The 54,786-nt window shown below is 39.7% G+C and overlaps 2 protein-coding genes and 1 pseudogene across 2 annotated transcripts; 2 read left to right on the forward strand and 1 right to left on the reverse strand.

The window, feature by feature from the left end:
- The first annotated feature begins 5,592 nt into the window (after positions 1–5,592).
- On the forward strand, positions 5,593–32,640 carry LOC139451714 (salivary peroxidase/catechol oxidase-like). Its single transcript, XM_071233032.1, has 15 exons — positions 5,593–5,688; positions 6,465–6,563; positions 18,049–18,232; positions 19,485–19,614; positions 20,170–20,369; positions 21,177–21,377; positions 21,850–21,928; positions 22,785–22,891; positions 24,808–24,909; positions 25,229–25,327; positions 26,487–26,647; positions 28,116–28,657; positions 29,948–30,117; positions 31,159–31,258; positions 32,457–32,640. Exons 1-15 carry the CDS (start codon positions 5,593–5,595, stop codon positions 32,638–32,640), a joined length of 2,454 nt encoding a protein of 817 aa, XP_071089133.1.
- A 903-nt stretch (positions 32,641–33,543) lies between these two features.
- On the forward strand, positions 33,544–34,212 carry LOC139451715 (cingulin-like protein 1). The gene has a single exon (XM_071233034.1). The coding sequence runs from the start codon at positions 33,544–33,546 to the stop codon at positions 34,210–34,212; it is 669 nt and encodes a 222-aa protein (XP_071089135.1).
- A 15,954-nt stretch (positions 34,213–50,166) lies between these two features.
- Positions 50,167–53,999, reverse strand: LOC139452704 (complement C1q-like protein 4; annotated as a pseudogene).
- Positions 54,000–54,786: the final 787 nt, after the last annotated feature.

Here is a 54,786-nt window from a genome sequence, read left to right on the forward strand (position 1 = left end):
TGAGTGGTAAATATTTGAAATTATTATGTTTGGTTCATCATGTTCATGTAGCTATTCTGCAAATATTTCTTCAGTTTGCTTGTTCTTTATCACCTGTTGGCATGGATGGCCTAATTATCAAAGGCACCACAACTTGCTGTGCATAGTTGCATCTCTTGGGCTTGACACAAACCGATGGTCGTGGGTTTGAATCGAGGGTAGCATCATACACTTGCTTGTGGGTTTCATCAAAGTGGTAAACATGTAAGACCTGCATCACTTCGGGCTTTCTTCCCACATCAAGCTTACATGCCGTGATATAACTGGAATACTGTTCAAAGAGGCGTTAAACCCAATTCACTCATTTAACACCACATCCAGCAATAGTTCAGCTAAATGACAAGGATTATAAATAATCAAATCTCAACTAGACCAACCAGTGATTAATGTTATGAGCTCGATCCAGACGCACCGATGATGACTGTTATGGACAACATCCCACGTTCTTGGGTACGATTACGAGCGATCAATGAGCCCACTTGCTACCTCATCTATTACTTTGGCTTCTGTGGCAGGCATAGGGCTATGAACATTTTTAGGAGATGTCAGTTAATGATTGTTTCAACTCATCAGCATGGAACAATATATATCTCAATTGTTTAGTATATAACAAAACTCAAAGATGATAAATTAAGTGAATTTGCTGCCTTTTATCTGTAAGTACATGTTGCAACAATTCTTTTCTATTGCTGCAATCTTTATACATAATTCTGCAGAAACTGAAGTCCAGCTTGAGATACCCGGATGACAGGTCGACAGTCTGGAAGGACCCTTCCAGATTTCCGAAGCGATTGGCAGACAGCGATGAGGAGAGTCCTGTTATTTCAATGGGGGCCTACCGAGAAGTTATATGCCAATTGACACTGGGACACACTCACAAAGGCTGGTCTGGCTAATGTGAGAAGACCAACCACTGCCAAGTCGGAGTGGGACCCTTCATGTGGTAATCACTTGAAAGGAATGATGTTTGCGACTACTTGTCTATAAATGTGGACCCAAACACCAAATATAATCTTCACAATTCTACAAACACAATGCAACAGGGACAGAGCCCATCTGGCCTCCCCTCATCCTGGTTCCTGTTTTTCCATGGCAATATAGAAGGAAAAGGATGTTTGAGGGCAAGTAACTCTGAACTGGTGAGCATGGTCTGCTGATGCTTTCAAGCGAACAGTTATCTTGCTCTGTTATGAGTATTGAAGAATAGGAGGAAATTGCATACTGCATCAGGAACCATCATTTGAACACTGTTCAATGTGTGATATAGGCATATAAATAAAAGAAATTGATAACTTGTTTGTTGTTTATGTTTCATTAGCCAGCTGTGTAAATGGGGATTTTCCAATATTTTGCCTTAGTTTGATAGCCACAGTTATTGTATGAAACCATGCATTGCTTGGACATCTTTGGAATAACACATTGATCTGCTATGTCAAAGGTCAATGTCATAGCCAAACAAAAAAAATGTTAATGGCCAAACTCTTCCTTAGGGCAGGGATAGAAGTTGGCAAAAGGTCATACACTTACTTTTTATCCCCCCGGCATATAATGCGGGGCGATATAGCGATCAGCCAGTCCGTCCGTCTGTCCGTCCGTAATCATTTCCTTTTCCGGGGCAGGACTCCCAATCGACTCCCTTGATCGAAACTTGGCAAAGCTATCAGGCACATACTGAAGTGGTGCCTATTGATATTTTTGGATTTTTCTAATTTTTATTTTTTTAAATTTTTATGGAATGAAGTTGGACATAGACTCAATTGGGGATGAGGTTCACTTTCGGGGCAGAATTCGAAAACCATTCAGTGTATTTGATCGAAACTTGGCAAATCTATCAGGCACATACTGAAGTGGTGCCATTTGATATTTTTGGATTTTTCTAATTTTTATGTTTTTAAATTTTTATGGAATGAAGTTGGACATAGACTCAATTGGGGATGAGGTTCGTTTTCGGGGCAGAATTCGAAAACCATTCAATGTATTTGATCGAAACTTGGCATTCATATGGATGCGACCATGGTGGATCTTTTGTGGGTAAACAATGTATGCTTCTTAAAGAACTTTAAACTGTTGACTCATTACATACAGAATTGCACATTTACTAGTGGTTACTTTACAGACAGCTGCCGGAGGGATATGTAATCTTTCTGATGACTCTTGTTCTCTAATGTGCCTTTTCCTGCAGAAATCTAAATAACTCTTATACATATAGTTGTATATCATTGTCATATGTTTGTCAATATTACTCTGAATGAAGCACTTTACAATTGTTTTTGAAATAGTCGCAACTGATATTGAAGGTCAAATTAGCTTTCAATGTCTTTCAGTATTAATGTTCACAGTAACTGAGGAACAGCTCTCTGTAGTGTGATGAAATCTGGTACATGTCACCCTCAGAGTGAGGCATATTGTGTTTCAAACTTAATTGAAGCTGGTATGCTCGTAACAAGTACTTGTACCTTTACAAATAATCATATTATCATCTCACTAGGACCAAAGGCCCAAGTGAGCACACAGTCGATGAGTTTATACTTTCACTCAGAACAATCTGGAAGTCTGAACATGAAATTTAAGGATATCATCATACATGTATTAGAACTTATGTTTGTTCATTAAACAGCTTAACATCTAATAAGAATTATAGATGAAATTGAAAAAAATGTCTTCTCCCGAACTACATGCCCATAGATCTCAACTTTAAGGGGATATTTACAACTAAAATGACACAGAATATTACTACAGCTATCTGATATGCCCAGGCTTACATTATTTACCAGAAATAAGGCATCTCGAAAAATTGCATCCGGATACCTGCCGGATACCTTCAGCAATGTTCAATTTTCATGGTTAGTTTCCAATATAAATTTAGGTGTTTCACACTTCATTGAACAAAATGCACCCCCCAAATTGTGACATGATTTTGGAAACTCAGAATGAGGTATCCGGTGCCGGATCCTTGGACAACCAGATTGAGGTATCCGGTGAGGTATCCGGTGCCGGATACCCGGATTCCAGGTGGCATACTTTCAGGTGAGGTGTCCATGCCGGATACCATGGATCTGGTATCCGGCAAGGTATCTGCCACCGGATACCTGGACGCGTTTTGGGTAAGTGTCCGGAGGTATCCGGCAGGTATCCGGATACCGGAAACTGCATTTTTTTTGCTGTGTAACTGTAAAACGTTGGTCGCCTCTTACGACAAGCATAGTCGCCTTTTACGGCAAGCATGGGTTCCTGAAGACCTGTTCTACCCCGGATCTTCACGGTCAAATATTGGTTTAGATTATGATATACAGCATAAAGAAGGGGTAGGCACTATGGTCGCTTTGTGTCATCAGAAAAATGATTAAATGTGAAATGGAAAATAACAGGGATTAAAGGCCGTAAATGTGTATGCTCAAAATCTAAAAATATGTAGCAAGAAAGTAACTCTGAAAAAAATAATTTACGGGGCTAATTTTCAAACTCCGTCTCGACAAGTATCTCAAGGAAAAGCATGCAAAGGTTCATTCATGTAACGACAGTAGTCCCCATTGATTGCAGACACTATGTACAAGTCGAAAAGCACGGAGCAAGTGCCATAACTCTGTAAAAAATCAATTTAAGACACCATTTTTTGGAACAAATGTAAGATCATGACCAGTAATATCAGTGTGTGTAAAGTTTCAATTCTCTGACCTAAATAGTTTTTGAGAAAATGTGTCCCCTTTGAGAAGCAGACGAGCTTGGTCCCTATATCCCACGCCAAACTTCGTGGCGGGGGATAACAAACACTACCTATAATTAAGTCCCCTTTCCAGCTAGCGGAACCTAAAATCACCTAGATAAGAGTAAGACAAATAGAATGTAACGGAGTTTTTATCCTTTGGAATCCTTGGGATTGAACATGTACTAGGTGAACAAGAAACATATTTCTTTTCTGTCCATTCATTTTCACAGAGCGACTTGTATTGAATACATATATTGCAATTTCAATATCTGCTCAACATGTAAGCACATTGACCAGGTATCGGATGTCAGGTGTATTGGGTATGGTTGCATATCATCGTATTCCAATTGCGTTGATCGATGGTCATGATGTCAATCCACTGATGTCCAGACTCGATTATTTATAGACCGCCGTCATATAGCTGGAATATTGCTGAGTGCGGCGTTAAACAACAAACCAACCAAACCAACTGTTCATTTGTTATCGGCAGAAGCCCATCACAGTGTTCCTCTTTGTTTCAAAGCCGAGACAACCTGATATGACGGATGTTATGTCTAAATGCAATGACGCGGGGCCGTACACCTGCCACACAGCGTGACAAAGAGATAACAGACAGACATGCAGACACACGCACAATACTGAAGGGGCGGATATTTATTTACATTCTGTCATCATGTTACAACACATCCTGCTAACCCGTGAAGATCCGGGGTAGAATAGGTCTTCAGCAACCCATTCTTGCCGTAAAAGGCGACTATGCTTGTCGTAAGAGGCGACTAACGGGATCGGGTGGTCAAACACGCTGACTTCGTTGATGCATGTCATCGATCCCAAATGCGTGGATCGATGCTCATGATGTCAATCACTGGATTGTGTGGTCCAGACTTTATTATTTACAGACAGCTGTCATATTATAGCTGGAATATTGCTGAGTGCGGCGTTAAACAACAATCAACCAACAAACCATCCTCTGGCATACATACATTCTTGTTGTCAACAAGATGCTACAAGTCCATGTTTTCTTGCCTTTTAGAAATGCACAGTGGCTCAACTTGAACCTACAATAGAAGCAACGACGTGTGGTGCGCGGATAACCATCAGATACACCAACGGAACACTCATTGAGACACAGTTTTTCACAAACAAGATACCTCTTTTATATTTGTTTTATACACCTTTCTGTTGCAGGCGAAAAACAAATGATTTAGATCCATTTACATGTAGGTTTTTGTACGTTAATATCTCAGTTTACTTCCCCAACAATTCTCAAAATTACATAACTCTTACATAAGTATTTATAAACGCTTCAATACTCATTTGTAACTCCTTTTGAATACATCACCAGACCCGGGAAGATTCCGGAGTAGAATAGGTCTTCAGCAACCTCATGCTTACCGTAAAAAGTGACTCTGCTTGTCGTAAGGCGTGACTAACGGGATCGGGTGGTCAGGCTCGCTGACTTGGTTGATGCATGTCATCCATCCCAATTGCGTGGATCGATGATCATGATATTATTCACTGTATTGTCTGGTCAAGACTCGTTTATTTACAGACTGCCGTCATATGCATGTAGCTGGAATATTGCTGAGTGCGGCTTTAAACAACAAACCAACAACAACCAATACATCACCTGTTTTCTATCCAATTTCATGTGACATTTGATACTCTCACGTCCTGCTACATACAACGCCTGACCCCGATGCCAGACGGGGTAAGTTATATGCTCAATGATATCTTGTTTCCAATTATATAACCAGTCATTTCATCGATCATTTAATAAGAAAGACATATATATTAAATTACATCAAATTATGAGACTACTTTGACTGAGGTTGCTGAGGAAGTTGATGCTGATGCAGCTGCCGCCATCCAAGCTCTTGTTCCTGAGTGCCAGGGTCGGACCATCTATGCCTTGGAGGCGGCAACTGAAGACCCCAGCACAGGTACGTGGATTACACACTTATACTTATACTTATGTATATCTCTATGGACATTTATGAATATACTGATTGTACCTGTGTAAATATGTATTGGAGGAAACTGAAACCTGATTTTTAACAATGATGAATCGTCGATTCTGCATTAATAATTTGCTTTAAACATCTAAACTGGTGAACGTTTTAAGTTAATAAAATATCATGTTTTAAGTTGATATTCTCATTTTTGATGAGCAAAACAGGAATTACAAATTGGTCCATAGTATATTGTTAAGTACTACGGTAAACTTTTTATCATCGCGTAAACAATATAAGATAGACCCATTTATGAATTACTGTTTTGATCATAAAATTAGGACCCGTGAAGATCCGGGTTAGAGTCAATTTTCAGCGGTCCAGGCTGGAGAGTCTGAACAGGCAACTGACGAGATCGTGTGATCAGGGTCGCTGACCTGGTTGATGCATGCCATCGCATCCCAAATGCATGGATCGATGCTCATGATATTAATCACTGGATTGTCTGGTCCAGACTCAATTATTTACAGACAGCCGTCATACAGCTGGAATAATGATGTGTGCGGCGTTAAACAACAAATCAAACTAAACCACGTCCTCATACATACATCGCCTGACCCCGATGCCAGACGGGGTAAGTTATATGCTCAATGATATCTTGTTTCCAATTATATAACTAGTCATTTCATCGATCATTTAATAAGAAAGACATATATATTAAATTACATCAAATTATGAGACTACTTTGACTGAGGTTGCTGATGAAGCTGATGCTGATGCAGCTGCCGCCATCCAAGCTCTTGTTCCTGAGTGCCAGGGTCGGACCATCTATGCCTTGGAGGCGGCAACTGAAGACCCCAGCACAGGTACGTGGATTACACACTTATACTTATACTTATGTATATCTCTATGGACATTAATGAATATACTGATTGTACCTGTGTAAATATGTATTGGAGAAAACTGAAACCTGATTTTTAACAATGATGAATCGTCGATTCTACATTAATAATTTTGCTTTAAACATCTAAACTGGCGATTTTATGAACGTTTTATAAAAAGTGTTACGTGTTCATGTTCTCCCAACTTCAAAATGCCTATAAAAGAATTTGCTCAAAAGAAGTTAAGCACTATCCGATGACACACGATGCCAGATTGACTATACCTATGATGTGAATGAGTCGGGTGTTCCTCAACTTCTTTTGAATTGTATATTTTCAATCGAATTCATCTGTTAACAGATGACAGTATATCTACGTACAGCTTCCTCAGCAGGGGTTTTAGTGATCAATGCCCATATGTCCAGAAACTAATCAATGATGTGCATCATCGGCACAAAAATTATATCCGTCAGAAACTTTTGAAAATCGTGGCGTTGAAAGGTTATAATTTACCACACGTGACAATTGCCACACAAGACAGCTGATCTGTGCCAGGGAAGACAGGTAAGATATATTTTTGATACTTTCACGTATATTGTGTCGTTCTAAATAACAACTTGATAAAAGTCATATATTGTGTCGCCTGAATCACTTTTTTTATTTCATTTGGATATGGCTCTTTTAACTGTCAAATATACTAGAATTATAACATCAGCGTTAATACCTATAACATCACGGAGTGATGTATCAACTCTTAGAATTCTACGTAATAGTTTAGGAGAGAACATCTGCTGTTGTGATGTGAATAATATATGAATCACGAACATATTTTTTCCGAGAGCAAAATAATCATTATATAAAATGACAATAATAACAGTAATAATATTACAATATTATTACCATGTACATTTGGGATATCATTGCCTTGCTCGGAACTTTATCAAATTAAAATTGTATGGAGACAATTGTTTTGTATGTCATCACATTTCTCCCACCTTCATTCATAGAGGAACACATACATGAAAAATCGCACGATATTAAATTTTCCTGACAGACTTGCCTAAAATGTTGCCTGATACTAGGGCCGTGTCGGGACAGCAGTTAATACTAAGATGGATTGCAGAATAATACAAAGAAACCTGCGTATCTGGCCAAATATATCCTAATATCTAAAAATGTATAGTCTTGCTCAAGGAATTGGGTTGTATGTATATTCAACAATATAATACTGCGATAAGTATGACTAAAATCCTCAAAGTATAGTAACAATCAACAAGGTCAATGCCGTACTAAATAACCCAGTGACGCGCGAAACAACGGCTTCAGTCTGTCTACTACAGTTAACATATCCCTGGCGTATGAAGGGCTTTTTCAAAATATAAATTGTAAGTTCGTTAACAGTCTAACGTATGTCGTATACAGTCCTCTTATTTGATAAAAAACAGTAAGTACGTCAACTTGAAAAGCAACTGGATGTTACATTCCTAATATCAGCTAATATTCTGATAATATGCACTAGACATAAGATTAAATGACAAATAAAATCAATTTTAAGATCGCTTATACCATAAAACCGAACATAATATGTCTTGGTATCATCCCAGGTGTATTAGATGATGGTAAAGACCAGAAATGGTATGACGTTAGATTATGAAGGAGACACATTAAAGTGTTTTATAATACTTCGGAACACGAGCAATAAGATGAAGAAACATAAACATGCATGAGTGGTATTGGGAAAATGGTGAAAACAAATTGAATTGGATTTTAATACAAAATTATTGAACATAGTGCTTGTTGTGAATTCCTCAAAGATTTGTGTGTTTGTTAGTTGTTTAACGGCACATTCAGCAATATTCAAGCTATATGACGGCGGTCTGTAAATAATCGAGTCTGGACCAGACAATCCAGTGATTGTCATCATGAGCAATACGGTGATTTGCATCAACCAAGTCAGCGAGCCTGACCACCCGATCCCGGTAGTCACCTCTTACGACTAGCATAGTCGCCTTTTACGGCAAGGATGGGTTGCTGAAGCCCTGTTCTACCACGGATCTTCACGGGTCCATTGACGCAGGGATTTGTGTAAAGTCATTCCGACAGCATACAATGCCAACTCAACAATGATAATCAATGTCTCCTCAAAGTAATATAGTACGGTACTTGCAGACATGTGAGATTATACACAGGTTATGGAGATGGAGATGTTTAATCTATACTCACAGGCAAAAGAAACGCAAGTCGAGTATGCAGTATACATGTTATTTTTTTGCAACAGTAAAGACATAAAACTACCAATAGGGCAAGATTGAGAAAAATTTGACTGAAGACAGTTTAATGGATTAAAGGCAGATGACATAATTGTTGTTTTTTCAAATGTTAAGGGCTTACACAGTTTCGGGTCAATACCCAAAATGTCAGTCAAAACCTTGTGTGACCACCATTAGCATTAATTACTGCAACACATCTCCTGTACATTGAGTGGATCAGACGATTTGTGAAGGCCCTAGAGATCCTCCTGCACACACCTAGAGCAGCTGTGTGTAGTTCATCGACAGTTGTAGGGACTGGGCGCACATTGTGCAGACGCCTTTGAATCTCATCCCACAAGTGTTCGATGAGGTTCAGATCAGGGCTGAGGGCTGGCCACGGTAGAACACGGATGTCGATTTGTTGCAGAAAGGCCATGGTATCTATGGCAACATTGGGACGAGCGATGTCCTGCTGGAAAATGTGTTGTTGATGTTGTGCAAAAAATGGAACAACATGGGGTCTGATCACTTGGTCGATATACCGCTGACCAGTGACGCCGTGTCCCCGACATTGACCAACATTCAGAAAGCACATGGGTCCAAGTCACGCATTAAGTCTAATCCCTGCCCATATCATGACGATAGGTCCACCCCATGGATCCCTTTCCACAACGTTTCTGTCAGCGAAACGATCACCTCGACGCCGCCAAATTCTGACTCTTCCGTCTGCATGGGAGACACAAAAGCGATGAAGATGACACGCCTCCACTCACGATGACGCCAATTGTGATGACCCTCTGCCCACTGAAGTCGTGCTTGTCGATGCCGTGGTTGGAGAACAGGACGACGTACTGGTCGGCGACATCTGAGGTTGTTGGAACGGAGACGTCGGATCACAGTGTCCCGGCTAATGTGTCGATGATGTCTTCCTATGGTCTGTCGAGCACTTTCACTTGCAGTTAGGAACGGATGTAGCTGGTGTTGACGGGTAATCTGCCGATCTTGTCGAGGTGTACATGTGGTGATCCTAGGACGACCGCTCCGAGGAAGGTCATCTGTAGTCTGTGTATCATTGTATCGATGCAGGAGACGGTAAATTGTGGTTATGTTAACGTTGGAATGACGGGCAACATCTTGGGCAGACTCCCCAGCTTCCAAACGTCCGATAGCCTGGTTTCTCTGAATTGGAGTTAGGCGTGGCATTGTTGACCAAGGAGTGCTTGGTCCAAGAATTGGCCACAGTTTTATACCCACTAAAGTTCGTGACAGTTCGTACATTTTCGATTTCGCGAGAAATCGAATGGGTGCATGATACCCGCATTTTCATTGAAATGGTGCGTTTTGGTGATTCGTTTTTTATGTTGCCTTTTTACTCGGGGCTTCCAAAATGCAACCAAAAATATTGATAACACCATCAGGCTTCACTACTTTCTAAAACTCGTATCAATTTATGGTTTCGTGTTTGTTACCTATTTGTTTAAAACCACTTGCGTTTCTTTTACGTGTGAGTATATATCAATCGCCATTAAACATGCTTATTGTCAAACCTTTATGTATTTGCCAAAGAAAAACATGAGTTTTGAGCAAAGGGAAATATTCTCGCCCATGGGCCACTCTTCGCGCATGGGCAGGCCCATGGGCCAATGCTCCTTCATATACATGGAAAGGACGCAGCGTGTCAAAACGCACCATTTTAAACTGTGATGCATGTTTGCATAAACATGTCATGGTGAAAGACCTGTTTGCAATATCCACGTGCTATTTTGGGGAACTGTGGGCAGTGATACCTCCTAATAAAATGCCTATTGCATTCAAACATTTATTAACCACTGTTAGTTCCGTGGATCACAAACGTCATGCAACAACTCAACGCCGTAAATAGAAACATTGGCATCGGACGCCCGGAGGATGCAGTCTCCAGTCCCACGTCTGTAGCAACCAGAACTTGGATAAACACCACAGAGCATTATATGTGTCGCATGCAACTATGTATATAATTGACAAACAGATAACAAGAACAAAATCACCCGCATTTCAAGTGCTTTTTTAGTTTTCACTCAGTCCCTAAACAAATGGGGGAATATTGCTATTGACACGTCATAGACTTGCATCACTTCGGGCTTTCCTCCCACATTATGCTGACACGCCGCGATATAACTGGAATACTGTTAAAAGCGGCGTTAAACTCAACCCACTCACTCACTCCGAAAGAATAAATTCCGAACAGTATAAGTCTATAAAGCGGTATTCATTTTGTACTATCTAAACGCTTTATCAAAATAAATATAAAGCACTTTCATCTAATGTAGTTTTCGTCTAAACCTGGTCGTGCGGGATACAATTAAACCATACACTACTAATACAGGTAGGAAGAGCATTTCGAAAAGCAGAAGCAAGTGATCATGAAATAAATGTTTTGAAAATTATTTGAATAATATTTATGACATCTACTCATGTGATGTATAATGTTTCGCTTCAGCATATTAATATTAAATAAATTAGTGTAGATAAACTGTTTTGCATTTCTAAATATACGGTGGGATTGGGGGAGACCGCACCTCACATTGGATCACGAACAGCAGAATACTGAGAATTATTTTCAGTTTCAAACAAAAACTAAATGGATTGCATATTCTGATCACATGAGCCTAGGTTCATTCATTCAACGGCCACAATCAGAAATATTTCAGAAACCTCTCAAATTAGTGTTTTTACTATAATTGTAATATAGACGATTCTATGATGCTATTGAGACCACAATGAGATGTAGAATCACATCCTTGATTTCAGATTTTCCCTTCACAAAGCATTGGATTACATTTCGTATATATCTAATATTAATAAAATTTATGAAAACAATATCTTACAGACACAGTGACATTTGCGCATGAATGTGAATTGCCGCACGCAAAGGCGTGTGGATATTTTACAAGTACAAAATGAATAACACATGGTCAAGATGCATACGTTTTCATTTTTTTCGGAATGGAACAGAGAAATATCTCAGAATGGTTGCCCCAAATAATATAAACTTAATCATATTCCGCATATACATCGCGAAGCGTTTTTGAGTTACATGTATATAATCGTAATACCATGGATCTATAATACTCAGTTACTCAATCTGTATTTAATATTGATTTTTCTACTTTGTGTAAAAACTGGCGATGTGGCGTTTTGCAACACGCGGGGCGTCTATGGGCTGTTGTCATGCTGGCAACTGGCAGGAGTCAGCTTGCAGTGGCCAGTACGTTTCATGTTTCACAGCGTGTGGCAAGCAGACCCTGGAACAAGTACAAAACAAACTCAAACTGTTGATTGATCCCGTTTAGGGCGTCCCACGTCAACGGCATCGAGCTCAAACAGAGAATTAAATGTCTGCACACATTCATGAGACCACAGGAGTACGATTTACGATTAGTCAAACGATTAGATATCGTCTACATTAAGCTCATCATGCTCGAAGGTCACGTGTGGCGTCGCTGCTTGTAGCAGTTCCAACAATGTCTGGAGACTACCGTGGAACCTGGTTCTTGTTGTCGAACCACTTCTGGTATTTAAAGTGTCCTCCTATATTCTAAACCCCGATTACAGCAACGCCGGATGGCAAGCCCTTTTCACATTTATTACAGAATTACAGATATCTTCAATTGTTTTAAAGATATCGGTATTTTATTCAAAGATATCAATAATGTTTTTAAGATATCAAAAAATGATTTAAGATATCTTAAATTCATTTCTGATAATCATTATACAATTACTCTTATCTTAAAATGTTACGGTGATATAAACAAATTAGTTTGTGATATCTCTAAATGTATTTAAGATATCATTAAACAATTACCATCCAACAGTACATAAATATAGTAGAATTCAATTCAAGATATCTTAAATTCAATTCAAGATATCTTGAAATAAGTTATACACATCCACAAATGCATTACAGATATCTTTAATTCAATTAGATATATCTTTAATTCAATTCAAGATATCATTAATTCTGACCGTTACTGATATCAAACATCCAATTAAAGATATCATTGATAATTTTGATGATATCTTTATATCAATTATAGATATCAGTTATCTAATTTAAGTAACATTATTAATGTGTGGCAACAATTGAAGATATCAATAATTACCCAGCAAACAATTCTACGTTGTGACAACGTTGTGACAACGTTGACTTTTCGTTGCTATAACGCTGTGATGTTACGTTGTCACAACGTAATTCTGTAGACTCCCAGAGTGGTTGCTACAACGTTGTGCGTAAACCAAAATACAACCAAATCAAGACGTTGTCACAACGTCCATTTTTTACGTTGCTATAACGTTTAACCAAAACGTCGCGACAACGTAGGTATCGCATACTGTTTACATATGGCGACACTACAGCCATTGCAGCACGTTGTTGCAATGTCCATGTAGATTAACGCCTGTTTTATTCCTCAATACCTCCCAGGCAGCCTGAAAAGTTTGTACCAATCTAGTTAAGACGTCAGGTACCAAGAAATACATTCTGCAAACTGAATTCACTTTAACCCTATCCATGAAACAGCAAGTCAATGAAATGCACCCTCTTTTGGCAGAGTTTGAAATACGGCCAAGATAAAAATCTAAATGTGTTAAATTACATGTACAATTTGGTTATATAATAATTATTTTTCCAAACAATTTTCAAAGCTATGTGCAAATTGTTCACAAATGTTTCAACACAATTAAAAGATATTTGATTTTCCCACGAATTTTCAAATTAAAAACCATCAAACAATAAGCCCTGCACAAATTGAATCATTTAAATTTTCTTGGCCTTACCTCATACATTCAGCATTGAGAGCAACACTGTGACAAACAGAATAGTCTATGCATCTGATGTCCTAAGATCCATTTCCCAGTAAACGAAATGACAATAGAATTCTGGTTGAGGTGACATTTATTTATTTGTTAAATGACAAGTCAGAACTTGGGCTGAGTGGCTGAGGAGCCTTTTCAGTCCTCAAATGAAAAGTCACAGGGATGATCTTCAACTGTATCCTCAGTCTCTCCTTGTGCCTTGGTAACTGAATAAAAAATGACACAAATGTTATAAAATGGCAAGGCAAGGGACATATTTCTGACATACCAAATAATGGTTGCATTCCCCAAAATAATGTTTTGATGTCTGATGTCAGTCTTTAAACTGTTAAAAACTGCTGAAAGTGCGAAGGCGTTGACAGTAATACCATGATGCACTTGGATCTGAATAGGCAGAAAAGCTTTTAGCACTGAATCATTGGTGTAAATTTATACCCCCGCCCTTTTAGGTTATTGGTATCATTAAATAAGAATCATCTAAATTTTAATTCTTGAAGATGTTTGTATATATTATTGCATCAGACATACCTTTCTGTCAGTGATGTACTTTAAACAAATATGCTCCCAAAATACTGTTTTCTCCACCTGATAGAAAAACAGAAACCATAAAGTATCACATTCTTAAATAAACCAGTACTGTATAGATTTACTTAGACTGATAGATTAGGTTGTAACTGGTGGTAATATCGGCAAATAGTTTTATCAGTCAACAGATCAACTGTAGTTGTTCAAAAGCAGTAACTTTACCTTTCTGCTGTACATCACAAACTAGTGATTCAAGTGAATATCATGGCCAAGTTTCTAAAACCTTATTTGAAAAATATGAAAAATATATATTGCCAAATAAAATAAATAGTTCCCATATTTGAAGCAAGAATGTTGAATATGAATTATGAATTGGCCCACCAATAAGTGATAGAAGTGTTAAAACTTTGGGGTATTTATCCTAATTAAAACTGTGATTATTTTTTTTAATACTTAGATCTACCTTAATATTTTCCATATTAATATGCCAGGATAGTTATATATGTTCTAACATTTACAAAGATTAGAAACATGGGTAAATTAACAAAATGCAATAGCTTATACAATACCAGACGAAGTTGAAACAGCTCTAAATATTTATTAAAATTTATTTGTCACTACGTTTATTAACATAGATCTAATACAGTTAAATATCGTTAAATATAATTCTGTAGTATGGTAGCCTACGTGGCAACATATGGAGATCGAAAACCGAACGAATATGGTTGCTATCAATTCCATTGTATTTTTCATTGGTGCACATTGGCTACACCCATCTCACCTTAATAATCAACAAACGATGACCAACTCACTGACAATATATGGTGATATTTAACTTTTGACTATCGACTAGCTTATCATCACCAGCGAGAACATTACCGCAAACACCCCGTTATAGCGCGCGACGAGAGACTCGTTTTACTTTTGCTCGTTTTCATTAGAAGGGAGTCGGACATAGATCTAATTATCGGAAAATGATGAATTGATTCTTTTTTGGAAATAATAAAAATACACATGATAAGCGCCTTGCTATTATAAACTTTATCCTGATGATCCACATTTTGGCCTTTTTCAGTCAGTGCTAATTAGGTCTTTTCGGAAACAACAAGTATGTTTCTGTCTCTTCCCGAAAATACAATTTTTTTTCATAACATCATTGAGCGCTTTAGACTAGGGCTATAACTAGCAGCCTACAGAGAGTCAATCTGAAAATACTTCCATTGTTTTGATTCCCTCTCTTCGCTGTATAAGAGAAATCAACTCAACCTTTCCCATGGCCTGAATGAGCCACATTGTTTCACAAAAATCAAAGTCAGAAGATTAGTACATGTAAACTTTAAATAGTAATGATTTCAGAAATAACACGGAAGAAATGGCGATAACTGTCAGTAGGCGATGCATAAGTTAGGCCTATTTACAAACCTACACGCTTACGATCGAAACCCGAACATAATATGACGGCCACAAAACGCCGCCAGACTGAATATCTGGTCAAACATATACCGCTTGCCCTCGGTAATTACCCTTGGTATCCATAAAATAATAATATGGAAAAAAGTCTGGCGCCCCCTTCACCTCTATCATCATGTTCTGTGTATCATATTAATATCAACACTGATGCTCAGTGAAAGTGACCGGCAAACTGCATTCTAAACCCTGCCACTTCTGAATAATACGATACATTTAAATCATTTGACGATCTGCATGTACAGAAACATATCAACAAGCGGAGACTACTTTTGAAAAATTAACTTACCTCGTCCGAATTTACAGATCATCTGTCCAGTTCCAGTTGCTGCACAATCACTTGCTTGTATTATATTATGTCCAGATTGAGTTCGAGCTAAGATGGCTGGTGACAACAAATGTTCCGCGACAATGTGACGTCATTCTGACGTCACTTCACGAGGCAACTGGCTAAACTTTTCTGCAGTCGCTCTCACGCCGCAAAAAATACGCGCCAATTGTTTTAACTGTAATATTGCTTGTGACAACATTTAGTAAACAGATAACTTCGTTAATATATATTTATGTTTAAAAAAAATAACACTAAGAGATGGTAGATCTACAAGTGGTTTACTAAACATCATTTACAAAAAGTGTTGTAATGTCCAAAGCACAACGTTATCACAACGTTAATTTGCAACGTTGTTGTAACGTTGTGGACTAACGTTGTCATAGATATACGCAATTACGTTCTGGAAATTTTAGTTTTAAGAGATGAAAATTCAAATACCGAATATATAGAAAGATAATGCATTACTACCTTGGTATTCTGACAAATTCACGTTGATTTTGATAAAGCAGTTCTATTTCTTTATGACTAACGAGAAGCAAACTCAATAACGTTTCACCGACGTTTCAGAAACGTAGTTACAAAACTTTGTGTGATGTCCAATGCACAACGTTTTCACAACGTGGATGTTCTACGTTGTTATAACGTTATGAAATAACGTTGTGACAACGTTATATCACGACGTTACCAATCCACAACCTTTCAACAACGTTTTAACAACGTCGTGTGTTAGCTGGGTACTTATTGATATCTGTATTTAGTTTCAAGATATCAGGAATTGAATTAATGACATCACAACAAAACATGACATTTTGATATCTTTCAATCAAATTTTGATATCAATAAACGAATTTAAGATATCAGCAATTCTTTTCAAGACATCTTCAATTCATTTCAAGATATATTTAAAACAATTGAAGATATCCTAAATTTTATTGCAGATATCAAATTTATTGCAATTATCTGCATTCAAGATATCTTCAATTCCATTCAAGATATCTTTAAACCAATTGAAGAGATCTGTAATTCCGTAATACATGTGAAAACGGCTTGCCATAACGCCGCACTCAGCAATATTCCAGCTATATCACGGCGGTCTGTGAATAATCAAGTCTGGACCAGACAATCCAGTGATTGATATCATGAGCATCGATCCAAGCAATTGGGATCGATGACATGTATCAACCAAGTCAGCGAGCCTGACAACCCGATCCCGTTAGTCGCTTCTTCCGACAAGCAGTCTCCTTTTACTGCAAGCATGGGTTGCTGAAGACCTATTTTACCCCGGATCTTCACGGGTGTCACCGATTCGACCGAATTGGAAGGAATGCGCCGAGGCGTTTTTCGACAGATCCGATCATCTTCATTCGAGATGTTCAACCGATCAGGATGTAACCACGACAAATGGTCACAATGTGACGCCTGGCTAAGTTTGACACTTTTCGCTTGTTAGTGGTCGTAAACATGAACATATGATTTGATGAAACTGTTTTGGCACATATTCAATAACTCATGATCATACAGCAGGAATACAAACAAACATTATATCTGTGGAAATATTGCCTGGAATACATTATACATAGATATGCAACTTCAAAATAAGTGTGGGCACGGGTGGCCCAGACGTCTAAGGCAGCACCATACCCGTGCTCGTGGGTTTCACCGAAGTGGTAAACGTCTGAAACCTGCATCACTTCGGGATTTCCTCCCACATTAAGCTGACAAGCCGTGATATAGCTGGAATACTGTTAAAAGCGGCGTTAAACACGACTCACTCACTCACTCAAAATAAGTTAAATACGTTTTTTTAAAATTCCATATTCAGTAAACTACGGTTATAACGAACTCATGGGCTACTTATTTTAATTCGTTATAACCGAAGTTCGTTATAAGCATATGTTCAGCATATAGACAGCAAATGGCCGAGGTCAAGAAAATAAGTTCGTCAAATACGTCAGTTCGTTATAAGCGAGTTCGTCATAAACGTAGTTTACTGTATAGGTAAATAATACTTTTGTTTTTTTCTGTATGTCGTTTACGCCAGGTCACGATGTTACTGGTACTACTGTTTGGTTGCCATCTGATGGTTGCCATGGCTGATCATAAAATAGGTGGTGATTTGGCTTCATACTTCAACCTGACGGATAGTCAGCTGGATGCAATCAGATTAGAAGCTCTGACAATATTAAAGAATGAAACCGATTTACAGGACAGCTGCGACGATCTAGGTAAATATAGATATATTTTAGTTACCGTATTCGATATAATAAGCGCCCAGGGCGCTCTTAAAATTAGAAATACGGGGATCTTATTAGAATATTATTTTGCCTTCAAGATTAATATCGGATGTAAAATGAAGTATACCGAGTTGGCATTTTATGTAATTGAAAAATTACAGTTATATTTGAGTTGATGCCTATGTCATCATAGCTCATTCATGCAACACTTTGTAAAACGTATACTTTGGGTGATTAATTTTGTGTAAATATAAATTGGTTCAATGATGCTTTGGGTCAGGTGAGAATTTGCAGTCACGTGACCACTATCATGTTTTAACAGTTGTAAATTTGTGTCGAAAAAGGCAAATTTATTAATTTATAAAGATGAAATTCTATGATACCCATCAGCAGTTGTCATTTTATAATGCGAATAGTTTAATATTTGTATGTGTTTAAGTAAATTATTTCTTAACAAATAAGACAATGTAGTAGTTTTTTGAGTGCTTACGAAGTTTACTAAGAGTCGTTCATTTCCGTTAGATATAATATCGCTAATTTCAGATGTATTCGATTGGAAATCAAACACATGATGAAAATACTGAGTTTCCTTTCTTGTTTCGCTCCTCGGGGGCACGGGTGGCCAAGTCGTCTAAGGCGCCGCGATTCGCTGTCCAGAGTTGCGTTCCTTGGGCACGCCAGAAACCTATGATTGTGGGTTCGAATCCCGGTTCGCCCCGATAATGTTTCTAGGTTTGTCAGCACCATACCCGTGCTCGTGGGTTTCACCGAAGTGGGAAACGTCTGAGACCTGCATCACTTCCGGCATCACTCACTCACTCTTTTGCTCCTCAGTTTAGGTACAGATGGTGGCTTCAAATAGTTTCCTTACAATACAGATTTCTCTTCTGACAAGTCTCGAGCCAGTGGCTTAGAAATGAGTGTGTGTGTTCACATTTGAGAAAATAGCACATGTTTTGTTTGTATTAACGTAGTTTTCAGTTTGATAACTACCTACTAATTCAAATAAATAATAAATGTAAACAACAGGACGATTTACAATTATCAAATTTTGTTTCTATAAAATCAATAATATTTCTTAACAAGGGTAACGTGGAACGTTATTATAACACTATTTGTATCAACGAGACACGTAGCCACTTCAACAAAGATTGCCTCGTGATTTCACAACTGGTGAGATCGATCCTAATACTACATGTGGGCGTTCATGTAAGATCGATAATAAAATCAATGTGTGGTGCAGATGAAGCTGCAAACGCAGCAGGCTCTACTATACAACAGCACAGCTCCATCACCTACACCTCCCTCGACAGCACTCGCCGGGGAGAGGAACATCGGCTCAACGTCATCATATCGACGCTTATTTTAAAACTGTGAGTTTATTTGTCCTATGCGCTAAGGACATAATCATTATGTATTTTCAGATTTGCGGATTTTATTCCCTATGCAGTAGTCTTGTCACAATTTCAGCCGATATGCAAATATGGCCATAATAACAACAATGATAATTTCACATACTGGTTATCTAATCGTGAACATAAAATAAGCTATAGGTAACGATACGAACTAATATCATCGATCAGCGCTGTAATGTAACACACACGCCGCCCAATTTATTGTCAGCCAATCCGGATACAGTATTATGCTAGCGTCTTATGTATTATTTAATTTTTATGGACTGTTTATGAAAAAACATTGCTTAATTAGCCACTCTAAAACCAAGGAATCACTTCAAGTTATACACTTTCATACAGAATCCCAATCGTGCTTCCTAATTGTTCCTCATATCAAATGAGTTTATCAAATGGTCAATTGGCCTGCCTTTGCATGTGTTTGTGATTAACGTAATCGGAATCGTACAATGGCCTCTGCTTTTGGAAGACGTTTCTCATGACAATTGCAAGGGTTTTGTCGTTTTTTAATTTCAGAGTTCGGCAATTAGGTGACGTACCAACGTCAATTTTGGAGGAAGGATTTGGACCCGAGGTCATCTGTGACGTGGAATACACATGCAACACGAAATCCGCCTTCCGGACAGCCGATGGCCATTGCAACAACCTCGAACACACATCGTGGGGGAGGTCGTTTATTCCAATGAGACGATGGATGACTCCGGTATATGAGGACAGTACGACTCTTTCATCTCCCTCTCCCCCTGGGTGGGTGGGGGTCGGGGTTGGGATAGGCCAGTAGTTAATGCGTTCGATGGTCTAGCCGCGGTCTGGGTTCGATGGGCACAATGTGGTATCCCCAACCGTGATGCGGGTGGTGAGGTTCGATTGATGCATGTCATCGTATCCCAATTGCGTAGATCATTGCTCATTATTTCAATCTCTGGATTATCTGGTCCAGACTCCTCACACGCTGCCACCAACCCTTTAATCTCACCGCCCTCGCCGGCTGTAATGGCGTGTGCCTGTTGATACAGTTTTGAAACGAATCACAGACCCCAGCATATGTGAGTGTGGGTTCCTGAACAAGTGAATGCTTGAGTTTGCTTGAAGATTTTAACGCCACTTGATGCTGTATTTCAGTCACATCATGGTATGTCAGTTAACGTGGGAGGAAAGTGCCAATGCACAGACTATAAATAGTTCGTGTCGGAGATTTTTATACCCCGCCCCGAAGTGGAAGAGGGTATGGGTATGGGTGCTATCCGTCCGTCACGTTTCGTTTCGTTTCCGGAGCAGAACTCAAAATCCACGAGAGATATCTTAACCAAACGTGGCTCATAGATAGTTCTAGTGGTTAACTGGTGCCGTTTGCTAGTTTGGGATTTTTTAAATAAAACATTTTTTTCGAGTTTTCAAAGCAACCGGACATGTCATATTGGCTGGGGAATTGAGTATTTCAGGATTGTTAGTTTTGTTTTCAAGTTTTGTTTCTGTGTACTCTGTGAAATTAAAGGGGAATTTACAATTTACTTTGATTATAGATGTGTCGAGGCCGAGAAAGTTTGCCGTGTCGGGAGCGCCTAATCTGTTACCCAGTCCTCGGATCGTCAGCACTACCGTCCACATCCCTTCAACAGACGCCGACCTCAGCGCCAACTTCACCGTCATGTTGATGCAGTGGGGTCAGTTCCTGGATCACGACATCACCAGTACTCCCATTCAAGAGATAAGTCATCCTGGATGTAAGTTGGAAGTACATGTTTCAACGACCCGTGAAGATCCGGGGTAGAATAGGTCTTCAGCAACCCATGCTTGCCATAAAAGGTGACTATGCTTGTCGTAAAAGGCGACTAACGGGATCGGGTGGTCAGGCTCGCTGACTTGGTTGATGCATGTCATCGATCCCAATTGCGTGGATCGATGCTCATGATATTAATCTCTGGATTGTCTGGTCCAGACTCGAATATTTACAGACCGCCGGCACATAGCTTGAATATTGCTGAGTGCGGCGTTAAACAACAAACCAACCAACCAACTATGGTGAATCAGATAAATTTGATATGAGAATCATTGTGTGTTTTGGACATTATGTTTATAGTGTTTCCGCGACTGCTTTCAGCCCTGTGATGTTTTGATAGCGTTGGAAAGTGTTGGGTCAAATCCAATTTTCAAGCGAATAAATTGTTTTGATATTTATAACGTTTGGTTTTTCAGGTAGCCATTCCTCCACGGTTGCTTGTTGTGAAGGCCTTTCTGAAAGTGGAGGCGTACCACAGCACGAATTAGATAAAAGGTAACTTATTTTCTATTTTGAACTTTGACATAGTACCCAGGAAAGTGTTTTACAGTAAACTACAGTTAAAACGAACACAAATGGACCACTAATTTAAGTTCGTTATAACCGTAGTTCGTTATAAGCATACATACAACATCTATACATCAAATGGTGGGAACCAAAAATTAAGTTCGGAATATCCGACTGTTTGTTATAAGCGTGTTCTTTATAAACGTATTTTACTGTACTTACAATATTCAATACGTGTGTGTACAGGACGTCGGATGCCGTAGGGTAAGGTTCAAACAAGGCCCCTGGTACTTTATTGCTTGTCGTAAGGTTGTCAAACACAGTGACAAAGTTGATTGCGTGACATCACGCTGCTATTTACCTATAGTCTTGTTTTACCAATGCTATCCTATTTACAGGGCGGCCCGTGAAGATCCGGGATAGAATAGGTCTTCAGCAACCCATGTTTTCCGTAAGAGGAGACTATGCTTGTCGCAAGAGGCGACTAACGGAATCGGGTGGTCAGGCTCGTTGACTTGATTTGATGCATGTCATCGTATCCCGATTGCGTGGATCGATGCTCATGATGTCAATCACTGGATTGTCTGGTCCAGACACGATTATGTACCTCCCGCCGTCACATGTCTGGAATATTGCTGAGTGCGGTGTTAGACAACCATCAAACAAAACAATATTTACAGGACACAATAATATAGCTCGATTAATCGAATAATAAAAGTCTAAAACATATAGTTATATGTCCATTTCATAATACCAATTGCTATTTCACAAGGACATGTATATTCACCGGAAAGGCATTTCTAAAAACTTTATCTCTCAAACAACAAGAACTTGTTTTCGACAGACCCCAGTGCCTTGCTATTGACATCGTGCAGCCTGACAGACGCTTCAATTATACTTGTATGAATTTTGTGCGCTCCGTGCAAATTGAGAACGCCAACTGTAAATCAGGTATGAATTTCAATTACAGCTTGTTTGGTTGCATTGGTGTCAGTACATTGCAAGTCTATTGGGTTTTAAGGTTTCCAGAGGAATAATGTTTGTTTGTTTTTTAAGGCCCTACTCAGCAATATTCCAACTATATGACGGCGGGATTATAAATAATCGAGTCTGGATCAGACAATCCAGTGATTAACATCATCAGCGTCGATCGACCCAATTGGGATCGATGACATGCTTCAACCAAGTCAGCGAGCCTGACCACCCGATCCCGTTAGTCGCCTCTTACTAGAAGCATAGTCGCCTTTTTACGGCAAGGATGGGTTGCTGAAGACCTATTCTACCCCAGATCTCCACGGGTTCCAGAGTTATAATGAGTTGATGAGTGAGAATAGCCTACAACCCGGAGTTAAAATGAGTCGATCGGTGAGAATATTCGGGTTGTAGGCTATCAAAAGGTAAACTGAAGGATGCGAATATCTGAGTTTTAGGGTACAAAACCTGAACTGTAGGACGCGAATACGTGAGCTATATCGTATCAATGCCTGAACTGAAGGACGCGAATACGTGAGCTATATCGTATCAATGCCTGAACTGAAGGACGCGAATACGTGAGCTATATCGTATCAATGCCTGAACCGAAGGATGCGAATACCTGAGCTATATCGTATAAATGCCGAAACTGAAGGATGCGAATACCTGAGCTATATCGTATCAATGCCTGAACTGAAGGACGCGAATACGTGAGCTATATCGTATCAATGCCTGAACCGAAGGATGCGAATACGTGAGCTATATCGTATCAATGCCGAAACTGAAGGATGCGAATACCTGAGCTATATCGTATCAATGCCTGAACTGAAGGACGCGAATACGTGAGCTATATCGTATCAATGCCTGAACTGAAGGATGCGAATACGTGAGCTATATCGTATCAATACAGTACCGAAACTGAAGGATGCGAATACCTGAGCTATATCGTATCAATGCCTGAACTGAAGGATGCGAATACGTGAGCTATATCGTATCAATACGGTACCGATACTGAAGGATGCGAATACGTGAGCTATATCGTATCAATACGGTACCGAAACTGAAGGATGCGAATACCTGAGCTATATCGTACGAATACCTGAACTGAAGGATGCGAATACCTGAGCTATATCCTAACAATACCTGAACTGAAGGATGCGAATACCTGAGCTATATCCTAACAATACCTGAACTGAAGGATGCGAATACCTGAGCTATATCCTAACAATACCTGAACTGAAGGATGCAAATACCTGAGCTATATCGTACCAATTCCTGAACTGAAGGATGCGAACACCTGAGCTATATCGTAACAATACCTGAACTGAAGGATGCGAACACCTGAGCTATATCGTACCAATACCTGAACTGAAGGATGCGAACACCTGAGCTATATCGTACCAATACCTGAACTGAAGGATGCGAACACCTGAGCTATATCGTACCAATACCTGAACTGAAGGATGCGAACACCTGAGCTATATCGTACCAATACCTGAACTGAAGGATGCGAACACCTGAGCTATATCGTAACAATTCCTGAACTGAAGGATGCGAACACCTGAGATAACGGTTTTGCAATGACTTGATCCTGATGAAACATGGCGTACCTGTAATTTCGTTTTTATCATTTCATACTTCAAGAGGGGTCACGGGAGGCCCAGTCGTCTAAGGAGATTCCCTTGGGCACGCCAGAAACCTATGATTGTGGGTTCGAATCCCGGTTTGCCCCGGTTATGTTTCTTGGTTTGTCAGCACCATACCCGTGCTCGTGGGTTACACCAAAGTGGTAAACGTCTGAGACCTGCATCACATCATTAAGCTGACACACTGTTATATAACTGGAATACTGTTAAAAGCAGCGTTAAACCCAACTCACTCACTCATACTTCCAGCCCCTGTAGAGCAGATGAACCAGATCACAGCCTACATAGACGCCTCACAGGTGTACGGGTCGTCACAGGAGGAACAGAACAGACTACGGACATTTGTTGACGGTGAGTTTTTTAAGGACAGGCCGTTTGATATTCTCTTTTTTAATCTGCTCAAGCGTTTCTTTAAAGAAGTAAAATCGCTCACTGGACATGCTAAATAATCTGTTGTGATAACATTGTTTGGTTCTAACTTTCTGGGGAAAAACATATTCATGTTTTGAAACCTAGAAAAAATATTCTGTCGATAACAACATAGAAACGACGTCCCGTCAAGCTGCTTAATTTTTTTATTAGTCCAAAGGGTAACAAAACTGTACCTTATAATATTTATTTGGTCATTCGTTTTTGTTCACGTGAAAGTAAGGATTTTCTTTGCTGTCAGGAAAAATGAGAACTGTAGACGACGAATTCCTACCAGAAGACACGGAGAATGAACAAGCTTGCAGGACTCGGACCTCGCCAGATTACTGCTTTCTTGCCGGTGAGTGTAGCGAGGGGATGTTTGTTTGCTTGTTTGCTTGTCTGTTGATCTGGACCAGACAACCCAGTGGTTGATATCATGAGCATCGATCTGCGCTATTGGGATACGATGACATGCATCAACCAAGTCAGCGAGCCTGACCACCCGATCCCGAATCGCCTCTTACGACAAGCATAGTCGCCTTTTATGGCAAGCATGGGTTGGTGAAGACCTATTCTAACCCGGATCTTCACGGGTCCTGTGAAGGAGTGAGTAAAATGGGTGTTACGCCGCCTTGAACTGAACTGTTACATTACGGTGCATCAGATTGACCACTTTAATGAAAACCTTAAACAGCTGCGTTGTTGCTGACAAGCTGAAACACAATACAGTAAACTACGGTTATAACGAACTCAAGGGGACTACAATTTTTAGTTCGTTATAACCGTAGTTCGTTATAAGCATATATACAGCATAACTACAGCAAATAGTCGGTACTAAAAAGTAAGTTCGTTATATCCGTCAGTTCGTTATAAGCGTGTTCGTTAAAACCGTAGTTTACTGTATCAGGACCAATCTAGGATTCTTACCCAGAGTAGATTCCAGGAACGATAAGGGATGAAACTATGTTTGAAATGGGCTTCAATTATTGTGATCACTATTGGAATCGAACTCAGGTGTTCGACGAGACATGCGACCGCTATAACCATTTTGCTACGCCGCAAAATAATGTTCAAGCGACCTTAACCCATATGGGGCGGTGGGGTAGCATAGTGGTGAAAGCGTTCGCTCGTCACGCCCGGGTTCGATTCCTCTCATGAGTGGAATGGGTGAAGCCCATTTCTGGTGTCCCCCGCCGTGATATTGCTGGAATATTGCTAAAAGCGGCATAAACCAATACTCAGTCACTTAAACCCACAATCAATCAGAGGTTGACACTCTGTTACGACGTAAATTGTAATAAGTTATTACATTTTACCGCAGTTTGAATTACAATTTACCGCAGTTTATTACAATTTACGTCGTCACACACTCTCCTACCCAGAGTTCTATGCGACCAGCAAATTAGCACGTGGCAGTGGTGTTCTGCTCAGTCACCATTGCGCCGGAGTGTGGATCATTGACTGTCGTAATGTCGAATGGATCGCAACTAGTCGTCACTATATAACTATTCTTCTAGGTGACCATCGGGTGAATGAAAACCCTGGGCTGCAGAGTATACAAACCACTTTCGTGAGGGAACACAACCGTTTGGCCGCCGCCTTGAAGGACCTGAACTGTCACTGGGGGGATGAGAGGATATTCCAGGAAGCCAGGAAGATTGTTGGGGCCTACATGCAGGTAAGATGGTTATTGTATAAAGGTAGTACCGTACACAAAGCACAGGATCTGGTGTTGGGGATGAAATACAAAATTCTTTGGAATAGGCCCGTATACAGTCTCAGACCTATCCATTAAAATATGAATTCTCTGTCCCTTTTGACACAAATGTGATTGACAAGACTCAAAAACCCTGGCAAATATGCGGACCTCTCTTTCGAAATGTCATGCTTGCATCCCAGGTACCAAGTTGTCCGACTCCCTATTGTTCTCGGTGCCTTAGGTTTGGTACCTCCCAATCTGTTTACTGACACTGGGAGAGTACCCGGATTTGCTACCAGGAATACAGCCCTTCTGACAATCTGGGTAATTCAGAAGGCTGCAGTGTTGGGGTGGGGAGTCTTCTAATTCTTCGAAAAGTTTTGGGTCGGTTTGATAATAATAATAATAATAATAATAATAATAATAATAATAATAATAATAATAATAAACGCAGATACAACCGAGTACAACTAAAGTATTTATTCCCCTCTAGCGGATTTAGTATGTTGGAAATAAAATCGAATATTATGCACACTCAAAAATTGCACCGTAATATCATGTTTATGCCTCAAATGAAAATAAACTAAGGGAAGCACACGGCACTACATTACATCTGTCTGATGGGGATTCCGGGTTTGAATTATTACAAGCAGCCATGCACACACACACACACACACACACACACACACACACACACACACACACACGCACACGCACACGCACACACATACATACACACACACATGCAAGAAAGTCGCTATGTAAGCGCAAAAGTGTTGAATGCGACGTTAAACCCCATTTCACCTCACTTGGTTACCCCCATGTACATGTATTTGCATTCGATGTGCAGAGTTGCGTCCCTTAGACGTGCCAGAAACCTATGATCGTGGTTCGAATACCTGTTGACCTCATTAATGTTCTGTGTATATGATAATGTTTTGTCAATATCATAGACGTGTTCGCGGGATACACGAACCTTCCCTCCACATTATACTGACACACCTGGTATAACTGAAATACTGTTCAAAGCGGCATTAAACCGACTCTCAAAAACTCACGCTCACTATGTCTGTGTATTGACAAAGGGCGTTGCTACGTTCCGAAGATTTCTTTATTCAGATATGATTATTCTGATGGCTTCACTCATTAACATGTCAACCCGTGAAATTCCGGGTTAGAATAGGTCTTCAGCTACACATGCTTACCACAAAAGGAGACTATGCTTGTCTTCAAAGGTGACTAAGGGATCGGGTGGTCGGGCTCGCTGACTTGGTTGAAGCATGCTATTGCTCCCAATTGCGTGGATCGATGCACATGGTGCCAATAACTGAATTGTCTGGTCCAGACTCGACTATTTACAGACCGCTGTCATATAGCTTGGATATTGCTGAGTGCGGCTTTAAACAACAAACAAACAAATAATAACATATACATATTCTTTTTAAAGAAAATAACCTACGGAGACTACCTGCCTAGTATCATCGGAGATCAGATGAATGCGCATGAACTGACGCTCGAGACGTCAGGATACTCCAACGTCTACGATAACGAAACCGATGCCAGCATCAGGAACGCCTTCGCAACAGCCGCCTATAGGTTTGGTCACTCCATGGTCCGACTATTCTTATCTAGTTATAGTCCAGCATATGACAGTCTTGGGCAAGACCAACTGAGGGAAGTGTTCGATAATACCCATCTTATTATAAGCGAAGAGAACAGAACTGTCGGTGGCTTTCTGAGGGGCTTGGTAACAGAATGTGTACAATCCGTAGACGGTAAAGTATCTCAAGAGTTGACCGATCACCTGTTCCCTGACGGTAACAGAAGCATGGACCTTGCATCGCTCAACATCCAGAGAGCACGTGATCACGGCATACCCGCCTACACTAAATGGAGGACGTTCTGTGGGCTTCCTGGTGCAACTGATTTCGACGGCTTGTTGACGACCCATTCGAATGCCTCTACTGTCAAGCTTGCGGCAGCATACGAGTAAGAACCTGTGAAGAACCGGGATAGAATAGGTCTTCAGCAATCCATGCTTGCCGTAAAAGGCGACTATGCTTGTCGTAAAAGGCGACTAACGGGATCGGGTGGGCAGGCTCGCTGACTTGGTTGATGCATGTCATCGTATCCCAATTACGTAGATACCCGTGAAGATTCCGGGGTAGAATAGGTCTTCAGCAACCCATGCTTTCCGTAAAAGACGACTATGCTTGTCGTAAGAGGCAACTAACGATATCGGGTGGTCAGGCTCGCTGACTTGGTTAATGCATGTCATCGATCCCAATTGCGTGGATCGATGTTCATGATGTCAATCACTGGATTGTCTGGTCCAGGCTCGATTATTCACAGACCGCCGTCACATAGTTGGAATATTGCTGAGTGCGGCGTTAAACAACAAACCAACCATCCAACCAATTACGTGGATCGATGCTCATGATGTCAATCACTGGATTGTCTGGTCCAGACTATTATTTACAGACCGCCGTCATATAGCTGGAATATTGCTCAGTGCGTCGTTAAACAACAAACAAACGAATCTTTCACCATACAGGAGTGAAATAACGTTTTGTAACTCCGCAATATTCAAGCTATATCACAGGGACCTGTACATAATTATGGCAAACCAGTCACTGCGAACAGGAACTGATCCAAGACATGGATGCACGGTCCACTAATCAGCAAAGGTACAGGTCACACAGATGCTCGTTTAGCCTGCTTCAGATTCTTGGTCGCCATAATTTACTATGCAGAGTTGGCTCCCTTAAGCAAGCCAGGAACCTATGATTGTCGGTTCGAATCCCAGTTCGCCCTGATTATGTTTCTAGGTTTGTCAGCACCATACTTGGCCCGTGGGGTTCACCGAAGTGGTAAACGTTTTCCTGCATCACTACGAGCGTACCCCCTTCTTTAAGCTGCCACGCCGTTAAATAACTGTAATTATGTTTAAAGTGACGTTAAACCCGAAGCGCTCACTCAGATTCGATTATTTACAGGCCGTGATATAATACTAATGGCTTTACCCAATATTCACTCGTGCACTCAAGACCCGTGAATATCAGGAATTTGCTGTAAAGGACGACCATGCTTGGCGTAAGAGGTGGCTTACGGGATCGCTTGGTCAGGCTTGCTGACTTGGTTGGTGGAAGTTTTCGTATCCCACGCTCATGGACCGACGCTCATGCTATCAATCACGCATTAAGCTGACACTTCGTGATATAACTGGAATACTGTTAAAAGCGGCGTTAAACCTCACTCACTCACTCACACTCGTTCCAGGCATGTGGACGACATTGACCTGTGGACCGGGGCACTGACTGAAGAACCTGTAACAGGTGGAGTCGTCGGACCAACATTAGCCTGCCTCCTCGGGAGACAATTTGAGGCTCTCAGGAAAGGAGACCGATTCTGGTTTGAAGAAGACAATGACTACGCTAAATTCTCCCCCGGTTAGATTCTAACACATTTATTAGTTTTTTTTTCCGGAATATATAAACTGACGGCCAAAGAAAGTATACCCTTATGTTTGATGGTAGCTAAATTTGAAACAAACGAGATTGTGATGTATTTGAGTATCATAGTTGTTTTGGACCTTAAGTTTGCAGTGTTTCGGCGACTGTTTTTAGCCTCGTAACGTTTTGATTACGTTTGTTTTTGTTTGCCAGTTTTCAAGTGTATACTTTTTTTGCTCGGAAGTGTATATATTTGTGCATCATATGTTGTCATAACAGAGACAGGAAGTGATGTTAAAATGGGTACTGAGGTGCTAAACTTACGAGAGTACGTACAAAGCACTTCCTGACAATGCACTTTCACGAATTCTATAGGTAACAAAATATGCAGCTGGTGTGCATGCTTCCAATGTGGCATACCATGCGCTATTCTTGGGTGTGTGGGATTTTAAAATGTATCTGTTTTCGAAAATGCTGAAACAAAATAATCACGTCGTGGCCATACCATGACCGACTTATCGTTGGTTCAAGATTGGAATCGGTTATGATTCGTCTATCAACACCAAACCATGGAACTCCTGGGAATTAAATGTGAGTTTAGGTAAACCTCATTCGGCAAGCACGCACGCACATAGGGGGCACAGGGGCACGGGGTGGAGATATAACTCGTCTCTGTTGTCCATGTAGCACGTTTCTCGTGTTATCTTAAGCTCTACGTAGTATGTGGCGCCACGATTTCTAATTATGACGTCATGTCCGGTGACAGCATTTGAAATGCCAGTACGTATACAAAGATAAAAAAGCTACAGAGAACTGAAGGAATATGATTGAGGAACAGCATTTAAAATTAATTCCCGGGCACAACGCACAGCTTCACAACAATATTTGAAGTTAGAGCGTCATTTGAAATGCCAGACATTACAAGGATAAAAAAGGACAACACAGAACTTATGGAATATTATTGAGAAAATTCAGTAAATTAATTAATTAGGATATTTTTACAATGAATGTGTTACAGTAAGTCAATGCATTTTGCAGATCAACTGGCTGAAATCCGCAAGGCAAGTTTGTCCCGAATATTCTGCGATAACACCGACACTGTCAGTATACAGGAGAATGCTTTCGTCAAGGGTGATAAGTAAGTATTCCTGTTAAGATCCTTCATAATATTAATATGTTTTTTCTCATGATCAACTTCAGAGGGAGCGGTCGGTCGGAAGAAAAAAACAACTTGCTTTTTGAGAAAAGTCTGTTGTTTACGATACATGTATATGCAAAATTTAATATAACTGATCGCATATTGTATTCTATTCGAAATGCAACGACTGTTATATCAGTGTTGAGAGCTTTCAACAGGAAACAGAAAATGGCGTAGGCTATTGGCAGAGTTACGTCTTCTTCAAAACAATTTTAGTTAATCGTCCACGCATACAAAACTATGTATGACTTACCTGACGAACCACAAATGAACGTTATTGTGAAAATGGATTTTGCATCTTTTAAAAGTTGTTTTTCTTTCAAATAATGGGGTTTCGGGGGCAGGATAGGCTCTTCCTATCAGGCTCCTCTTCTCCGGCTCCTCCGATATATACAAGGATACCGGGATCGGGATTTTGGTATCCTTTTATTTATCGGAGGAACCTGATACTCGTGACACAGCTGGAGTGCCTACAGTGTGTGCCCGGATCGGTAGCCTGAAGGTTATCGGGTCCGGAAAAATCAGTGATTAATATTATGAGAAACGGTCCACGATGTTTGAAACCCATTTCTGGTGCTGGAATATTGCAAATAGCGGCGTAAAACCATACTCACTCACATATTCCGCGACGGGGCAGGTTGGCATGCTATCAAACAAGCGACTGATCCTGACCACTCCGTCCAATAATGCAACCACAACCCTCGGTTGCAGCGACCAAGGCTAACCCGGAAGTACCAGGGTGTCTGGTATGAAGAACACTCTGAATTTCAGATAATTTGTTTGTTTATTGCTTGACGACACACTCAGCATTATTCCAGCTATATGATGGCATTCTGTAAATAATTCGCGTCTGGACCAGACAATCCAGTGATTGACATGAGCATGGATCCAGGCAACTGGGATACGATGACATGCATCAACCAAGTCAGCGAGGCTGACCACCCGATCCCGTTAGTCGCCTCTGACGACAAGCATAGTCGCCTTTTACGGTAAGCACAAGTTGCTGAAGACCTTTTCTGCCCCTAATCGTCAGATTAGGGTGAGTGGACAGCCTGTCTTTATCTCGGCTTGTATAGCCAAGTTCAGGAGAGCTAAATAATTATTCATAACTCATATTGTTCATAACTCCTCCTTTCAGGGTGCCCTGCGGCTCCCTGGAGACGGTGGACCTGACCCCCTGGAAGGAGGAACTGGGGGCATGGACCCCTTGGGCACCATGGGGAAATTGTCACGATCATGTCCAGACACGAGTCCGGGCCTGTTCACCCTGCAACTGTGGTTGTGATGGTCCAAACGTTGACAGCCGTTACTGCCGTTGTTGAGTCCTGTTACGGGTCTCCTGTACCTATCCAGGCACTCCGCGTGTATCTAACGGCATACGGACTTTATGTCTAAGTAGTCCAGCTTCTAAATGCCTCTCAAGGAAGACTTTATGTCTGTAAAACATGTTTAATGTATTTCTCTAACGACATTCATGTTGTTATTTTAACTCTGACGGCATACAAACTTTATTTCTCTAACTACATACAGATTTTATGTCTCTTCATACAGAAGCCCTGGTACAAGCAGGCATCTTATTGTATATCAAAAGTATTCAATAAAACAATGATACATGCCTAGCAAGATGTCTGAAATGTTCTGTTTTTTTAATGCGGGTGTGTAAAATATTTACGGATGGGAGCGACTGGATAGCCTCGGGGATAAAGAGATGGCATACAAAAACAAAAACAAATTAAGAAATGGGTATATTTGGTATCATTTTCTAGGAAAAAATGTCCTGAATCAATTACGCAATAAAAAAACCAAGTCACAACGGCATTGTTTGAATAAGTGGCGCCATCTAGAAGCACCGGATGATAAAATCATTTTAAAGTTTGATTACTAAATGAGTGTTTTAAAATAGACATATTACAGTATTGATATGACACAAAACAGAAAAATAAGGGCAAGATGGCGGACTGGGTAGTCGACTCACTCATGTGTCTGAAGTGAAAGTGTATTTCAAACAGAATTTGAGGTCAGTGATATATAAACTATTGAAATACAACGATGGGAATGTGTCTGGAACAATATCGGGTGGCTGTAGGATGATTTGCTACAGTCATCATCAAGATATTGACGAGAAAAGCAAATAAGGCCAGACGTGGATGCATCCCTCGTTTATACGCGCTGGTTGTATACATACCCGCTTGGTTGTGCTGAACCTCATTCTCATGCTGTTACTGATGGGAGGTGTCGAACCCAACCCAGGTCCGGATTCTAATGATGGCGTACAAACTAGATCTACTGCTGGAGGTAAAGGTGGAGAGAAGCAACTTACATTATCCTCAAAGGCAAGTGAAAAAACTTTACAAACTGTGTTGGATGAACTGAGAGAAGTGTCATGTAAGATAAACAAAATTCAGCGTTCTAATGATGATATGAATCTGAAACTTCAGACTGTTGAGAGTACACTGAAGGTGGTTTTAGAACAGATTTTTGAGACTAATAACCGATGTCAAGCTCTAGAAGAGGAAAATTTTCGTTTGAAAGATCAAATGAAAGCAATGGATGACAAACTGGATTACCTTGAGAATATGAGCAGGCGTAACAATCTGATATTTCACGGTGTATCGAGAGGTAATGAAACAGAGTCATGGACTGATTGTGAACTGATTGTAAAAGATGTCCTCAGGAACGACCTGCAGTTATTAGATGATGTGAACATTCAAAGGGCACATCGCATGAAGGGGAAGGCTATTATTGTTAAGCTAGCAGACGACAAGGACAAACACGCTATTCTGAGGGCATCTAAAGCTTTGAAGGACACTGGTATGTTTATTACTGAGGACTTCTCCCCATTGGTGCGACAGAAGAGAAAGAAACTTCTCCCGAAGATGTTTCAGGCGCGTTAATCAGGTTTGAAGGCATTTTTGCGGTATGATAAGCTGTATACTGAGGATAATATTTATTCCTATGACATGGGTTTAGACTGTGTCACAACTGTCAAATCAGGTCACAAGCCAGGACTTTCACGTGCAGTGAGTGCGTCTGATGATGTCATCAGCTCGCCCGGCCTAAGCTACGTCCACCAGTTGCCGCCAGAGATTGATGCGCGTACTTGGTTTGAAATAGTAACATGGAATGTTCATGGTTTGAAACAGAAACTAGCTGACTCTGACTTTATACAGTATTGTCTGAAGTTTGATGTCATTGGATTTGTTGAAATATGGAACAATGTAAATAAAGATGACATTTCTTCTATATTTACAAACCATACTGTTTATATTAACCAACGGGACTTTAATAACAGAGGCGGTGTTGCCGTTTGCGTTAGCCATTTTGCAAGTCAATACATCAAGAAGATCTGGTCTGACTTTACTGATTGTATTTTCGTGCTTTTGGAAAAGAAACTTTTTGGTTACACATACGATATTTTATATTGGTGTGTGTATATTCACCCTGTATATTCATCCGTCCGGAGCGATCCAAGACTGCAGAAAGGGATTGATTACTTAGAAAACTGTTTGCTCTCGTGCATCACAGATGCTGATATTGAAGACTTTGTTTTTGTGATTATGGGTGATATGAATGCTAGAACAGGCAACTTAAAGGATTATATTTTACAGGATGGCAACAAATACATTCCTTCACTGGAAGATTCGAATTATAAAACTGACAGTTTTAGCATATCTAGAAAGTGGACAGATGATTGTGTAAACTCCCATGGTTGTGATTTAATAGATTTATGCTGTTCTCTTGATATACATATGATGAATGGGAGAACAAAATCAGATCCCCGCGGGGAGTTTACATGCTTTGCTTGTGGGGGTGCCAGCATGGTTGATTATTGCTTATGTTCATCTGAATTATTTAGTACTAATTATGATTTCAGTGTAGCCACAAGATGTGAGTCAGATCATTTTCCCATTGTGTTTAAGTTTGCTGTTACAGATACAGAGAATGTTATCAGTAACATGAATGCTGATAATGCAGAATCTATTTGTAGATACCGATGGTGTGCTGGTAAGGCTGAAGCGTTTTCTGAGTTACTTCGGGACTCGCTATCATCATATAGCTTTGATGATTTCATGGGTGAAATTTCTAGCGGTGTTAATTGTGCAGTTACAAAATTGACATCATTGATCATTACTTGTGCTTCTGTCAGTGATATGAAGGTAATTACAAGCTCAAACATATGTACATTTTCAGAAGCAAAATGGCATGATAGCGAATGTAAAGAGTTGAAACATGAGAAATATCGTATTCTTAATATGTTTAGAATAACTGGTGATCTGAACTATTTACAACAGTTTAGACAGTTAAGAAATGCGTATCGAAATATGTGTAGACAAAAGAAATTGATTTTTGAAGAGCGATTACTTGAGGATTTAATGTCTCATACTAGTAGTCCTAAGATCTTCTGGAACCAAGTGAAGGGACTTGTATCAAAAAACAGTAATGCAACTCAGTTTATAGCTCCATCAGAATGGGTCTCCTACTTTAAAAATATTTTGAATATAACTGATTATGATGTTGATCATGATAATCTTGCTTCCGCTGAGAGTTTTGTTTATGAACACGAGGAATCTAACTGTTTTGTCTGCAATGATGAAGAATTAAATGATATTTTGAATTGTGAAATCACTGAACCAGAAATTTTACATGCTATTAATCATTTGAAAGATGGTAAGGCGGCTGGTCCCGATGGAGTTCTACCAGAAATGATGAAGTGTTGCAAGGGTAATCTTCTTCCTTATCTAGTTATATTATATAACGCTATTTTGCATAGTGGTAATTTTCCTGAGGATTGGGCTCAAGGGTTTACTTACTCCCCTTCATAAGAAAGGCAGCAAATTTGATGTTAGCAATTATAGGGGTATTACACTTAGTGATGTATTGGGTAAAATATTTACTTTTATTCTTAATAAACGGCTTACTATGTTTTGTGACATTTATGATAAGATACCAGAGTCTCAGGCAGGTTTTAGGGCTGGATACAGCACCATTGATAATATATTTGTGTTGCAAAGTCTAATACAGAAATACTTATCTAAAGCTAATGGCAGATTTTACTGTTTATTTGTTGATTTTAGAAAAGCCTTTGATTGTGTAAATAGAAAATTGTTGTGGTATGACATGTTAAATAAGGGTATACATGGAAAGTTATTTTATGTCATTAAAGATATGTATTTAAAAGTGAAATCGGCTGTAAAGTTATCAAATAGCACAGCAACTTGCTACTTTGAAACGCTAAGTGGTGTACGCCAAGGCTGCACCCTTAGCCCTATATTGTTCTCTTTGCTTATTGTTGAATTAGAATCAATGTTGCAGTCCTCCGGCGAGAGGGTAATATTTGTGAGTCAAGAATCTCTAGACATTTTGTTGTTATTATATGCCGATGATTTGTGCATAATTGATGATACTGCAGTTGGTCTCCAACGAAAACTTAATATCCTTAAATCTTTCTGTACTAAATGTGGTTTAGAAGTTAACCTTAGTAAGACTGAAATTTTAGTTTTCAGAAATGGTGGAAAACTTAGGAGTACTGAGAAATGGAGGTTTGGAGATGTTAATGTTAATGTATATACCTATTATAATTATCTTGGTTTGTTATTTTCAAATCGGCTGTGTTGGACGACTGGTATCAACTCTCTTGTTCAGAAGGCAAATAAGGCTCTGTTCGTTGTTAAGAAATTACAGCATTGTTTGACGAACATACCCGTACATATACTTTTTAAAATATTTGACAGTCAAATTAAGCCTGTATTATTATACACTTCAGAAATAAGGGGCTATTAAAAAATTGCAGCAATTGAAAAATTTCGGATTAAATTCTGTAAATTTACTATTGGAATTGGAAGTCATGTTACAAATGTGGCTGCCCTTGGCGAATGTGGTAGTTATGGCTTATTTATTGATTATCACAAGAGATGAGATACCCTAAGCAATGTTATTTAATGCTGAAATCTTTAGATGAAGTTAATCGCACTACATGGGTAACTTGTGTCAAAAGACTATTATTCAGTTATGGATTTGGCCACGTGTGGATTTTGCAGGAAGTTGGTAATGAGACCCTCTTTATTAATGCATTTATTCAAAGGTTAAAAGACTGTAATCAACAGGACTGGTATTGTAAAGTTTGTGAAATACGTCAATTATCAATGTTTATGGAATATAAGTCATTGCTAACAGTTGAAAAGTATCTCTGTGAAATCACAAGCCGTCATTATAGACGTATGTTTTGTTTGTTAGGAATTGGCGAGTTGCCATTGATGGTAAATTTAGGTAGAAGATGCGGTATAGAGTACTGTAATAGGCAGTGCAGATATTGTAATTTACAGGAAATTGAAGATGAGTTTCATTTTATGCTTGTCTGCCCATGTTACAGATATTTAAGAAATAAGTATTTACCTATTTACTACTCTTCCAATCCTACCTTATTTAAATATAATACTCTATTATCTTGTAACCGCTAGTAGAACTAGTATTGTAACTAATTGTGTTAAGTATATACTGGAAGCACTTTCAATCCGAAATACTGTCACTTAATACCCTCTGTCATCTGCCTCATACTGTATTTTTCAATGAGTATTTGTACGTGGGCCTATGGCCTTTATACTGAAATAAAGAATTGAATTGAAACAGAAAAATGAAAATTCAAGTCAAAACAATTTTAATTTCACACATCATTTGACTTTAAAAAAAGCACATTTTCCAAAAAAATTGTTTCATTAGTCAAAAAAGCATTTTAAAAAATCAAGATATTTTTCAAACTGGCTTATTTCTAATGTTTATTCATTGTAAAAAAAATTATAAAATAAAAACAATATGTTACCAGAGGATATTCAAATTATTTTCAATCAACACAGCATACCCCTAAAATAATGAATCAGGGGAGATAACTCTTGCCCAAATTTACATTTCTATGAGTTCAAGTACAATTAGCCGCGAGTCAAAGGGACGTAACCGCATTGCAAATACTCGCCGTTACATGCGCGTCCGGTATGCGGATGAACAATGGTATCCAACGTCTTTAATGGGTTAATCACAGAGCCAGAGCCCAGTTACTGGTTTCCGTTACTTACGGACTCAGTTGATTATAATTCAAATCAAGTCATCACCAATTCCCAAGAAGCATTAATATCAAACCATAGTCTTACTTTGATCTAACTAGACCGTTGGTGGACGATATACTGTTCAATTATTGTGATGCAATCATGCGACTGTGCTCCGACAAGCATTTGTCTCGTCATAGTTTTTCTTTAACACTGTTTTGAACAGTATTTCAGTTATAACACATTGTGGTGGCTCGATTTGGGAGGTGGTGGTCCAGACTTTACCCCTTTCGTCAAAACCCCGAGTATGGTGCTTACAAACCACGAAACATAATCAGGTCGAATTTGAGGTTCTTGGGTGTCTAAGGGACGCAACTCTGGGCAGTGAATCCCGGTGCCTCCTCACACGTTCTATCATTCTCATTATAATCAGATCTCAGTTCCCGCTACTGCTGAACAAAGATCTGAGGACATCCCATTAGGGTTCAGGTCAGAACGACCTTTCATTCGACCAATCAGAGCGTCGCTTACCAGATCATGAAAGTGACAGTCGGAATGTGATTTCAATCATGCAGCCTCAAAAACTTTAAAACGGGGTATTCCGAGCGATAGTTACGGGCTTAACGATGGAATCTATACAATCTAGACCATATATTAGCCATTCGAGAATGTTCTTTGGTTCAGGTTTCAATTTTTTTCAAAATCTGTTTCGAAGCATAGTCGCCAATTTGAAATTAGTTTCGTAAAACACGAGAAAGTTGCCTTCTGATTGGCTAATATCAACTTCTTGTCAGTAATTCCATTGGTCGGTCAGAGTTCGCGAAAGTTCGGTCTGACGTGACCCGTAATGGGATGTCCTCAGATCTTTGTTAGCGGCAGCGAGATCTGATTTTAATGAGATTGACGTTCTATTGATGTCAAATTATCAATATACCCGAAGCTAAAGTTCAACTTTTGATTCCCCTGTTTTAATTTTAACAATCCGAGAAGAAGCCCCGATTCATATGCCAAAAGAAATAGAGCACCAGGCAGAGTAATAACTATTCCATTACGATTGTTTGATAAAAGGTATCCCTTTTTTCCCTGATACCTCCTTTAAATTAAGCCTTTTCACTCAAAACCTAGTGTTTGAAACAACGATCTATATTTACATCCCACTCATCGATGCTGGTAACAGTTTGTTTGTTGTTTAACGCCACACTCTGCAATATTACAGCTGAAAAAAGTCGAGTCTGGACCAGACATTCAGTGATTGACATCATCAACATCGATCCACGCAATTGGTATACGATGACATGCATCGACCAAGTCAGCGAGCCTGACCACCCGATCCCGTTAGTCGCCTCTTACGACAAGCACTGTCGCCTTTTACTGCAAGCATGGGTTGCTGAAGACCTATTCTACCCGGATCGATTGGCATGATGTCCAGACTCGATTATTTACAGACCGCCGTCATGTAGCTGGAATATTGCTGAGTGTGCGGTTAAACAACAAACAAAACACAATGGCAGACTTCATGTCGGTGAAATTACTTGTCTCGGTGAAATGTCGTCACCGTGGGACGAACATGACGGAAGAAGCGCAACATCTTTTTTTCTGTTTAACTGCAGCATGTTTCCAAATGCCCAACGCTGAGCAACAGGTAGACACGTGGTTATGAAACTTTACAAGTAGTGCTCATTCCTGTGTCCCAAGCCCACCTTGACTGTGGTTGTTGTGTTTTGAACACGTGTTGTTTGTGTATGTGTATAATATATGGCATCTCGTAGACAATTTCTAGTCACATTTCGTCACATGGAATATAATTCAATTAACCAAGAAGTTTCACTGATGTGGATGGGTCATTTTGTGTTTGTGTGTGTGTGTGTGTGTGTGTGTGTGTGTGAGAGAGAGAGAGAGAGAGAGAGAGAGAGAGAGAGAGAGAGAGAGAGAGAGAGAGAGAGAGAGATTGTTTAAGGGTTTCCGTCTACCCCAGTTACCGTGTTCGCTGTGTTAAACGCCCTTCTGGACCAAACTGTGGGAAATCGTTACAAAAGCTCCCAACAAATACAGAAGATTTACATGACAGTCCATAATTCCTTGTATATATTAGAGTCTTTACAGTAAACAGCAGATGGGAAGAGGTGTATATTTGCCAAGTGACTACAGCTATTATCTTGTGTGTTAAGCTTATTTTAAGATTGTGGTTATTAATTTAAGCATGGAGTGAATACATGGGTGAAAATCGTTAGTCTCCTGTTTCTTGTCTGAATAAAAATAATAATCTTTCATGACAAATTGCCCAAAACATGCAACCAATGCCGAATGTGAACATTAAAAAATATGAATGATATGACAAGCGTGTGGAAACTGAAATAAAATTAGCAATTTTCGAAAATGACGTCCTCAATTTGAATATAACAAGCCGAGGAAAGAAACAATCTCATTCAAATCAGATCTTAGTTCTCACTACCGCTGAACAAAAATCTGCGGACATCCCATAAGGGTCTTTTACGGCAAGCATGGGTTGCTGAAGACCTATTCTACCCCGTATCTTCACGTGTCCCTTACGGTCAGGTGGCACCATCTCTATTTTGTTCATTCAATTGCACTCTTGGTCACAAGGCCGAAATACTGAATACACATATATGCATGTCCGTGTTGTTTGTTTGTTTGTTGTTTAACGTCGAACTCAGCAATATTCCAGCTATATGAAGGCGGTCTGTAAATAATCGAGTCTGGATCAGACAATCCAGTTATGCAGATCATGAGCATCGATCCACGCAATTGGGACATGCATCAACCAAGTCAGCAGCCTGACCACCCGATCCCGTTAGTCGCCTCTTACGACAAGCACTGTCGCCTTTTACGGCAAGCCTGGGTTATTAAATAGGTCTTCTTTAATATTTCGGTCTTGTGACCAAGAGTGCAATGGAATGCATAAAATATAGTGGTAGCAACCTGCCTAACGGAACATTTGTCAGATTGACAATCTGGTATAGAAAATGTGTTTGCTAAAGATAGCGACTAACACGTCCCATTTTGATTCTGGAAACCCAAAAGTCCAGAAACTCTAAGGTCTTTGCCCAGTCTCGGTCTAAGGTATTTACAAAATTAAACATGCTGTGTTCGTGGCAACATACCAAGGAAGAAAATATGAAAAAGAAAATTGTTCAAAATCTCAATATTTACACTATGTCGCCCATGGGCGACATAGTGTAAATAGTGATTGGCCCATGGGTAGGCCCATTGGCGAGAATATGTACCTTTACTTAAAACTCATGTTTTTATTTCGCAAATACATAAACTTATTTCTTTCAAGTATCATGACACAAAATTTAACTCATTTTAACTTACATGTAGGCATTGTGCTACAGGAGATTGTAGAATAAGTGTGTACATACGTTGGTTGGTTGGTTTGGTTTGTTTTTTAACGCCGCACTCAGCAATATTCCAGCTATATGACGGCGGAACACCCGATCCCGTTAGTCGCCTCTTACGACAAGCATAGTCGCCTCTTGCAGCAAGCTTGGGTTGCTGAAGACCTATTCTACCCCGGATCTTCACGAGCCGTTACATACGTAACATTATGAATGAAAATAGAGTTAAATGACAAGTACTTGCGGGAAACTGAAACCTACGGTCTCTCGTCTGTAAATTTTGGGTGCTTATCGTACGTTTTACCATTGTGGAAAAACTACTGAAACGTGCAGGGTTGATGTGTATTTGAGAACATAATGGATCGAATCAACAAACACATGCTTATGTTTCCGTTGAAAAATACCACGGCCAATAAGGGAACAGCATTTTGATTCTACCCTTAAGATATAAAATTCTACTGTAGGGTCGTTTAATACGCAGGTCGGTTTTTTGCGTGTAGGCATACAGTAAGTGGTTCATATACCTGGATGTGTGTTTGTGTACAGCTTACGTTATTTTACAGTTCATATGAGTAAGGTCACTGCTGTTGGCAGATTTAACCGATTTTAATTTGCCCAAAAGTACCTCCAACCGTATGAAGACTCGTGATTTGTTAGTCATCTGTGAATGCAGGACCAATGAATACATACTGATTATGCATGTAGCCGTTTTATTTAATTAACATTTCCCTTTGTGTTAACAGGTATTAAGAAGAAGACGTTGGACACAGTGTAACACTATAAGACAAAGTACCTACTCATTGTTTTAACACATACAATCCGCATATCAACAAAGGATATCCCTTATGGAATATAAGTATCTAACTTACTGTTTAGGGGGACCCTCTCGATGTTCAATCAGCACCGTTGCATATAATTGTACATAAGTTATTTTCCACTTACCCGCAAGGACCACCAACACAAGGAAGATACTGCATAGGTTCATCTCTGAAAGCGTTAGGTATACCTTCGTACAGAGATGGTTATAAAGCATACAGGTGTGAAAGTCATTAACATGGGTGTACCAGGATATAGATACAATCACTGCAACATGTGCTCGTGTCTGTCAGTGAATATAACACATGTAATTACGTATTGAAGTGTGGCGAGAACTTACTGCAACGTGAATTGAAACAGTCAAAACAAATTCATGAAACATTGTGCAATTCTTGTAATTCAATAATTGTTCATTAAATATGGAGGCATGCAGAAGTAATACAAGATCCCGTCTGTAGCCATACTCCTATTGCCGTCACGCAAAAAAGATTACGTATTTACTTTTTTTATTATGTTCATGTCACCAGACGTGAACGTAGGTTCATTACATATATACATATACATATCTAGGGGGCACGGGAGGCCCAGTCGTCTAAGGCGCCGCGTTTCGCTTCGCAATGTTGCGTCCTTTGGGCACACCAGAAAGCTATGATTGTGGGTTCGAATCCCGGTTCGCCCCGATTTTGTTTCGAGGTTTGTCAGCACCATACCCGTGCTCGAGGGTTTCACCGAAGTGGTAAACGTCTGAGACCTGCATCACTTCGGGCTTTCCTCCAACATTAATCAAACACGCCGTGATCTAACTGGAATACTGTTAAAAGCGGCGTTAAACCCAACTCACTCACTGTAGTATAGCTATATAATTATGCACAACAATAATATGTATAAATCCCTTAAGGCTTGCATTATATTAGGCCTTTTTTTCTTATTTCAGAATAAGTGCGTTTGTTTAGAAAAGTCCGGTCATTTGTTAAGCCTATACTGGATCAGAAACGGAATAAGAAAAGCGGCGCAAAGTACGCTCGGAGGTAATCGGCTACTGTTTACAAACCGTCCCTTTAAGTTGATGTTCGCATGGCGTTCATTAGGACGCCTCCAGATACCTCCACTCCTATCCAGGAAGTCCAAAGTGAATCTGGTTTCATCCGAAAACTTTTCATGAGACCATCGGCTAATACCCCAGTTTTATCTACCCCTAAACACCTTATTGCATCTGGCCAGAAAGTGTCGTACATGTACAGCAAACAGTCGCCCAGCATGCAGACGATTTCTTATTTGGTCTGGTCAGTAACGTGAACACCTATGGCCTGGCACGAGTGGACAACGATTTGATTGGCTGTTTGTGCTCGATATCTTAGGGCCTGGTTTCTGATTAATCGACCCTGGAAATTTGTTGTTGACCTCCGGTGCCCTGTGCAGGGCCGGTCATTAACACTTTGAATCTACATGCTGAGCCTGGGAATGCTATCCTTTTGTCTTCTTGTCCAGTGCGGACGCATACAAAGGTAAAACATTGATTTGTCTGCCTACTTCCAACACTGTTTCCTGACTGGTGATATTCGACTGTGGCAAATTCTGGACAATCGTGAGTGCTCTGTCTAAAGTAATTGGGCCTTTTAAAAATTGCTGTCACATATTTTGACCCTTTGAATTAACTTTTTTTTAACCCAATCCTGTGTATTTCAATTGTTAATTACTCAATGAGGTGAGGTGAAATAGGGTTTAACGTCGTGTTATAAACTTATGTAGCGACGTTCATGGCTGCTTGTACAAGTCCGGACTGATGCCAGCTTTTAGTGCCAGCTAACTGAGATACCATGCCGCAGTTTAACATGAATACCCCACTCAGAGACAGTATACTGCCTGCGAGTCGACCAGTCCTTGTTTTAGCCCCTTTATGCCGAGCGCCAGACAGGGTAACAACAAATACAATCTTTTAACGTATTTTTGGTATGACGCGGCCGGGGATCCAACCGGATCTTCCGCTCTTTTGTTATTTACTTAATTACATTTTACATGTATTCCTGGACTTGCCACTGTTCGGGTTAACCTTGGCTTTTCAACTTGGAAACAGGTAACAATACGTTAAAATGGTTCAATTTTACAGGAGCTAAACTGCAACACAAAACAATGCTGGTTGATGTCAATATATGTTTCAATATATGTTTCAAAAGTTGAGAGAGGAAAGTTTAATAGATGAAATGGTAACATTCGAAATCACCCAATTTGTGTTACATAAAGCTGTTTGATTATTTCTTCTCACAAGTCCAAACAGACAGCCCCCTTTGTTTGGTGCTTCTAATTCAGGACAACAGGGCCGGTGGGACATCAGTCGCAATAACACATAACACCCCAATGGGATCTTACCAGTGAAGATCCGGGCTGGAATAGGTCTTCAGCAACCCATGCTTGCCGTAAAAGGCGACTATGCTTTTCGTAAGAGGCGACAAACGGGATCGGGTTGTCAAGTGCGTGGATCGATGCTCATGATGTCAATCACTGGATTATCTTGTCCAGACCCGATTATTTACAGACCGCCGTCATATAGCTGGAATATAACTGAGTGCGGCGTTAACCAACCATCCAATCCACTAACTGTACATTTATTATCGGTAGAAGCCCATCACAGTGATAGTGTTCCTCGTTGTTTCAAAGCTGGGACGGCCTGATATGACGTATGTTATGTCTAAATGCAAGGACGCGGGACCGTGCACCTGCCACACAGTGTGACAAAGAGATAACAGACAGACATGCAGGCACGCACACAATGTTGAAGTGGCGGATATTTATTTACATTCTGTCATCATGCTACAACACATCCTGCTAACCCATGAAGATCCGGGTAGAATAGGTTTTCAGCAACACATTCCTGCCGTAAAAGGCGACTATGCTTGTCGAAAGAGGCGACTAACGGGATCGGGTGGTCAAGCTCGCTGACTTGGTTGATGCATGTCATCGATCCCAATTGCACCGATCGTGCTCATGATGTCAATCACTGGATTGTCTGGTCCAAACTCTATTATTTACAGACCGCTGTCATATCATAGCTGGAATATTGCTGAAGGCTGGGTTAAGCAACAATTAACCAACCAACCATCCTCTGGCATACATACATTCTTGTTGTCAACAAGATGCTACAAGTCCTTGTTTTCTTGCCTTTTAGAAATGCACAGTGGCACAACTTGAACCTACAATAGAAAAAACGACGTGTGGTGCGCGGATAACCATCAGATACACCAACGGACCACTCACCGAGACAGTTTTTCACAAACAAGGTACCTTATTTATATTTATTAAATACACCTTTACTATCAGACATAAACTCATAAAAGATTAGAAGTACCAATACTTATTTGTAATCCCTTTTGAATACATCACAAGACCCGCGAAGATTCCAGGGTCTTCTGCATCCCATGCTTGCCGTAAAAGGTGACTATGCTTGTCGTAAGGCATGACTAACGGGATTGGGTGGTCAGGCTCGCTGACTTGGTTGATCCATGTCATCGATCCAAATCGCGTGATATCAATCTTGATATGCATCAACCAAGTCAGCGAGCCTGACCACCCGATCCCATTAGTCGCCTTTTACGACAAGCATAGTTGCCTTTTACGGCAAGCATGGGTTGCTGAAGACCTATTCTACCCCGGATCTTCACGGGTCGGGTTTGCTGAGGAAGCTGATGCTGATACGGCTGCCGCCATCCAAGCTCTTGTTCCTCAGTGCCAGGGTCGGACCATCTATGCCTTGGAGGCGGCAACTGAAGACCCCAGTACATGGACGTTGATTACACACTTATACTTATGTATATCTCTATGGACATTAATGAATATACTGATTGTACCTGTGTAAATGTGTATTGGTGAAAACCGAAACCTGATTTTTAACAGTGATGAATCGTCGATTCTACATTAATAATACATGTATTCCACCTCAATTGGTGATTTTATGAACGTTTTAAGTTAATAAAATATCATGTTGTAGGTTGATGTACTCATTTTTGATGAGCAAAACAGGAAATACAAATGGGTCTATAGAATGTTGTTTAGTACTACGGTGAACTTTTAATCGCGTAAACAATATAAGATGGACTCATTTATGAATTACTGTTTTGATCAACAAGTTAGGACACGTGAAGATCCGGGTTAAAATCAATTTTCAGCAGTCCAGGCTGGAGAGTCTGAACAGGCAACTGACGAGATCGTTTGATCAGGCTCGCTGACTTGGTTGATGCATGCCATAGCATCCCCATTGCATGGATCGATGCTCATGATATCAATCACTGGATTGTCTGGTCCCGATTATTTGCAGACCGACGTCATTTAGCAGGAATATTGCTGAGCGCGAAGTTGAGAAACAGACATACAAACAAATCACACAAATAAGTTGGCACACTCCCATGCCGTTAGGGTATGACACCATGCTATCATACAAGACTGACAACTCGATCAAATTTACTCGCCTCTTACGACAAAAAGTTCTGGGTAACGGGTACCAATTTTAATCATCTGGTCCCCGTGAAAAGCGTCAATGCTTGTCGAAAGAGGCGACTAACGAGATCGGGTGGTCAGGCTCGCTGACGAGGTTGATGCATGCCATCGCATCCCCATTGCATGGATCGACGCTCATATCAATCACTGGATTGTCTGGTCCAAATTCAAATACGGTCCAAATATTCTTTTTAATACCTCCGATGTTAGTTTCATGCATTTATAATTTTTCTTTGCAGGAAGAAAGAAGAGAGAGTGCGGTTGGAAAACCTATAGTAGACTGCGACATGTTGATGGACTAGGGTGGAACACTACTGTGCACTTGAGTTAAACTGCGTCATCTGATCGAATGTGATGACAAAAAGCAACATCACACATCGACCCTCTTGTAGGTATCAAAATTCATGATAGATATTTTATGATTCTTTAGGCTGATCTACATTTAAGAGCCATAACAAACTAGTCCAGATTACACCATTTGACACTTTTTGGTAATTATTTCGTAAAACATTGCATTTGTGTAGCAGTTTGTTTTTCCGTGCAGTAAAACACATACTCATACATACTGGTATTTTAGACATAAGTTCAGTTTTTTAACCTACAGAATATTTGTTGTTTTCATATCAATTTAAATGGACGTTAATATTGACTGTTCATAACCAGTTTTGAAAACCTGGTTGTAATTGAATAAAATATTGTTCATTGACATGAGTATTTCTGTCATTCTTTAACACTTTACGTTACCTGGAATTGCGAATGTAGGATCTCGGATATTTTATGATAAATTCATCAGTTCAAAGAAATTTGATAAAAAAAAATTGAGAATTGGAAAATATATAATCTATAAAAAAATATAATGGCATAAAGTATTTACCCAATTTAGAAATTAGATATGTGAAATTGTTAGAGTTCCGGGATAAATTCAAATACAAAGTTATTTACATAAAAAAGAATTACTCAGATGAAATTGATTGATAATGATGTGCGTCCCTTTTGCAATTGTAATTGCTAAGATCTTTTACATGTATTTTGTGATTGTGAATGTGTTCTTGGTATTTGTATGCAAGTTCAGTTATTTATAAAAAAGAAGCCTTAAACTTGATATCACTTTCACAGGACATACTGGTATTGTCTTTGGACAATAAAATTGTTTGCTATAGCAAACAATTTTATCCAACTTGACTCTGTTTTCATGTCTACAAGTCAAGTTCCTGACACCATTGATCGATTTAAGCACAACATAAAATATTGCAATTACAATTCTGAATACATTATACACTTGTTTATACCCATATATTTCCTGTTTAAGAATAATGACTCCCACCATGTGCAATTTTGTTTATATCACATGCTGTTGTGTCAAAGATTCCTTAATATGGTCTCTGTATACTATTGAAATGGAATAAAAACTGTTTGAAAAAACAACCACCTTTGTAACTGGTGTGAGGTGTGAGTGTTTGTTCGTTGGCTCAGTTAACTTCGAACTAAAAACGTGAGTAACGACATTCTTAATTATATGGCACCCATCATTTGATACTTGACAATTTCAGGTAGAAAGCGTATAATCCCGCATCGACGTTATCATGCATGACTTACACTCTGAGTAAAACATGATCGTTGGTCGAAGCAGGCGAGTTTTAAACGTGAGCTGACTTGAACGTTTGTAGCATATGTTACAGAGCAATTGATAAAATAGCATGATGTGTAATTGGCTTCACAGGTCCATAGAATAGGAGATAGCATCAGTCACGTTTCACTGCACATGCGTAAGGCACACCTATAGTCAGTGTGTATATGACACACCCATGATATCACCACACATGCTGTGCACATGTCTTTATTGCTTTGATTGTTTGTTCTTTTAAGCCGAATTCAGCAGTATGACGGTGGTCTGTCCAGGCAATCCAATGAGAGTGTTTCTAATTGAAATACGCAGTACACACTATCGTATACGAAATAATATGGCAACGAAGCATGATTGCTTTGTCTTCTTGTGGTTCTTTTTGCTAAACGATTTTGGAAATTTGTTTTGCGAAAAAAGGTGCAAAAGATGTGACACATTGTTAATATAATTATAGTAGTCCTAAATCAGATGTCAATAAGACGTTGTATACTTGAGGAAGAGACAAAACTATCAATATCATAGTATTTAAATCAATCACGAAGTTATAAATAACATTGCTCCAAACCGATTGCCGAGTAATACTTAACTCTGCCAAATTTACAATATTGTGACCAGACCTATATTCACTTACCTATCCGATTCCAGAGATTTTCAAAACAATACCTTTGATTAAGTTTGTATATATAGTCAAATCTAATGATCAATTAAATGTTCACGTGTTGGCATGAGTCACTGTAACTGTGTGAGGTGAGGTGAAATTGGGTTTAACGTCACGTCCAAGATCATTGCACTTATTTAGCGACGTGCATGCACGTGTGTGTGTGTGTGTGCGTGTGTGTGTGTCTGCTTGTACTAGTCCGGACTAATGCCGATTTATAGTGCTAGCTCACTGAGATACCATGCTGCAGTTTAACATGAATACCCCATTAAGTCACAGTATACTGACTTCGAGCCGACCAGTCCTTGTCCTTGCCGAGCGCCAGACAGGGTACCAACAACTACCACGTTTTAACGTCTTTTGGTATGACGCAGCCGGGAATCGAACCCCGGATCTTCCGCTCTCTGGACGAACACTCTACCACTAGACCACGGAGGCGGTCCTGTAACTGTACGTGATCATAGTACAGTGTTCTGCCAATGTGTTTTATAAGTGAGTGCCTTGATTGATTATCTGAGTGTATTGGTCGCTTTTCAACGACTGCACCTTTTGTCTAAGTGAAATTAAGTAAGGCGAGCATCATGACTAGCGATGTGTCAAATCTTACCAAAATGTATTTTGAACCTGATTTGATTTGAATTGTATTGCTCACCACCGTTAACATGTTTGCAATAAATTATAATCTCTAGTTCTGATTATAACTATGATCTGACCAAGGCCTACCTACATGTATATGTACATACCTCATCCAATTATAGATGAAAGACAAATGCTGGCAGCTAGAGCGTATGATGGTTCCATCCTTTCCATAAACAACACGTAAATGCAAAGGAGGATGTTATACTACATGTAGTTTATTACACCTTCACGTCTTGTAATCTATTTGGCAACATCTCCGAACGATGGCGCGATAAGGTAGCCAGAAAATGACGTATAAACCTGGTTAGATCTTCCAAACACATACGAGTGTGCTCCTCCGGATCGTACCCATACCTGGTCCCCCTTCTTCAGTTGTAGTATAGCGGAGTTGCTAGCACCGTCATATTCATGACTTGAATGAGCATAAACACCCACAACAAGATTGTTGTTGTGCACAAGATCCAGCCATAGCCATTTCTTGTTTGGAGTTATAGCGTGGACTTGGAAGCTATAGATCCCGCTCTGAGGACATTTGAACTTCCCTGTATGTCTGTCGTAAGCCTTGCCAACGTTCAGGAAGATGTTGTTGTTCCGAAGGACTTGTCCACGGGTAATCAATACATCATGCGACAGACCAGTTGAAAAGGCAATCTGGTACACTGGTTTACCAATCGCAGCTGAAACAAAATATATTTTCATTGAAAGTAACCAACGATTTACTGGGAATTACTCATAATTTCTCCCGGGTAAATGAATAATCTATATCCCATGCGTTTAGGTGCGCATTCAACACAGATAGATAATATTTATATTTCGATTTTCGAGACTTTCAAACCAAAATTGAAGAAAAAGTATTACATTTACAAAAGCTTGTCGATTTTCTTTTATCCTGTAAATAATTAGTATCGATTTCATAGCTTTTGAAGAAATAATATATTTTTTGATAAACTTCACTAAAATCACGCCATATCTGATGAATCAGCTTTGTAAATGGTCAATGTATGATATTTGTGCAGATACTAGAACTTTACGCATATCGAATGTCGATATCATGATATGTTGATTTCCACTTAATAGGATGAATTCTTATTGTTAAATGAGCCTTTCAGGATGCCAGTTAAGAGTTCTAAATAACAGAAGATAAAATCAAGTTTTAGGGTCATATGTAACGACAATGAAATGGCTCTTGCTCTGCCACTTGGTTCATGTATTCATCATTTGCTGAAAGCATGGGGCGTTGCCCATGGCATCAGCCACTGGTTTGTCTGACTCGATTATAATTATTTGCATCTCGCAGTGCTAATAACTTAAACCAATATATGACATGTAAAGGGAGAAGGGACCACGTTTGCCTAGTACAGTAGATTTCTTTACCCTCAAAAGCCTCTTACATACCTTTATCTGTACATAGTTTAATATTTAAAACACTCGTATATCAGATTCACAAAGTAGAGTGAGTGAGTGAGTTTGGTTTTACGGCCCTTTAAGCAATATTCCAGCAATATCACGGCGGGGGACACCAGAAAATGGGCTTCACATGTTGTACCAATGTCGGAAATCGAACCCGGATTGACGAGCGAACGCTTTAACTACTAGGCTACCCGACCAAAAGTAGAACTTGTGCAACTTTAGTATTGATTATCAGCAAAAACAGGTAATCAGGAATTGGCTTAAATTTATTGGCTTTAATAGTTATATCAAAACATAGAACAATATCTTCTCAGCCCATGTGCTGGCATTTACATGGCCCCAAACAAATTTTCATTAAAAGTAACTCCCAAGTATTTCATAACATGAAATACATTCGAACAGCTTCCGGTAGTACCACTTTTCACTTTTTGCCAGGATACCCCCTTTCTTAAAAAATACACCTTTTGTCTTTTACAAATAAATAGCAAATGTTTTCATTTGACACCATATTTTCTTTCATAAATACGAAACACCACCATAAGTGAACAGTAAAAAGAACAAATGCACTATGTCTTGATATGACTGAATGCAAAACTTCAAGATGATTCGATTTCCTGTGCTATCTCACTAATGGACGTCGAAAATAAATAGTGGCTGAGAACACAAACTTGACGAACACCAGTGCTACATTCAAAGAAATCTAACAAAGAAACTTTACACATAATTGGACTTCAGAATAAATAGACTGCTCACATTTTAATATTTTGGATGAAACAGCCCTTCTCTTTAGTACTGTCCATCTTGTTCAACAAACATTACCCGTGCCTCGGCACGGTAGCTGGGGTCTAGGAAAAATCAATAGTGTCGATAATGCGTCGGTAGAGATGACTTTCCCTCGATTTTCATATTCATATTTCACTTTTATGATACAGCGTCCGCCCGGAGAGCGGAAGGTTCGTGGTTCGATGGTACTTGTTGTACCCCATTTCAGCTCACCATCTTTGATAATACACAATAGTTTGTATCTAAAGATGTACAACGAAATCTAATCGAATGTTGAGCTGATAACTTACATGGATCAAATATGAGCGACATACGCCATTTCATGTCACAGACAATGGGACTGTCTCAAACTATTTTGTAAATTATTTCAAATTCACACAACTGTGATTTAGCGATGCACTGTTGTTCATTGTTTTGTTAGTGAACACATGTCAGCATATGTTGCCTTGAAATGAACTTTCAAGTCAAATTTAAAAAAATAAATGAAAATTTCGTAAAATGCCTTGCATCAACCCACCCTTGCCCGTCCAAATGATCTTAAATGTGTGACATCCGGTGACGACCCAGTCAACTGCATTCCTTATTATAGCTGTTATCAAGTGTTGGAGTAGGCATTGTGCTACAGCAGATTTGTAGAATACGTATGTACATACGTTGGTTGGTTGGTTTGGTTTGTTGTTTAACGCCACACTCTGCAATATTCCAGCTATATGACGGCGGTCTGTAAAAAATCGAGTCTGGACCAGACAATCAGAGTGACTGACATCATCAAAATCGATCGGGATCGGGGACAGCATCAACCAAGTCAGCGAGCCTGAACACCCGATCCCGTTAGTCGCCTCTTACGACAAGCATAGTCGCCTTTTGTAGCAAGCTTGGGTTGCTGAAGACCTATTCTACCCCGGATCTTCACGGGCCGTGTACATACGTAACATTATGGAGACGGGTGAATGAAAATAGAGTTAACTGACAAGTACTTACGGGAAACTGAAACCTACGGTCTCTCGCGATCGTCTGTAAATTTTAATAGCAAATGCTATTTCCTGGGTGCTTATCGTACGTTTTACCATTGTGGAAAAACTACTGAAACTTGCAGGGTTGATGTGTATTTGAGAACATTATGGATCGAATCAACAAACACGTGCTTATATATGTTTCCGTTGAAAAATACCACGTCCAATAAGGGAACAGAATTTTGATTCTACCCTTAAGATATAAAATTCTACTTTAGAGTCGTTTAATACGCAGGTCGATTTTTTGCGTGTAGGCATACAGTAAGTAGTTCTTGATTTAGTAAGCATTACGGAAATATATTTTCCTATGGGAAACACGTTTATGGGTTATACATATACCTGGATGTGTGTTAGTGTACAGCTTACATTATGTTTCAATTCATATGAGTAAGGTCACTGCTGTTGGCAGATTTAACCGATTTTAACTTGCCACAAAGTACCACCAACCATAGGAAGACTCGTGATTTGTTAGTCATCTTTGAATGCAGGACCAATGAATACATACTGATTATGCATGTAGCCGTTTTATTTAATTAACATTTCGCTTTGTGTTAACTGGTATTAGGAAAAAGGCGGTGGACACAGTGTAACACTGTAAGACAAAGTACATGTACCTAGTAATTTTTTTAACATATACAATCCGCATATCTACAAAGGATATCCCTTATGAAATATAAGTATCTAACTTACTGTTTAGGGGGACCCTCTCGATGTTCAATCAGCACCGTTGCATATAATTGTACATAAGTTATTTTCCACTTACCCGCAAGGACCACCAACCCAAGGAAGATCCTGCATAGGTTCATCTCTGCAAGTGTTAGGTATACCTACACACATAGAGGGTTATAAAGCATACAGGTGTGAAAGTCATTAGCACGGGTGTACCAGGATATAGATACAATCACTGCAACATGTGCTCGTGTCTGTCAGTGAATATAACACATGTAATTACGTATTGAAGTGTGGCGAGAACTTACTGCAACGTGAACTGAAACAGTCAAAACAAATTCATGAAACATTGTGCAATTCTTGTAATTCAATAATTGTTCATTAAATATGGAAGCATGTAGAAGTAATCCAAGATCCCGTCTGTAGCCATACTCCTATTGCCGTCACACAAAAAAAGATTACGTTTTTACTTTTTTTATTATGTTCATGTCACCAGACGTGAACGTAGGTTCATTACATATATACATATTCATATCTAGGGGGCACGGGAGGCCCAGTCATCTAAGGCGCCGCGTTTCGCTTCGCAGAGTTGCGTCCTTTGGGCACGCCAGAAACCTATGATTGTGGGTTCGAATCCCGGTTCGCCCCGATTTTGTTTCGAGGTTTGTCAGCACCATACCCGTGCTCGAGGGTTTCACCGAAGTGGTAAACGTCCGAGACATGCATCACTTCAGGCTTTCCTCCAACATTAATCAAACACGCCGTGATCTAACTGGAATACTGTTAAAAGCAGCGTTAAACCCAACTCACTCACTGTAGTATAGCTATATAATTATGCACAACAATAATATGTATAAATCCCTTAAGGCTTGCATTATATTAGGCCTTTTTTTCTTATTTCAGAATAAGTGCGTTTGTTTAGAAAAGTCCGTCATTTGTTAAGCCTACACTGGATCAGAAACGGAATAAGAA

Source organism: Haliotis cracherodii, unplaced genomic scaffold, assembly GCF_022045235.1.
Source record: "Haliotis cracherodii isolate W230 unplaced genomic scaffold, xgHalCrac1.p SCAF_9, whole genome shotgun sequence".
Taxonomy (NCBI): Eukaryota; Metazoa; Mollusca; class Gastropoda; order Lepetellida; family Haliotidae; genus Haliotis; species Haliotis cracherodii.

Coding starts and splice junctions, on each gene's coding strand:
- LOC139451714 (XM_071233032.1), top strand. CDS start 5,593: ATGCTGATGCAGCTGCCGCCATCCAAGCTCTTGTTCCTGAGTGCCAGG. Junction 5,689..6,464: donor AACTGAAGACCCCAGCACAG/GTACGTGGATTA, acceptor TTGCTGATGAAG/CTGATGCTGATGCAGCTGCC. Junction 26,648..28,115: donor TTGTTGGGGCCTACATGCAG/GTAAGATGGTTA, acceptor TTCTTTTTAAAG/AAAATAACCTACGGAGACTA.
- LOC139451715 (XM_071233034.1), top strand. CDS start 33,544: ATGGGAGGTGTCGAACCCAACCCAGGTCCGGATTCTAATGATGGCGTA.